The sequence below is a fragment of the Benincasa hispida genome, chromosome 11, assembly GCF_009727055.1.
Source record: "Benincasa hispida cultivar B227 chromosome 11, ASM972705v1, whole genome shotgun sequence".
Lineage (NCBI taxonomy): Eukaryota > Viridiplantae > Streptophyta > Magnoliopsida > Cucurbitales > Cucurbitaceae > Benincasa > Benincasa hispida.
The window spans coordinates 40,580,867-40,652,955 of NC_052359.1; the positions used below are offsets into that span (position 1 = coordinate 40,580,867).

Genomic DNA, 72,089 nt, shown 5'->3' on the forward strand with positions numbered 1-72,089 from the left:
TATATATATATGGCAAGTCCAAAAAAACAAATCACACCATTAAATTTTACAACTAACAAAAATAATTTAATTTTGAGTTATCAAGAAAACCCATTTCCTAGGGAAGGAGTATCATTTTGCCCTTTTAAACAAGAAAAATTGAAGAGAGAACCCCACCTAATTTACATCAATTGAAAATATTATTATGAATTTATTAAATTGGGTTTGATTTAAAAAGATTGATATTGTGGAGCTCAAAATTTATAATGTAGAAATGAAAGTCCATTTTTGGGTAGTGTGGAATTTTTAATTTATGGTTTATCTTGAGTGTAATTCAATTAATGGACCAAATTCAATAAAATACTTGAATGTGGCCATATTTTTCCTATTTTATCTTATTTATTTTAGCTTGGTTACATTGATTGAATTGCTTTTTTGTCCCCCTTTTCCCCCTCTTTTAATTGTCTTAAAAAGCCTCTGCCCAATGGCCAATGCTATATTTATGAACTAGAGTGGGTTGGCCTGCAAATACTTTTCCAAAAAGTCATCAAAAGAATTGTGGGGGATTTTTTTTTTCTTTTTCAAATTTCAAATAATATAGATCCAAATTTTTAATTCAAACTTTGGTACTCATTTTGTTTTGATATCAAGATTTTTGGATATTCTGTTTTTGAATTTCATTTTAGTTTTAATTATATATATGTAGAAAAAATAAGAAAATGTTTTAAATGACAGAACGGTTGAAAGTATTAATAAATAATAGTAAAATATCATAATCTATCCGTATAGACAGAGATAGTAGTCTATCATCGTCTATTGCAAATAGACAATGAAATTTTGTTATATTTATAAATATTTTGGTTCATTTTTCCTATATTTAAAAATAGTCCTAGAAAAATACTCCTTATTTTGTATTTAGTTTTAAAAAAATACTTAAACTTCAAAAGTTTTAAAGATACTTTTAAACTTAAAAAAAAAAAAAAAATATCCTGAAATTAGTTTTGGAGGTAAAATGTTAGTATTTTTTTAAAAAAAAAAATACTCCTTAAACTTTTACAAGTTTTTTAATATCATTAAGCTAAAAAAATAGTTAAAAAAAAAAAAAAACTTTTACCTGTAAACTCTGTACTAATATATGTTCTTTTTTCTTTTTAAAACAGCAGGTTTAAAGGGTATGAGAAATATTCTTGAAATAAAGTATTGATATGGTTTCCATTCAAAAACGAACAAAAAAAAAAAAAGATATTATTGAAATTTTTGAAAGTGAAAGTGTATTTTTGTAATAAATTACAAAGTTTAGAAGTATTTTCTATAATTTAGAATTTTGATAACTTAAAATTTAGTCCCTATAATTAGTAAGATTTCATAACTAGTCCCTCGAGGATTTTATCAAAATATATATATATTAAATTCTAATTATAAACTATATAGACTGAATTCTAAAATTTTTTCAACCTATACACGAATTATTTGTATACACGGATTGGATTAATGGAAGATGAGGACTAACAATTTCAATTAATTAATTTTTAAAAAATGAAATTGATGGTAAAAATATGATATTTTATTGCAAACCATATACTACAAAATAATATTTACAATTTCAAAGGATGAAAATAAAATAAGCACAAAAATTTAGAGACGAGAGTAAGATAATTTTATTTTTATTTTTTTTTATGAGTTTGACAAACATAAAAGAACTTTTAACTTTTTATATTTAGAATATATACTTAAATTAATAAAACTATGCTCAAGTTTAAAAAACTCGATTATATTATACTATATATCTTAAATCATATATGTCTCATTACATACAAAAATAGATAATAGATTTGTATATACAATTTGGAGATAAAAATATACGATTTGAAAATACATTAGTTAAAATAAACTAAAATAAGTGTGTTAGTTTATGTTCGTGAGTGTCAAAATGTTAGTTTTTTCTTTTATGTTAAATTACAAGTTTAGTCGATAAATTTTTATCTTTTATCTATTTGGTCTGTGAATTTGTATAGGTGTCGAATAAGTTTCTAATAGATTCTTAAACTTCCAATTTTATGTCCATTAAGTTTTTAAACTTTAAAAAGTATAAATTAGATTTTTAAACTTTCAATTTTAGTTTGTATCAAAGAAATCATAAAATTTTTCAATATCGTATCTAATAGGTCACTTGACCTATTTGACACATTTTTTAAAAAATTCACGAAAATATTAAACATAAAATTGAAATTTAAGTTTCATTAGACATAAAATTCAATTTTATATCTAATAAAAAATCAATTAATTTCTTCCATACAAAATTGAAAGTTTTAAAGATTTATTAGACACAAATTTTAAAATTTAGAAATTTATTAGACACAACATTAAAAATTCAGAGACATATTTGACAACTTTTAAAAATAAAATATACTCAAATTTCAAAGTTTTAACTTTTAATATGACTGAACTTATATTTTAACCTTGTTTTATTGGGTTATGCATGTATCTACACATAAGTTGTTAGTTGGTTTGTTCTATTGTGATGTGAAATTGATTTTGTCCCATATAATTATAATGACCTAAAATATTGTTAAATTTATATCATTGAAGATAATATTTTTAAATTTTACAATGTCATGCTTGTGATTGGATAACATTTATTGAATTTATGTGAAAATGAGGTTACAAGATGGAACACTTTTTTTCTCCTCCAACCTAATTTCTTATACATACAAGTACATATAAACATCAACATTTGATTATTTAAATTAACTTATATTACCTATATTTAAATTAAAAAACTTTAAAATTTCACACTCATGGTATTTTATATATGTCTATTAGATTTAACTAAAGTAGATATTTAGATCATCTTATCTCTACTTGTCGTTAAAACTAAAAATAATTCTATATATTTTTTAACTTAAAATTTCTATGAAAATGATATATTATTTAATAATAGTTTCTTTTAACTTCTCTGATTTTTTTTACACCCCTAATAAAAATAAAAATAATGGAATTGAGCACAAAGTTATCATATAACACAATATGTATGAATAAATAAATAAATAACTTAATCTAATTTTAAAAGTTCAAAAAATCCAAGCAAGTGGTTTATATAAAAGTATTTTTTTTCTTTCATACCTTGAACCATACCTTTGTGATTTGTCCTTATTCCATAATTAATATGCTCTACTAAAAAAAGGCATCCATGGGGTATTTTTATTATGATGGAAAAAAAAGGAGAAATAAATAAATAAAGAAGGGAATAAATTAAAGCTTTTTTTTTTATTATTGGAAATCTGACTCCACAAGGCATCATCAAGACAAAAATAATTCTTTATTTTTATTTTAGGTTTTTTTACAAAGGACAACAAAAATACTATACTATAATGGAAAAGACACCAATTCAAACACAACCATCCATATCTTATGCTTTAATTCTAATGGGAAAATATGCATTAAGAGGTATTTTACATGCTTAACCAATTTGGGATAGAAACCATATTAAAAGGAAAAAAAATTTAAAATATATCTTATAAAAGATTTCTTTAAAAGATTTGATAGATCGGTTTTGGAAATGATTCCATTATGTCATATATCGACAATAAAAAAATTTATTTAGATAAGAAGTGAATATGTCAATTGGATGATGTTCTATCCATATTATATATCTGAATAGTTAAAAGAATGTGTTCTATAAACTTTAGTTTTCATACAAAGTTACGACAGTTTGAATTAAATTATAGGGTAATTGCAATAGATATTATTTTTAATGATAATAATTAAGTGTACAACAACATTCTAAAAGAATTGTAAATATAGCAAATTTTATCAATTATTTGGTTTATTGTCATAGACTATCTAAATTTTCTATATCTACATTTTTTTTTACATTCTGTTATATATGCTAATACTTTAGGCTTGATTGCTATATCTGTCGCTGACCCTAAATTATAATAGGTATATAATTTAATTTTTATATCTTAGGAGAAATATGTATGGAGCTTGAGAGGTGTATAGCAATGACATAAGCATAATACACTATTTTTTTTTTTGTTAGTTTAGGTTAAGGTTTTTAGACAATATGGTTTTGAAATATGAACCTCTAAGAATATGTTTTTTTTTCCCCTTTTATATTTCTTTTTTAAAATAATAATAATAATAATTTTTTTAAAAAAAAAACCTAGAAGAGTTATTATTATACAATTGTTGAACCATGTTGAAGTGTGATGAGTTTATATATAATTAACAAATCCATAACTAAGAATAAAATGAGCACAAAAACTCAATTTCACATACACCTTTTTGGAATTTGTATTACATTTAAGATTATAATTAATAAGATATCTAATGAACTATGTTCATATTATTAATTTCTACATTATACATTAAGTATTATTATAGTCAACATATTATTATCTTTGAAGAATTCAAAAACAATACGGTTGATCAAGATAGACAATTGTTTTTCGATTTTTCTTAAAAAAAATATTATTGGTAAGCTTTATTAATGACCTAATAGGGTTTAATGGTTCTTTAGAAAACATCATGTTATCATCAAAGACTTGATCAATATTACTAATAATAAAATATATAAACAACATCCTAATGCATTTCCATTAACTCTCCTTCCATAATAGATAAAATCAAAGTTTAATAAGTGATCTAAAAACATAAATTTGAAATAAAAAATAAAGTTGGCTTCTTTTGTTTTTGTTTTTAGTATTTTTGGCATGTGTTTGACAATAGATTTAGGAACTACGTGCCAATTTAAAAAATGGGTGACCAACGTTTAGAGTGATCCATCCTTAAACTTCAGTTATGCTAGTATTTTGGGATGCATTACAAATTATTCTTTTAATGTTTGATTTAGTTATTTGGTAGATTTTGAAGCATTTGAAGCAAAATTAAAGTTTTGGGTGCAATCGATGAGCTGATTGAGCTTAAATGGTCAAGAAGTGGAGAGTTCATGACAAGAGAATAGTTGAAGAGAGAAGAAAAGTCGAAGCAAAATGGAAAGTTGCAACGTTTTAAATCATTTTGTTTAGGGATAGTATCAAAAACGTTGCAGGTAGTGTCTTAACACTACAATTGCAGATGAAAAAACTACAATTTTAAGATGCATGAGCATAACTCAACTCATATAAGATATACATTCTTGACCAAAAGATCTGGATTCCAATCACCTTATTTCAAATTATTGTACTAAAAAAAACTTTATTATTAAGGGATTGATGTACCTTTTTTCGGACTTTATGTTTATTTAATTGAAATACCTTTTATATTGCAAAAATTCATTCATGTATATGTTCACATCCTTAATGCTTTTAGTTTTCTGATCAAAGAATAATTGTTTACTTGATTTAAACTTTAACCCGAGGGATGAAATCTAGATTAGGCATGTTCTTTTCTTACTAAATTTTTGCATGAGAGTGAAGATTGAATAATAATAATAATTATTATTATTATTTTGAAAACGATTCATTTAGAAGTTATTAAAAGAATGATCGTTAATGTCTTGCTTGTTCTTAAAAACTATATAGACGTGTTGGATTTTATTACTAAGCAAGGGAGTTAGTTGAATAACAAAATTACCTTTTTACCTTATGATTGTTTGAATGATATTTATTTGGTAAATCAATTAAGCAAAAGTCTAATTCATGAAGTAAATTCTCCAAGGTGTTTTTGTCTATGTGAAATTTTTGGTATTTTATTCTGTATGTATTGCAAAATATAAAACTGGTAAAATATATACAAAGTAAAGATATGGAAGATTCTAAACTACCTTAAATTAAGGAGTATAATTTGCTAATTTACAAAATAAGATATGTATATATGGTAACACCCTCCCTCAAACTGAAGGTGGTAGAGTAGAGACCAACTTGAGTTTGTGAAGCAACTGAGTGAAATGTTCATATGACAATACTTTGGTGAAGATATCAACAAGCTGCTGTAGTGGAGACGGATCGAGGAGGAGAGTGTTGCTCAAAAGATGATGACAAACGAAGTGACAGTTATTTTCAATGTGTTTGGTGCATTCATGGAATACATCATTATGAGCAATATGGATAGCAATATGATTGTCACAATGAATCAGTGTAGTAAACTATTGAGGAACACCTATATCAGCAAGAAGCCAATGAAGCCATAGTAACTCAGAAGTAACATCGGCAAGAGCACGATATTTAGATTATGTGCTGGAACGAGAAACTACAATTTGTTTCTTATTTCGAATGAGAGAATATCCTAAGTAAAAGCGATAACCAAAGGTGGAACGTTGATCAGTGGGATCACCAGCCCAATCAACATTAGAGTATTAAGATAATACTAAAGATGATTATGAAAAAAATTGAAGTCTATGGCTAAGAGTACTTTTGACATATCGGAGAATACGAATAACAACAGTAGAATATATAGACTTGGGAATGACCATGAATTGACTAATAATGTGAACAACATATGCAATATCTGAAGGGGTCACAGTAAGATAAAATGAGAGTGCCAACTAGTTGCCGATAAAGAATGGCATCTTGGAAAGGAACACCATCAAGTGGAGTCAAATAGACATTTGGATCCAGTGGTGTTGATGATGTGGTCGAGTCAGTAATGCCAGATTAAGCAAGGAGATCAAAAGCATATTCTTAGCTTAAGACAAATAGTAACCGTCAGAGAGGAATGAGACCTTAAGGCAAAGGAAGTAACTCAGTGGTCTCAAATCTTTCATCTCAAAATGTTTCCCAAGATAGAATTGCAAGTCAGATATAGCCAGAGGATCATCACCTGTAATGATCATATCGTCAACATAGAGAATGAGAAGAATAACACCGTGAGGGGTCTTCGTGTAAAAAAAGTTGTATCATGGTGACTGGAAGTAAACCCAAGTTAAGTGATGGTGGAACTGAAGGTGGTAAACCAAGCCCGTGAGGCTTGTTTCGGACCATATAAGGACAGAGAAGACATAATTTCGGAGGTGGATGAGTCGTGTCAGACAAAAGTTTCATATACACCTTTTCAGATATAATGCCATTGAGAAACACATTTTTAACATCCATCTGTAGAAGAGGTCACTGTTTCGAGGCTGCAACAACTAAAAGATTGCGAACAAATGTCATTCAAGCTACTAAAGCAAATGTCTTTTCATAGTTAATGTTGTATTCCTAATAATAGCCTTTTGTAACAAGGCAAGCTTTATAGCGTTCAATGGAGCCATGGAATGTGTTTTGATTTTATAATTCCACTTACAGCCAATAGGTCTTTTGCTCAGGGGAAGATCAACATAATTTCAAGTATAAGTCTTTTCTAACGCCTGGAGATCCTCATTCATTGCTACCAGATATGGTAAGTGTGAAGGAATCAAATTTCCACGAAAGCGTGTGAACACCTTGTATTTAGACATTCGATTTTTATGGAAATAAAAACAGTAAAATAAACACATGCATTTGTAGGATAAACATTCAAACAAAACTATAAGCATGTTAGAAAAGATGAAGAAAAGAAGAAATCAAAACTCACATTTGTTGATTCTTCTAGCTTTCCTCTTCCATTGTTATCAATGATCTCGAACTGCTCCAATGAATAAGGACACCACCAACAAAGTTGCCTTGCTATTATCTAGGATCCTGTAGAATTTAGGAGAGTGGTCTCCAAGAACTTTTGAGGAGGAAAAGTAGAGAATTTTTAGAGATAAGTTAGAGAGAAGGTGGAGACTTAGAGGCTAGGTTTTATGTAATAAAAACTCTTTTCCAAATTGGGCTATAAGGATATATTTATATGGAGAAGGGTTAACCACTTCTCCAAATATTTCGTTACAAATGTATCCTGTCACAAATTTTGAAACATTCGTTAATATATGCGATGACCGTGCATCCTTGTCACAAGTTTTCTTGCGCTCACGCCAAGTATAATGCGAACGCAAATTTCTCGGATGATCCGAGGTCGAACTCAGGGACTTGTAGCTAGATGTATGCAGTAATGTGCATGCGGCGGTTGAATAAAAGAATGATTGAGGGGTTGTTAAGCTAACACTACTCCTACTCCTAACTAATAGACAACGCAATGAGAATATGAATGAGAGGTAGAGACACGAAAACTATTGATGTGAAGTAAATGGATGGAAAAATAGATAAAATGTGGAGATGTCTTCATTGCAACCCTTAAGAGTGACCGTAAGGGCAACCTTAATCAACGCAAAGTATACAATCATGACACACACACTTGAGCCTAATTCTAGGACGTATGCGATGTATATGTGATAGTGTCGAGAAGCCTATGCTTGCCTAAACCTCCATAACCCGCTCACGTGCTCTCGCTGTATGAGTATGATGGCCGCATACCACCGTATCCTACTTCTGGACGCATGTAATATCCTATCCATAGGGTGCATACGCTGTGTGATGGCAAACGGAGCTTATTTTTAAGTTCCCCATTCTTGCTTATGCAAACTTAATCTAGCTTTCTCGAGCATTGATTCTAACCTAGCTCTCTCGAGTCTTAGGTTCTTTCTTTAGACTCTCTCTCGAGTAGCTCTAAAGGTGTGATGGACGCATACATAAGACAAGGTAACCGCATAAACTCGGCTGACATAAAATTATTCCTATCTCTAGTGAACAATAGCTTACATTGCTTAATGCGACCAACCACTTACCCTCCCGGGCAGTTAGTTGTTGCTGACTTTACTCATAGACAAGCACAACATTAGCTTCACACTAATCAAATAAGGTTTTCTCACACACTCACGAAACGCATACCTCGCGGTGGTTTGCTACATGCTTCATATCTCTAATCCAAATGACTAAGTATGCGATACTCTAGCAATCTCACTAAGTGATGCAATGAAAGTTAGGGATGCTAAGGAAAGAAGATAGAGATGGAATTAGAGGAAACACAGAAATGCATTGAATACATAATGTATTAATTCCTTAGTCACAAAATGCAATACAATACAATATAAGAAAAGAAGAGAAAATGAAATGACCGGCTGGAAGCAATGACTTGCTTCCAGCAGATGTGCGTCAAGGCTGCCGGTGGTGCCATGGATGAGCGGTGAAGCTGACTCTCTCGAGATCTAACTATGGTCGAAGGCTCTGATCGTCACTCCGAATGGATGAGGGAAATGAAGAACTCTTAAGCTTTCTTCTCACGCATTAGTCTGGATCGCAGGGAAGACCCTGAATCAGTTGAAATTCTGCTCATTGGCTTCTTTATATAGAGCTTAGATCGTCGACAGCATTAATGGACTACTCTGATTCTGACATTCGCGGTGCGTTAGTCCTTTTCTGAATCTCTACTGCTAATGGCGTGGTAGGTGAAATGTCAACATCATCTTTTGATTTTTTTCGAGAGAGATGCATTGATGCGTTCATTCCACCAACCTTGTATTGATCCCTCTATTATGCGTTATCGTGTAGCCGCAATCGTGGAGTGACTGCATTCGCTTAATACCACAACTTCTACATGATAACCCGCAATCGCTCGACGATCGCAAATCCTATGCAATGGACGCATGCGGCTGATTACCGCAACACCCATGTATTGATCGAATGCTTTCGCCTTTGCGATGGATATTTTCTCCATATGCGGTAGCCGGTTTTCGCGTTTGCGTCCACTTCCTGCGTTAACTACAAAAATAGAAAATTGAACGCATAATAATGCATAATAATGAATTAGCCGAAATTCTCAATGTTGAACGCTGCAAGCTCATTTTCTCATGAATTCCTAACATAATTGTTGCATATTCTGCTTAACAGCCCTCATAATTCTAAATAAAATGTCTAAGATGACATGCATTTCTGCATGTCATCAGTCATCAATGAATATAATGAAGTATCGATAGCAATTGATAGTGGGAGTGGGAGCAAGACCCCAAATATCATAATGAATTAAGACAAAAGGTATATCACAAGAAAAATGATAAATGGGAAAAAGATAAAGTAGGCTATTTCGCAAGTTTACAATTTAAACAGTCAAAATGGAGCAAATTTTGAAACATTATTTAAATTGCCAATAGAAACTAACTTGCGAAGTTTTTCCAAGGACACATGACCAATACGGAGGTGCCATTGATATATAGCAGAGTCAATGACTAGCACGGAGATAGACTATAAAACAAGAAGTTGAAGGGTAGTTAGTTCAAACAATCGTCCTACCTTGTGCTTTATACCAACTATTTGTCTCATTTGCGGATCTTGAACCTGACAACCATTGGAAGAAAAATAAATAGTTAAACCAATATCACGTAATTGACCAATAGAGGCAAGATTGAAATTCATATTATGAACATAATAGGTATTTAGAAGATTTAAGATTGGGCTGACAACAGTACCAATATGGGAAATAGACATGGAATTTCCATTAGCAGCATAAATGGAGGGTAGAGATGGAGTAGGAGTGGGGGAAGACATAAGTGAACAAGCAGAACCAAGAAGCCAAGAATTACCTGGTTTGGTCGTAAGAGGCAGAAGAATTTGAGAAAATTACATTTTTAATTGATCTAGGATATTATTAATTGGAAACTTAAGAAGAGAAGGATCATTAAAGAAGGAGGCAACATCAGCCACAAATGATGAACTGGCGTTAGATAAGTTACTTAGTTTGGTGGATCAATTTGGTCGAGTAGGACAATTGTCCAAAATATGATCGCGTTTGTGACAATATATGCACTCAATTGTAGAACAATTAATAAATTTATGACCATATAATGAATAGTTGGTGCAAGGAAGCGCCTCAATATTTCACCATTATAAAAAATGAAGAAATAATTGAATCAACCAAAGTGGGTGAACCAATGCAGTCAAACCAAACCAGGTGAACCAAACTAAGTAAGACCAAATCGAATTGAGTGAACAGGACCGGGCTGCCTAGTTGAACCGGATTTCTGAAGTGAGCCCAATAAAGAACCGATTTAAATATGCAACTAGTCAAATCTGAACCAGATTTCTGAAATCGCTTGAAAAGAGAAACGTGAAGCTTGAACTGGATATGCTCATTCTCTTCAACGGGCTAGGCATAAATTGTTAGATCTTTGCGCAAAGCAAGTAAAAGTCGTCGGATATAACAGTGCTGGATCTAAGCAGAGTTTGTCGGATCTGAGTAGAAGTCGTTGGATTGGTTGAACATGTGTGCAGGGTTTTGCACGATATCAGTAGTGCGCGATCTGAGGTCACCGGGTTTGAACACGGTTGTGCGCGATGGGGAGGATCCGACGAAGATCTCGTCGAAGAAGTCTGCATGACCGCGAGCAGATGGTGTGACGGTTCTGAGCGAAGTGTCTAAACAGATGGTCCAGCGACGATAAAACCTAAATATGGGGCTCTTGTACCATATGAAATTTATGGTATTTTATTTAGTATGTATACAAAGTATGAAATGGGTAAATATATACAAAGTAAATATATGGAAGATTTTAAATTAGCCTAAATTAAGGAGTATAATCTGCTCATTTGCAAAATAAGATATGTATATATATAACAGTCTAAATGACTCCACCTAAAAGTTTAGTTTTAGTTTAATTTCAATTTTCCATTTGTAACTTCTAGATAAAATTAAGCGCATTAGTATTTATATTACTCAATTGAACTAGAAAACTCAATCTTAATCCAACATAAGTATAGCTTAACTGACATAGAGAATGAACTATCGACCAAAAGGTTAGAGGTTTGAATCCGACCTCATCCCAAGTTGAGAGAGAGACCTCTACGAGAATAGAGGTCACTAATCAATATTTGACACATTGTTAAAAAACGTAGTTCTACATAGTTGAAAAGATTAAAAAAAAAAAAAAAAAAACCTTTAGTACGGTATCACTTAACTAGTTGGTTGAATTTCTAGTATGATTGATTTGTGAATATGTTCCAACTCTAAATCGTGACGAGAGTTTTCAAACCGTGATTAGGATTTGAATCTTTTATATTATTTGAGATATTTCCATGTTCCATTTTTCAAGACCCACTTTGATTGGAGAGAAATTATCGGATAAAATAATTGGTTTAGAGTTTGATTAAGGAGTTTACCTTTTTGGTTTTCTTGTTTAACATTTTTTTTAGTACAATAGGGGTAGAGCCTAGGATAGGACATCAGAACTACAAACCTCTTAGTCACTATCACATCAGTGTGCTAGTTGAGCTATGATTACTTTGACAAAATTTGATTGTAACAATCGTAACCATCACTACCCTCCTTTTCTTTGATTAATATAAGTTTCTTCTTTTCTTTTCTTTTTTTTTTCTTTTTTTTCTTTTTTTAATTATTCATTTAATTATTATTTTACCATATTATATAATTTTTAACATAATTTTGTTACACGAAGTTAAAAACGAAATGAGTTTACGATGTGAAATAGCATATCAATCAAAGTATTATGTTTTTTTCTTTAAAAAAAAAATGTAATCCTGCATTTTTTATGTTGGAATTTCAATTTTGGACACACACATATAAAAGAATTGGTTAAGAACGTTGACTGTTTAATAAAAAAATATAGTCCATTTCAATGAATTGAAAACAAAAGAAACGTCAAATAAACTATTTTTTTTTTCGGGCAAATGGTAAAATCCACCTTTGAGGTAGGTATTAATTGTAATTATATTATGAAACTTCATATTTTAAAAAATTGAGCACTCACACTTATACCAGTCTTAAAAATGAATCATCAAACTTACATATTTGTAAAAATTGTAACAATTGTAAAATTTTGAAGGTTTAATTTTTATCATTTGAGGATTAATTTCTACGACTATTATAAGTTTAAGGGTTCAGTTTTAACCTTTGTATAAAATTTTAATAATGGAAAGTTTGAAGAATTATTGTCATATTTTAGTGGGTCGTGCGTTATTTTTAATTAATTTTTCTATCACCACAAAATTACTTATGGTTTGTGGTTTTCGTTTAATTTTGATGGATTTGTTTTGTTTGAATATATAATTTAGATTATATTTGGGCTGAAATAAATATGGTTTTGGATTGGGTGAATCACCTAATTGCATTTATTGTGCTAATTAATTTATTGTATTATTTAGAGAGAGATGCTCATGTTCTTCCATTTTTCATCATTATTTTTTAGTCCCTATTTTGTATTTATATAGAAAAAAAAACGAAATTCCGTTTACCATATAAAAGGTGAATTTTTTAAACCACATATTTTAGCAATATTTTAATAATATATGGTGTTTGCTAAAATACAATTGAATGTACAAAATTGAACTTTTTTTCCTTTTGTATATGTGTTCATATCCCAATAGCAATTATTTTAATTTCAAAATAGCCTATATAGTTCAATTGGCTCAAATTTTGTACAATTGACGATAATTATGAGTGACTTTGACTAGAGGTATAATTAACATCAAATAAAAATAGAAACAATATGGTCAAGAAGATAGCAAGATTCGGGCTAGAAGTGACAACTTAGGATTAAAATAGACCTAAAAAAGTCATAAAATACCTAATAGGGCATGTCTCGTATATGTCCGTCCCAAGAAATCATCTTAGGCCTATAATATGACAAAGAGAAGATGAGATCGAAGCTAACAAAATATCAAATGGGGAGAGTCGAAAGCAAGTTAAGGTCCGAGAAAGGAAAGTGGCATAGGCCTAAGCCCATGCCACGATGCTTGGCCTCGACCCATGCTGAGGCCAACCCATAAAATCCGCCCAAAAAGGGGATGCTACGTATAAAATCTAGCCCAAGATAGATGGATAAGATAAAATTATAATTAAAAATCCTAACAGAAGAGGATTATGGTAACAAACATTATAAATACATGGTAAAACTTCAAGGAAAGTAAGTCCATTATCCACTCACAAACACTTAACTCATTGCACTTATTTGCTCTTTGATTTGTACATTAGAACTTTTGTGGCAAAAATCATATCGGTGTGCAGGGATTTCTATTTTGCAAGTTACTCTCTTCCCCAATAAAAAAAATTTACCGTTGCTGTCATGTGAAAGCCACGTGCATTTACTCTGTTCCAATTTTGGCATCAATAATCAGTTTTAAGAAATTATCCATACCAGTTCTAGAAAATAGTAGTCATAAAGAGGTGAAATATGAGATTTTGAGCATAATTTACTGGTTAAGAAATCTGTCTCTTTGAATTTGAGGAAGGTCATATTAAGGAATCAAATTTCATTATTTTAGGGGGTTTTATACAAATAATCTAAATACATAGGTCTAATTACATATTTGTCTACCTTCTTTCCTATTTTTTAGGCTAATGGACTATTATTTTACATATATACTATAGTACATTTATATTTTAGACATTAAAAAAATAAAGAGAGAAAAATCATAAAAGGCAAAAAGTTTAAAACTACACTCCTAAAATAATAATAATGGACTATTTGTTGTAAATTCCCCATTAGTGGTATAATGCCACAACTAAGAGTCTTACCTCTTCGTTTTGGAAATAAGTATGAAACAAATACAATTAACGTCCTTCTCTAAAGAAAAGACTCCTCAGCATAGGAACATTCCAAAAACCAGCTTCATCAATGAGGTTGCATACTTGCATTCCTTCCTTACCTAGCACAGGAGATGTAACAAGCCTCAAAAAGATGAATCTTAGGAATCCAAGGTGAACCATACATGATAGCTTGTAGAAATACAAGTTATTTTATTTAAAACAATTAGAAAAAAGCTTTGAAAATGTGATAGCTTAATAAGAAATTCATAAAAATAATGATATCATGCAATCACACACACACAAAGTTTATCTATCTACGAAAGATATAAAAATCGTGTTTTTTGGGTGCAGAAAATCTACTTATGCGATTGCAAGGAATTCCCAATGCCAACATTAGAATCACATAGTTGAACAAGTTGTGCGATAGATGATGATATGAAATATGGGTGGTGGAAGTCAAATCAGAGACCAAGTTGGTAGCTGACAAGAAAGCTTCATGGCAAAGCCAATGAATTTCTGACGCGGGGTAGGTGGCGCATCAGGGTATGGAAATTAATGCATCTTATCAACATAATCATTAGTGAGAGAAAAAAAAAAAGTTACTCCTTGACACCTTTGAATATCGAACGAGATTTCCATGTAAAAGAATATAAAGAAGAAAAAGAAGATATGATAGCTGATAGCCAAGAGTCAATTCATTGGAGAAAAACTCTACCCAAATTCTTACTTCAAAAACATTTCCTCTTCGAGTCCTCGTGTAATCTTAAACGAAAGTTTAAGATTTCTCTCTGAAGCAATAAGGGAACCTCACCTTCAACACACTCTTTGTGAAGCAGTCGTCTACAAAGCCGGATGGAGCAAGAAATTACATACCACGACTTGGTTCTCTATCTCTCTCTTTCTTCCATGATTGTTATTTGTATTGTGTAAAATATTGAAAGACTCTTGTTTCTCAATATGAATGCATTTACGGTTTATCTTTTATCCATCTCCTCAACTTTTAACATGAAGAACTAATTTCTTTATGGGTTGAGAAACATTACAACTAACATTCAATACTACAAAAACAGTTCACTTTTCTTGACGTTTTAAAAAAGGTAAAGAAAGCTAGTGTCAAGAATGTCGATTTTCTTAATGTTTTAAAAAGGTCAAGAAAAGTGACACTTGACATTTAAAACAGGTCAAGAAACACTGACACTTGACATGTTTGAAATATTAAGAATATCGTTCTTGACAAGGAAAAATGTCAAGAATATCTATAATCTTAACAAGGGAAAAGGTCAAGAAATTTGCTTGTGATTTTTTTTAAAAAAATCTGTAATGTTGATGTTTTACCTATAATTGCTCCTGTGTTTTGATCCAACAACCACATTTGGTATATATATGACATACATTTACCAATCAAATAAACAATACATGCATTTTCAATCTTATATATCAACCAAATTTCCACCAATATCTCTTTGTAAAAACTTCACTTCTTTCACATTGTCAATATTACAACCTCATAAAGTATTTCTAAGTTAAAAAAATATGGAAAACCCCATATGAACAATTCCAACATTATAACCAACCCCACATGAACAATTTCAAAAGTATAACAACTATTAACCCTCATATGAACACATTTCCTATTGTACAACCAACAACCCCATCCCCTATAAGAACAATTAAAAAAATTACACCTATCAATCCCGTATGAAGTAATCCTAGCCAAATCTCGCTCACTATGCTTCTGCCTCCACAAGAATAATGTTGCCTACCTTGAACTCATCGCTTTGAGTACCTACACAATGGAATAATTATATAAAAAAACTATAACATATAGATTGAAACTTTACAACTCCATGAAGGATTTTGTAAGCTAATTAGAAGAATATGGACAGACCTATATGGGCACTTCCAAAACAATATAAGGAACATAATTCTTACAGTCAACCAAATATGAACAGTTTCAAAACATACATTTCCAAACCTTCTATCAAAACTATCCATCTACCCACATAACAACTATCACATGTACCAATCCAAAACTACCTTTGACATTGTATTATGGTACCTAATTTAGATCATACCTCTTGAAGGAAAAACAACTAGACATAATAAAATAAAGCCCAACAGCTCAAACATCCACAAATTACTTTTTACGAAGCTAGAACTTTTCTCATAGCAGCACCTTGACGTCAATAAAGAACCATTTCATATAAAATATCCTACAAATGATACAAACACAAAGTTTCAAACAAATATCCCTAACTTTACTCAACACATCAAGATTAATGTAAAATATCCTACAAAAGGGGAAGTGCAAATGACTTCAAATAAAGCAAGAAAGATGCATTGAAACCAAGAAGGTAAATCAACTTTTGAAATGGTAATCAAGTCATATTTAAATGTGTGACTTTCTAGACAAAATGTATGCAACATACCAATAGCAATGTCAATAACTTTGAAAGTTATAATATCACATGTAGATCAAGAATAGACATGAGAGATTAAGCCCTAACTTTGAAAGCTCAAGCCTCAAACCAAGAAAATCAAGACTTGGCATTGAAAGTTCATGCTTCAAACCAAGAAAAATAAGAATTAAACCTAATCTAAACTAAATCTACTTACCTCAGTGAAGAATCTCTTCAAGATTGATGGAATAAAATCAAGCCCTAACTTTGAAAGTTCATGCCTCAAACCAAGAACATTATGAAAGAAGAACTTATTATGAGATTCAAGAATATACATGAGAGATTAAACCCCAACTTTGAAAGTTCAAGCCTCAAACAAAAAAAAAATCAAGCCCCAACTTTGAAAGTTCATGCCTCAAACCAAGAAAATCAAGAATTAAACCTAATCTAAACTAAATCTACCTACCTCAATGAAGAATCTCTTCAAGATTGATGGAATAAAATCAAGCTCGAACTTTGAAAGTTCATGCCTCAAACCAAGAACAATATTAAAGAAGAATTTATTATGAGATTCAAGAGTATACATATAACGACCCGAGTTTAGGAGGGGTAAATGAATGAACCGATATCACATTTGAATGAGAGGGATCTGAGGACATGAAAGTATGTTTAAGAAAGGCTTAAAAGAATTGAAAGTTAGTACCTATACCAACAAGGTGCACCTTTCTTTTCGGTGGCTCAATCATAAGAACTCCAAAGTTAAGCGTGCTTAGCTTGGAGCAATCCTATATTGAGGACAAAGCATGCTGAAAGGACCCATGTTGGTAAAAAGAAAGTGAAAAACCAAGAAGAATTGCAGAAATTTTGCGAGGAGAAGAAAGAAAAACGAGCAGTTTGACTGGAAAAATTCTTTTAAATCTGTCTTATAGCGTTGCAACGCTGTTTGCAAGGTGCGCTATTTTTCTGTCAAAACCCGTAGTGTCGCAACGCTATTGAGATCGTTGCAATGTTGTTTGCATGAGGCGCACACGTTTTTCATTTTCAGTCAAAATTCGTAGCGTTGCAATGCCGCCTTCTATATTATAATATTCTTGACGTTTTAAAAACGTCAAGAAACCATTAATTGAACTTGTCATTTTTAAAATGTCAAGTAAAATATTTTCCGGAAGCCTGCGGTTTTCAATTCTTGACGTTTTTTTCTTTAAATCACGTATTTCTTGACATTTTTTTTTTTTATAAAAACGTCAAGTATTTAAAATTGCAAATGTCAAGAAAGGTGGTTTTTCTTATAGCGATGAACTAAGTAAGGGTTAATCATGCTCCAACTTGTTTTATGTATGCTTTATAAACTATTTAAATAAGTCAGAATATTATTCCAAGTAGATTAAATCTAGGCTTAAAAAGACCAAAGATTTAGACCTCATAAAACAAGAAAAGAATATCTTTAGAAATAAAGAAACATCTTTTACATCAAATACTCATCGTATGCATCCTAGAGATGAGGATTTGGTTTCTAAATACACTAAGAAGTGTAGGTTGTATATTTGAGTAGTTTGCTTGAACACATGATTTATGCATTTACTTAGAATGATAGTGAATATCTTAACCCTATCTTTATTCATTCGAATCTTGTACTTCTCGCATAGACTGTTTCACTTATGATTGTGATTTCCATCACATTCATCACTCTTTATTTTAGCAATATAATAGGATCAAAATTATCGCATATATAGTAAACAAATCATGTCAAGATCGAAACAATATTTGCCAATGCATATATAGAACGCAATCCCTGAGTTCAATCCTGGACTCACCAAGACTCTAGTTGGATTTATACTTGGGTCTAACTAGGTAAAACAATGCGTTGATAAGACATCATATAACATTCACTCCATCGCATACAGAAAACGCATCAATACACCATAGTTTCCTCTCCATTACCAATTCCTTTTCGAATGCCTTTAGACAGTAACTCCCCTCCTCATATAAGACTTCGCCACACATAAAACAGTTGCTTTCCACCATTGCCTTAAAAATGGAACAATTGGGATAATACTTTCCTTTAAACATCTTTACTATTAGCGAATTGGATTCGTCAGAAGCCTCCAAACCTGTTTTGCCACCAACGCTTTATTAAAGCTTTTCATACTTCTGAAACCCAAACCACCATTTTCCTTTGGTAGATATAACTTATCCCATGATAGCCCATGTATCTTAGACTTATACTGAGATGATCCCCACCAAAATTTAGCCATAAACCTCAAGATATCATCACATAACTGCTTAGGAATACGAACATATGACATAACATATGTTGGAATTGCTTGAGCAACAAACTTGATAAGAACTTATTTACCACCTAAAAAAACATACTCTGTATCCACCCTGCTATAACTTTATTAACCCTTTCAATAATGAAATTGAGATTCCTTTTTTATTTCTAAAAAAAAATGAGACGAAAACCTAAGATATTTCCCAAAATTAGACACAATAGGCATTTCGAGACAATTATTCATGGATAATCTCACCATCCCAACTGAAGGAACTCTTATCAAAGAGAACCTATGAGCGGAAGCAAAATCATTCCAAATTCATTGTGACAGAATTACAAGCATTCACAAACATACAAGCCAGTTATGCATATTTTAACAAATTATGACATGCTTCCATAAAAAAATACAAAGGAATAAGAGACTTACCTTTGAAGAACTCTTCTTCTGTTTTTCTTTCGCTTTCGTGAAGAACTAGGACCAGCAACCTCTCGTTATTGTTGTAATCATCTACCCAAATCTCTCGTTGTTGCTTCACACACGAACAAGCAGCCTCTCAGACACCACCACTTAGTGACCTTGGTATTCTCGGAGTGAGAATCCAGGAGGTGTGGGCTCTGTTGGATTTGGTAGAGGGAAGGAGGAAACAACAATCACACTCAATGACCAAGCAAGTAGGAGAGTATTGTGTCTATCATATAGACTTGTGCTTGATCGTTTAGTAAAGGTACACGATTGTTTAGAAAATACGGTGAGATCGTTTACATGATCGTTTAGTGAAGCTCGCTTAGGCGCGTGATCATTTAATAAAACCTTACACGATCGTTTAGTCAACAACACGTGTACAAGATCGTTTAGACAAACACTTGAAGCTGTCGTGTAGTCTCTCGTGAGCTAAACGATAGGTAGTGTACTTGAATGAAGCGATGCAACGATTCATTTCCAAAATGAAAACAATTTTCATTTTATCCTTCAGTTATGAAAACTGAATAAAACCTCCCACTTTCACGCACGGTTAAGGAGAAACCACCAACAATTATCTCATAATTGTTTTAATTATAAATGAATATAATAACTAACTTATCATATTATATTTATAACTTATAGTTTTAATATCACATCATATGCAACATTTAAACTATAGTCTTTTTCTTCTTTACTTGATATAAATCATATTTATATCATTTTCCTCCAATTAATATATCTCATACATCATGTCGACTATATCATATATAATTGAAATAGTATAATCATGTCATATATAATCAAACTCCCTCTTATCAATTTAAACATTTTAAACTGACCCAAAAACTGATTCTCAACCTAAATCCATTGAGCTACCAAGGAGACCCTATAGACCTGTAGCTTGAAGCTTCAATGGTATGTGAATAGCTGACTAAACTCTTTAGCCACGAGATCCACCATCTGTTAACTGTCAGGCATTACAATAAAGACCGATAGCTACAATCTTCTCACCACAGATATATTTTTGTGTCCATCAGATATAACCAATCAACAGTACGATAACCCTTCACAAATGCTTGTAAGTACAGCTGGGCCAATTTACTGTTTTGCCCATATAGTTATATATAACTTCTTAAGTACCACTGATTCCTCTAATGAACAATATCTCATAGTCCTACTATGAGTGGACACCTCTCGGGCCATGAGAAAGTGTGTGGCGCCATATCGTTCAAGCCCCGAAATCAACCCTTAAGGAAGCAATCTATCTACTTACCTCTACTTCGAGGAATGAATGAATTCCATCTTGTATAACTGAGTTCCTAGCTCCCCAATCAGACGAATCCCCAAAATGGTAGGTTTGAGTCGGCGAGCTGACTACTTGCACCCATGCAAATTAAAAGACCGCCCTCAAAGGTAGGAGTTCCCAACTCACTCAGGATTGAGGTCATGTTACCTATAGTCATCCTAGTGAAGTGAAGTCTTTGTCATGAACGACTTTATATAACAAGACTAAACACTTCGTGGTTCAGTCTTATACAAACTTCTTTGTATAGGACACCCTCGCTCACATGTCTCCACATGAATGATCAAGATTAGACCATCTGTAGTATGTCACAACACTTGTAACTATCTACAAAGCGGGCCGCATCTGTAGTGTCACCAGGATAAGGTTTTCCTCCTATATCTTTATACTACAGACCATTTTGGTTATTACTTAAGGCATGATCCACTTGTATGTCTCCACATACATGCTTAAGTTACAACGACAACCAAGGATCTTAGTTTATTGATTTGTGGTAAAGCAAATAAAACATCTTATGTTTCATAGACAATAGTGACGATAATATCTCATATTATTATATCACAAGCGTTTGTTCAATACAAGTGTTTACAAACTACAGGACCCAATGAAAGTTTAGGGCATCAGCCTCAACACCAATAACATTAAAACTAAAAATAATTGATGATTTAAAATGATTAATACACTGACCTGACGCCACTTCATACTTATTAATAATGAGTTTGATTTTAGTCCTCTCTTGTACATTAGCTTTAAAAAAAACAAAAGGCTGACATTAACAAATAAAAGATGAGAAATATATAGGCCCTTCCTTGCAACTTTACACCCATAAACCTTTCCATCAATCATAGCCTTCGATATAAGACTTGACAGCCCTTCAGTACATAAAGAAAGAGGTAAGCGGACAAAGGATGTTCCTGCCTCAACCTTCGCTTTGGATATAACATTCCCCTCGAGATACCATTGATTAAGATTGACATAGATACTGTCGATGCACAATCCTAAATAAGATCTACCCACTTCTCACCAAACCCCAACTATCTCATTATTCCCATCAAGAAAACCCACTCTACTCTCTCATACGCTTTACTCATATCCAACTTCAATGTAGCCATACCCTTTTTCCCCTGCCTCTGAGCCAAAATGTAATGAATACACTCATAGCCAACCAAAATATTATCATATATTAGCTTACCTAGAACAAAGGCACTATGATTAAGAGAAATAATCTATGGGAGAAATCATTTTAATCTGTTGGCAATAGATTTTTTGATAATTTTGTATGTTACATTGCATAGACTAACAGGTCTGAAATCAACTACTAGTGTTGGGTGATTGTGCTTTAGGATGAGGACAATATTAGAGTGGTTAGACTCCCATACTAATACCCCCTTGATTAAGTATTTGCAAACGCCTCTAAAAGTTTTACCTTTCAAATTATCCCAATATTATTGGTAAAACAATGTCAGAAATCCATAAGGTCCTGGAGCCTTCATTGGACTCATTTGGAACAATGCCTTATTCACCTCAATTTTAATGAATGGTTCATTCAGAGCATCATTCATTTCCATTGAAATATGTCGGGGCACACACTGAATCATTGCATCAATATGCTCCGGAGAAGAGTTGGTTGAATTAAAGATAGTTGTAACGTAAGAAAGAAACCTTACTTTCACCTTCTTTTTGTTTTTCGTCCAACTCACATTTTCATCTCAAACTCTTTCAATAATTTCCCCCCCTAATTGAAGCTCGTTTGTGGAACCACTTAGTATTACCATCCCCCCATTTAAGCCACCATTCTTAGGATCGTTGTTTCCAATACATTTTCTCCAACATCAAAGCTTTATCCAGTTTCAATACTCTGAATGTGGTCACAATATACATCATCTCCGTATCATAGGCCTGTTGTAACTCTCTTCTTAAAGTAGAAATCTCCCTCTGAAATTCTTGTTTTTTCCCAGCCTAGTCCTTCAAATTATTAGCATACCTTATCAACTGATTATTGAATAACTGGGGAGAGACCATATTGGCATCATTACCATCAACACTTTCAAACCATCCTTGATCGATAATATTCATACAATCTGATTCATGCATTAGGTATTATTCAAAGCGAAATTGAAGGGGCTTAAAAATACGGCTCCTAATGTGGCAACTTCCAAATAAATCAATAAAAATAGGCCTATGAACAAGGTCATACCAATCAAAATGTGATACTTTTGTTCGATGAAAAAGATCATAAAAAGCTATATTACTTAAAAAGCAATCAAGACATTTAAAAATAATTGGCTCGTGTTGACATCTATTAGACCATGTGTAGATATTGTCAACATAGCCTAAATCATACAGATTCAACTCATGTAACACCTCTCTCAATAATTTCATATATTTCAATATGCGCTTAAAACCACCATTCTTTTCTTTAGACCACAAACATTCATTCATATCTCCTCCCAAGAGCCAAGGGGAATCATCATTGTTTCTTAGTCTACAAAAAAATTCAAACGCTACTTTTTCGTTTTGAGTCTTCGAACATCCATAAATACCAGAAAAATACCATTTCCTTCCATCAGCCATTACTCCACAGTCAATGTGATTTTGAGAAAAGGATCGAATTGTGACCTCCACATCTTCTTTCCACATTAGATAAATACCTCCACCTTTGTTTCTGTTTTCAACGACAAAACAACTATCAAATTGTATGCCCTTTTTTATAACTTTCATCCTTGCTTGCCCACACTTTGTTTATATATATATATATAAAAACTAGCGACAAATCACATCTTTGAGGTCTCCGAACGTCCTTGGGTTCCTCGCACTCCGGACGTTCAAGCTTAACAGTTTCATTGAGACCAGCAGGGTTGTCGTACAACCTTTGCTAATATAAATTCAATGAAATCTCCTTTGCCATTTCTCTGTATTTTTCTTGGTGCATTATTCCACTCTTCCTCTCCCGCTTTTCGTTTTCCTATATTTGCTTTCTCTACTTTGTATCTTGGAATTGGATCCCTTTACCTTGTTGTTATCCGTTTGTAATTTTTGAATTTCCTCTATTTCTACCGCAAAGAACCACAAATTCGGGCTACATGTCAAATTGTGCATGTACTCATATAATTGTTTTTCGTAACTTTTCCATTTTTCTCAAAAACACACATTGAAATATTATATCAAAATTTCAATAACTACATCCTCGTTTGGTAATCGTTTTGTTTTAGAAAATTAAGCCCATGGACACTATTTCTACCTCCAAATTCATTTTTTTGTTATCTACTTTTTCACCAATGATTTAAAAAACCTAGTCAAATTTTGATAACTAAAAAAAGTTAGCTTTCAACAAGTTATTTTTGTTTTGGGAATTTGACTAAAAATTCAGCCATTGAACTTAAGACAGATACAAATAGTTGTAAGAAATATGGATGAAATAAGTTTAGTTTTAAAAAACAAAAACAAAAAACCGAATGATTACAAATGGGCCTACTTTTTGTTGTTTAGTTTTCAAAATGTAGGGAATAACTTTATTTTTAAATAAATAAATAAAATAAAATGAGTATCGAATGAGCCATATATTATTTAATTTACTTTTTATTTACAATATTTTATTAATTAACAATATAGACATATATAGTATTTTTTATTCAATATACATACATTAATACAAATATTTTTGGAATATCATTGAGTTAGTAAATATGTACTTTCTGAGTCTAATAATTGTGTTGATAAATACTTATTATCGATTTTAAATTAAAGGTCTTATTCATTCAACTATACTGAGAATTATATTGAAAAAGAATTATTTTAATCGTGAAAAATTTGAATATCTAATTTAATAATATAAAACATAAACTTTAATTAATTAAGTTATGTTGGCAAAAGAAAAATATATTTTTTAAATAAAAGTTAAATAACTAAAATAACAAGTGATTTTTTTTTTTATAATAATAGTGAAATTTACAATAAAAGAGTTAATTGAGGAGGCAATTTAAGAAAATTAAAAGAACATTTATCAAAAATGAAAAAGGAGAAAAAAAATCTAATTAGGGTAAATATTAGGGTAGAATATTGAATAGGGAAGACACAAGGACTTCATTGCAATGGATCCGTAGTGAGGTTTATTTATTTATTATTATTTTAAATGTTGTCCGAAAGAGACTTTTCCCTTTTTCTTTTCTTTTATTACAAAACTGAAAATTCGGAGCCTGTGTTCTCTGCGACTTTTCACCTCCTCGATTTGACCCCCCATTTAACTAAAATTGACCAAATGACCACACTCCATTGGCGGACTCCAAACCCTCAATTCCATTCCACTTAATTACCCTCCTTCAACTCCGCTCCACTGTCCACCTTCTCAGCCAGTCAACAGCTTGTCCTTCACTACCACTAAGCCCCACCCTACTTCCACTGGCCCAACCGGTCATCCCGCTCTCAAAAAGTTTCTACTTCATTTGCGTTTCATTTCGTGTGAATTTCAATGTCATTTCACTTCATTTCCTTACAACTCTCAACATTAAATTTAAATTCCCCCAAATTTTCTCCAATTCGCATTTCATTTCAATTTCAGACGTTACTTTCTTCTTCTTCTTCTTCTTCGTCTGCACCATTTCTCTCTCTGAAAAATCTCTTCTTCTTCTTCTTCTCTGTTTCCTCCACCGGCGCTGGAGATGAACGCCGTTACCTTCCTCTCTCCGATCTTCTTCTTTTCCTTAAGTGAAGTGGTTCTTTCTTCCTCCGGTTTCTCCTCCGATCGATGAGTGTAACTGTCGAACCACGCTTTCTTCTCTCTCTCAGATCTCTCGCTGCTATTCTTCTGCTGCTATAGATAACTGTGAGTTTTTGTTTTAGTAGTTCGGATTCAGCATGAAGCTGAATATTTTTTCTATTAATTTGCTTTTATCTTTTCAATATGTATATATTTTTTAAATATTTGGTTTGTATGGGGGTGAGGGGGTTTCAATCGGAGTTTAGTATGTGTTAAGTTTTTGAGATGTTTTATTATTGTTGTGGTGTATAACTATTGTTTGCATATGATCTTGATATGAGGGTGATCTGCTTTTATCAGTTTCGTTGTACTTTTTGAGCGATGTGCCTTGTTAATTTTGGGTTTTCTTCTGGCTTTTGATTCTAATGTTCCTTTTCTGTGTATCTTTTGTTTGGATGAGTTTTTTTTAATAAATGTGTACTGTTAGTTTAGTTGTTGTAGTGGTTGATCCTCTAGTAGTAGATGGGAAGTTGGGAGATGTTTTTATGGCGATTTTTCGCATATAAAATGTATTAATATCGTAGAGGAAAAAGATTGATGCTATTAGGTTGAAACTCTGAACTTCAGATCGAAAGCTTCGTTTTAAAAATATCGTCTTTTTTCATTCCGGTGATAGTGGCTTGGCATATAGTACTAAAATATAGAATCTTATGTCAAATACAGCTTGCTCTGAGTGTGGTCCCTTGTGGTTTACCTATTTTATGGGTCTGAATATGAACTTCGGTGACTTTTCTTATTCTTTAAAAGCTACTGTGGGTTACCAGAATTCAACTTTTGGTCGATTCTTATCTTGTGTTCTGTTAATCCTTGCACAACTGAAGAGTACTTTGGGTGGTGTGAGGTTCTGTTATGATTTATTGCTTTTGATGTAAGAGTTGCAATTCTTATCACTGCTTATCCCATGTTAATTTATTGTAAAAGCTTGTTATATGTTTATTCTGGTAAGATTTTGAACATATCTTGATCATATTTGTATTTGTTGACATTATGATTTCATTGATGTTATATAAGGCATAAATGCACAGTTATTTTTCTTGGATTTCAGATTTTTGAGTATGTGTGGTGGTCCAGAACAATCCAATTCTGCATCGACTACATCGCCCAACTCATCTAACCCCAAAGACATGAATCATTTGACTGTTGATTGTGAGGATTCTTTTTATAGTTTACTGGAGCTTGCTTCTGACAACGATGTGGAAGGCTTCAAACGTATGATGGAGTCTGATTTGTTTTCTCTTAACAAGTCTGGTCTCTGGTATGTTCGTCAAAAAGGCTCAAAACAAGTTGTTCATGAGCACAGGACACCCCTGATGGTTGCTGCCACATATGGTTGTGTTGATGTTCTGAAGCTGATACTATCATATCCTGAGGTTGATGTTAATCTCTCTGCTGGCACAGACAAGAGCACTGCTCTCCACTGTGCTACTTCGAGTGGATCTGTGAATGCTGTTGATATTGTTGATTTGCTTTTATCTGCTGGTGCTGACCCAAGCTGCAAGGATGTTAATGGTGACCGCCCTGTGGATGTCATTTTTGTTCATCCAAAGTTGCAGAAGCAGAGTACAAGGTTCAAGCTCGAGGAAGTTCTTAATAATCATTCAAATGGATCCATGGATGTGTCCTGTTTACATTTGTCAATCAAAACTCCCAATTCAGATTCTCCACCGCTATCTTCATCACTGGAGGATGAATTCCCATCTCCACCCAAGTCTATATCTTCTCCCAAATTTGCTGATGGGTTTGGAAACTCTACAAAGGAGAAGAAAGAATATCCAATTGATCCGTCACTTCCTGACATCAAGAACAGCATATATGCAACTGATGAGTTTCGCATGTTCTCTTTCAAGGTTAGACCTTGTTCTCGGGCATATTCTCATGATTGGACCGAGTGTCCTTTTGTCCACCCAGGGGAGAATGCTCGCAGAAGAGACCCAAGGAAGTTTCACTACAGCTGTGTTCCTTGCCCAGACTTCAGAAAGGGGGCTTGTAGGCGTGGGGATATGTGTGAATATGCACATGGAGTGTTTGAGTGTTGGCTACATCCAGCACAGTATCGAACACGTCTTTGCAAGGATGGCACCAGTTGCAATAGGCGGGTCTGCTTCTTTGCTCACACCAATGAAGAACTAAGGCCATTGTATGTGTCCACTGGATCTGCTGTCCCTTCCCCACGATCAATTGGGTCTGCACCAACTGTAATGGATATGGCTACTGCATTGGGTCTTCTGCCTGGTTCCCCCTCATCAGTGGCTGCTTTATCTCCATCACCATTTACTCAATCCATGTCTCCCTCTTCTAATGGGGTTTCTCACTCTTCTGTGAACTGGCAGCAGCCAAATGTGCCGACTCTTCATCTACCAGGAAGTAACCTTCAATCCAGCCGGTTGCGATCATCTCTGAATGCCAGGGATATGCCTCTGGAGGATTTGAATGGCTTGCCAGACTATGACAACCAGCCACGGATTTTGAACGATTTGAACTGTTTCTCTCAGCCTCGTCCGAGTGCTGTGTCTGTTAGCCGATCGGGCTGGACCCAAACACTAACTCCTAACAACCTTGAAGAGCTTTTTTCTTCTGAGATTTCTTCGTCTCCCAGATTTTCTGATCCAGCTGCCAATGTCTTTTCCCCTACTCGGAAATCAAATATGCTAAACCAATTCCAGCAGCAGCAGCAGAACATGTTGTCACCTATCAATACAAACATTATGTCCCCTAAGAATGTTGATCATCATTTGTTGCAGGCCTCTTTTGGAGTTTCATCCCCGGGAAGGATGTCGCCGAGAAGCACTGAGCCACTGTCCCCAATGGGATCTAGGTTCTCTGCCTTTGTACAGCGTGAGAAGCAACATCTTCGCACTCTCAGTTCAAGGGAGCTCGGATCTAATGTCCCAAACTCATTAATCGGATCTCCTGTCAGTTCTTTGCCTAAATGGGGGTCCCCCAATGGAAAGGTAGATTGGTCGGTTGGTAAGAATGAACTGGGTCAACTGAGAAGGTCATCTTCTTTTGAAATGGGAAATAATGGGGAGGAGCCTGACTTATCATGGGTTCAATCCTTGGTGAAGGAATCCCCACCTGAGATGCTAAAAGAGAAGCTGGCAGTGCCCGGGATGGGTGCTGCGGCATCCGGTGAGGGTCTAACTACTACTAAATCACAATTAGAATCCACTGATCATTCTGTGATAGGAGCTTGGCTTGAGCAGATGCAGCTTGATCAGCTTGTAGTGTAGTACAACAATAACAACAAAAAAAGAAGGCATTTTCATTTTACTCGTCTGAGATAGGTATTTTACCCTAAAATTCTTTCTGGGTAAAGGTGAAGGCAGGGTATGAACAGAGGTGAATATGATGATGTGGAGGAAGAATAGGAAGGAGGTTGGTTGGAAGAAGGGTCAGATTGATTACTCTACTCCTTAAGATCAATTCAATTACTTACCATTCATTATTTTACATCAGTCAAGTCCGTCATTCTCTGGGCCAAAGGAAACTTGTCCAGGTTCCATTATATTTCTCTCCCCCTTTTTTCTGCAATTTCATTTCCAACAAAGGCTTCTTGATTTAAAGCTGTAGAAACCAAGAGCTTTTCTTTTCTTTTTTTCTTTTTTTCCTTTCTATTTTTAATTTTTCCATCCATATATAAAACAAAAAGAAGAGGTTAATTATCTTTCAGGAGGAGGATGATGATGTGTACTGCCTAAAGATTGTCCAATTTGTTGAGTTTCCTCTACGTTGATGTAAAACTTTTATTCTGAAGTTTTTTTTTTTTTTTTTTATTATTATTATTATAATTATAACTATTGTATTATTTATTAATTATATTATTATATTAAAAAAATCTGTGTATTGGAAATGTTGATGGTGTGGTGTGTGTTGATGTGAGATTTTGTTTCTTAGGAGAAAGGAAAAGGATGGAGGATCTGTTAAAGTGGCATTCTCCCAAATAGGATGTTGATTGCTTTGATTGAAACTTCAAATTTGGAGTTTCATATTTAAATAATGTGAAGATGGATAGTGATTGAATATATTTATTATTATTATTATTATTATTATTATTATTATTATTATTGTGGAATGGATATAGATAGAGATGTTGAATTGTTCATAAGGGTGTGGGTGTAATTGTCCAACTACTTGTGTGTCCCATGGTTGAAGTGGGTAGGCAAGACTTTTTAAGTGGGTTGCTTTGCTTTGCTTGGCTGCCTTTTTACTTTTGGGATGACATTTTGATTGACTTTTGTAGGACCCACAAAAAAATTTCTATTAAATGATTTATTGATATATTCATTTATTTGGTGGACTTTATATAATTCCTTTTATGTATCGAACATAATTTTTAAATTAAGATTATGCTGTTCATTTTGACATTTATTTCTTGGCCTGATTTTCAACTTTTGGATTTTTATTTTACCTTTTATAATGCTTATATTAGTTTTTTTTAAAGATTATTATGTTGGTCTACTATGTTTGATTTTCCAATTTTTATTTCATTTTATGATTTCTCGCTTGAATGTATTCTTTCCCGTATGTTATTTACTGTGATTCCCTTTTTTAATTCATTAGGTCATGGTTATATCAATCGTTTAGTTCTATTTTATAACAATTTTGTATTTTTAAATGAACACTTTTGGAGCTTGGCCTTGTATTTGGTAGAAAATGGAAAATAAAATAAAGAAATTCGTGAGTGGAAATAGTGATTATGAGTTTCATTTGCAAAAATTAAAAACCAACACCTAAAGGCCATTGATAATGAATTAACTTCACTTAATTTACTTGGCAAGGGTTTCACACTTTTCTTTGAGACATTTAAAAACTACTTACCATTTTTAGTTTTCGAAACATGGTGGCTTAGTCTGGTGATGCTTGCTAAGCAATTCGGTTAGTTCGATATACCCACACCCTCGTCAATAAGGATCCTTGGGTTTTCAAGGATAGAGAATGGTAAACATTATTTTGTCTAGCCATCTCTTATTAATAAAAACGTTTTAGTTTCCTTTCTAGGAGCAGAGACGGATAAATGATTGAAGAGTGCATACAATTTTCTTAGGGATGAGGCATATTTCATTCTTGCCATTAGGGGTGTACATAGTTCAGGTTGGGCCGGGTTGGAAGATTTTTGTGGACCAACCCAAAAATTCGAGTTAGTTAATAATGAACCCTATTAGTTCTTTTTTGAAGGGTCAATCCAACCCAATCCAACTCAAAATTTCCGGGTTGGGTCATCGGTTTTTTTTTTTTTTTTTAATTTTTAATTTGACTTTTTTTAACTTATATATATATATTCGGGTCGAGTCGGGTTGACCCGACCCTGAAATGGGTAATCGAGACCCAACCGGAATTTAATATTTTTTAACATTTTTAATCCAACCCGAATTTGGGTTGGGTAATCCGGGTTGGTTGGGTTACCGGGTTTTTTGAACACCCCTACTTGCCATTCCTAGCAACAGACAAACTGGTGGATGAAGAAACTTATTGGGCTCTAAGAAATGCTTGCTAGTACACCAATGGAAATGTTGATCACTTCTTATATGACGAGAGAGTGGTGGTGTTCGATAACCCTCTACGAGGGGATACCGCATCCTTCTAATTACTAAAAAAATATTCTAGCTGGTTGCAAGTATTTGGAGGGTCGGTCTTCTGGAAAATTGTATAAAATGACCTAAAAAGTAAAAACTGATTTCTTTCTAAAATGTTATTGACCCTTTCGACATGTGAAATACCATTTTTCCTCCAATATTAAATGTTCTCTTCACTTATATTACTTACATCTTTTTTGTTCTTTCCATCTAACAACGGTAAAACGAAAATTCAAAATCATTCAAAACTAAAGATGTTTTAATAGTTATAAACATGGTAGGAAAGAATGCAAAAAATCGTATAAAAACGAGTGATCATTTAGTTAAAACGAAGCCGTATCGACAAAGATATGATAAGATACAACTCTATTTTTGCTAAATGACCATTCATTTTCATACGTTTTTTTGTTGTGTTCTTTCCAACCATGCATGTAAACTGAATAGAAGCTTAAATGATCTTTGATTTTATTATTTCAAAAGTAAACTTTATTTAAGTTTAAATGTTATAGTGTCATTTATATTTATTATTATTTAGCATTTTGCTCAATTTACAAGCATAATCAGAAAGAACACGGAAAAACGTATAAAAACGAGTGGTCATTTAACTAAAACAAAGTTGTATTGATAAAAATATGACAAAAACAAAATTATTGTGCATACAAAAGAGGTGGACAATCGCTGATGTCATGGTGGGTGATCACTTACATCATGGAGTGCAATTGCTTTACAATTTTATTCTTTTTATATTTTCTTCAATACAACTCCGTTTTAGTTAAATGACCACTCATTTTCATACATTGTTTTGTGTGTTTTTTTATTATGCTTATAAATTGAGCAAAATGTTAAAAAATAATGAATATAAATGACATTATAACATTTAAACTTAGATAAGATTTACTTTTGGAGTAATAAAGTCAAATATCATTAAGTTTTTATTCAATTTACATGCATGGTTGAAAATAACACGAAAAAACATATGAAATCAAGTGGTCATTTAGCAAAAATGGAGTTATATCTACGAAGATATAATAAAAAACATAATTGCAAAAAGAAAATTGAGCAATCGCGTACACTGATGTCAGTGATTGTATATGTTGATGTGAGCGATCGCGTGATATCAACAATCACACACTTTTTCTGCGCCAACAATAATTTTGTCTTTGTGATATTTTTGTCGATACAACTCCGTTTAAAGACTACTCGTTTTCATACAATTTTTCCCATTCTTTCCAACCATGCTTATAAAATAAGAAAAATGTTAAAGCATTTGTAGTTTTAAATGACTTTAAATTTTTGCTTGTGTTGTTACGGGAAGAGCAAAGAGACGTAGGTAATACAAGTGAAGAGATCATTTAATATTGAAGATAAAAATTGTATTTTACATGCCAAAAAGGTCAATAACAAACAAGATTTTAAAAAGAGGTTAGCCATAGAAAAGATTTTGCTTTTTGGATCATTTTGTACAAGGTCTTCTATTCCCATTTTTGAGCTCATGGCTATTGGAAGTCGTTGAAGTCATGTTCGCCATATCATCATGTGACCCATTATAGTTGAGTTGGATTGCTTGGAGGCTGTTCGCCTATTAAATTATGAAGGTGAGACTCTTTCCGAGGTTTAAACTATGTTGTTGGAGATTCATTCTTTTGCTTTTGGGGTGGGCGTTCTCTCTCTCGAATATTAGTCGGATGCAAAATGGTGTTGTGGATGGATTAGACAATGTCTTTCACCTAGAAGCATAATTTCTCTAGGTAGCTTTTGAGGCTTGTTTTTATAGGCATGACAAATCATAATTGATTGAATTTGTATTCTTGTTCTCTCCTATAAAAATTATTATTGTTCATTTGGGGAGGACCGATAATATCAAAATCTACAAGTTATTTCTCACTTTTGATATATATATATATGGAGATTAACGTTAATTTATCAAAATGTTATAGAACCATTGAATAATTAATATATACAGAAATATAATTCGCCAGGTTAGAAGTTTCAATTCTCATTTCATTGTTATTCAACCTGAAAAAATAATTTTATTTAGAATATTCATACACTAATTTTGATTCTTTTATTTTATTCTTTTGAAACAAGGTAACATTTGATTTGAAATGCAGAATTAATATGTATGCATATTCACATATACTATATTTATTTTTATAATTGATGGTTTGAATAAAGTGAAAAAGAATAATATGTTGTACAAAGAAAAAGTGAAATAATAATAATATGTTGTACAAAGAAAAAGTGAAAAAATAATAATATGTTGAATTTATTCATACAATGATGAAAAAAATTTGTTTTTAAAAGATTCTCAATATATAATAATGATTAAAATAAAGCTTTTATAAATTTAGTAGGTTCACAATACAATAGCTCTGTGCCTATGTGGCAGGCTTTTATTGGATGGGCTTCAAATCAGGCCACCAATTATTTTCAGTTAATAATTCAAAAGTTCGATAAAAGTTTATTTATTAATTTAATTAACTTTTTAAATAATTGATTTTATCAATAGTTAGTCACATGGAGATGTCCTTTAAAATTTTAAATATTCAATAATAAATACCAATTACCATTTTTCTCTTAATTATTTTGTGAAAAATTATTGATGATTATGTAGTCTTTTTTGGTAAGTAAACATAAAAATGTGGTATCATGTAAAATTTGTTAGATTTATAAACAAAAACTTTCATTGATGTATTTATCGATTACGAAATAACTTAATACAATGTTACATAGACAATGAAATTTATTTCTACAACATAGGTAAGAATAAAAAGCTTTTCCACAACTTTGAACTAGTATAGGGAGGAATACAATAATAATAATAATAATAACAATAATAACAATAATGACATTAAAGAAATGAAAAACCATAAGATTAATATTGTTCTTATAAGACTTTACTAATTGAACTTTCTCTTGTGATGCAACAATATAATTAGGGCAACAATGGTTCTCTTAGGTAACGCCAAGGTCCTGTTCCACTTCCCATCCTATGGATTATAAAATTAAAAATATTTAGAATTTTATTTCAATTTTAAAAATAGAAATAACTCGTTTAATATTTTTTTTTTGAAATTTGACTAGAGATGTATAAAGATGGTTGCTAACAAGTCAATACGAGCATAGCTCAACTGACAAACTTAATCTATTGACCTCAAGGTCAAATGTTCGATTTTCCACCCTACATATATATAACTTGATCATGATTTAAATTTTACATTATTGTAAACATTAAAATCACTCCTCACACACTCATAATTCTAAAAAACCCAACTTTAACTCCATTCACCCATTAAAAAATAATAATAATAATAACATCATTTTAGAATATCTAAATATTTAGGAAACAATCATTTTAATTTTTTACTTAGAATTTACTTTTCCTGATGTTTGTCTCGAACTTATTTGATTTGGAATTGTGCTTATATTAATATGCTAATCTACATACTGAAGTTATGTCTTAATTTGTTAAAATTAAAATAAAAGTAAGAACCATTAAACTTTTTTTTTTTGAAAGTTTAGTACATAAATAGGCATTTTAAAAGATCAAAACCAAAACAAATTAAACTTAAAAGTTTAGGACTAAAAAACTAATAATTTTAAAAATAAAACATAAAGGAGTCGATTATCATTAAGCAAGTTCATAATTTTGTAGTAAAACAAAAATAGTAATAAAATATATTCTTGTTTCAAGTCGTTAAAAAGCAAGATCACATATTTGGTCAATTTTTTCTTCTAAAAAATCGAAAATTGTTGAAGAAAATCCTAATTTTGAATTGAATGAGAACATGAAGGGAAAAGATGAAAATAATAATAATAAGAAGTACCTCAAGAAACCCACAAGAGTGCGAAGGGCCATGTAGATGGCCAAAGCTGTCCAAATTCCAAGGAAGCCATAGCTTTTGGATAGAAGGAATAGAGAGATGATGGTAGCAATGGAGACCAAAGTCTACAAAAATTCACACAAAAATTAATTATTTAGTGAGAGAGAAATTAAGATTGTATGATTGTTGAAAACCGTACTTTTGAAAAAATCACCGATAATATGAAGAATTTAATAAATTTTTTTAGTAAAAATAATTCCAAATGAACGATTTAGAAGAAACCGTAAAAGAAGAGATGAGCTACCAAAGAATAGGCAGAATAAGCAAAATCAGAGGCTCCAAAGTTGACTCCATCAAAAACAAATGCTAAAGAGTTCATTGGTTGTGTGGCTGCCACAAACTAAAATATTGAAAGGAAAAAAGGGTTAGATATTTGAGAGACAAACTTGATAAAAGGGATAAAAAAATTCAAATAAATTTAAAATAAATTATCTTCTATTTATTTATAATGTACTTTTATCTTTATAAATATATATTTTTTAATATAAACAAACCACATATCATTTTTAAAAAGATATTGACGTGACAAATAATAATGTGAAGAGGTATGTATTTGTCTTCTGTTTTCCTTATTATTATTTTTATTTTGATACATGTGATTCATCTTAATATTACATTGATAACTTATATCTAAAAAGTTTGTTCTAACTTAATAATACAAAATTGTTTGTGTATAAACCATATATATACTTTTTTTTTTCTTTTGGGAAAACGCATGTATGCATATTTTGCTCACTTAACAAAGAAACTTCTTCCTAGTTATAATTTGGTTAAATTTTTGGTTGGTAAGTTTTGAGTCTAGTTTTTCATTTTGGTTCTTAGTTTTAAAAAGTTATACTTTTAAATCTTAAATTTTGAGTTTGATTTCAATTTAGTCCATATGTTTCAAAATTTTATAATTTTACCATTGAAGTTTAAATCTTGTTTCAATTTAATCGGTAATATTTATATTTTATCTTTGATTTTCACTAAATATTCACGTTCAATCTTTAGTGTTCGTGTCTATTAAATAATTTAAAATAAGGATTGTTTTCAAATATAGGAAAATTAGCCAACTTGTTTATAAATATAGCAAAATGTCGCTGTTTATCATCATCTATCACCGATAGACAATGATATTTTGCTATATTTGAAAATATTTCCATCAGTTTTACCATTTAAAACAATTACCCTTGGGTTGTTTTCAGATATACGAAAATGAATAAAAATATTTATAAATGTAGCAAATACCAATTTTCAGAATCTTTTGAACTTTCCACTGTTTATCTACGATAGACTGCAATAGATTACGATAGACTATTATCTGATAGAAGATGTGGATAGTAGTCTATCACAGACTATTGCAGATAAATGGTGATGTTTTGCTATTATTGTAAATATTTTCAATAGTTTTATTATTTAAAATAATTTTCCTTAAAATAATCCTAAAGTGATTTTTTTAAAAAGTTAATTTTAATAGTGATGAAAAAAATTAGTGAACTTAATTAATTAATAAATAAAATTTTTTAAAACTAATTTCGTGACAATAACATCGAACACTGTAAGTGAGTATTTAATGAAAAATAAAAGTTAAAAGTATAAGCTATAAAATCTAGAAACTAAATTGAAACAAAATTGAAATGGTATAAAATTGTAAAATTTTAAAATTTGAAGACTAAATTAAAATCAAACAACAAAAAGTGTAATATAAAAAAAATTATATCACCACCAAACAATCGAAATTGGATCTAATTGATAATAAATCCAGTTTCAAAGCGTAGGTATAAATACCGGCACTCCGAGGTGGATGAGGGTCTGCACATTTAAATCTCCGGAGAAGATTCCAGCTCCGAAGAACATAATCGCTGCAACAATCACGGCAAGTCCAACGCCCAGAACGAAACTCATCTGCATTAGCAACGCCCAAGTAATGCCTTAACTCACAATTAATGTTTGATATTCTTCTTTTCTTCCCATTTAGATTTTATCTTCTTTGGGGAATTTCGTCGAACATGTTATGTGCAACGCATAAGACACTAGGAATTCCATTACCTGTAGCACCCTTGTGGCTGTAGCCGTTGTCTTCTCGTAATCTTTCTCCGCAAATGCACAGGCTAGGATCGCCTGAAGGAAAAATTCGGCACCCATAAAGTAGAAGTTTTGAGGGCGAGTCATTAAAACTACCTTGGAATCCAAAAACTTAAGCGTTTACATAGAAGTAACCATTCTTAAATCACTGATTAACCGAAAGCTTAAGTCGATGCGAAGACAAATTTAATATTATATCATCTAATAACTATTAGTTTTTATTGGAAAGAAATGATGTTACAAGAGATTGATTATAGGAAGTTTCATCTCAGAATCAATTGACTAGAGAGGAGTTACTTATGTATCTTTTAAAGATTGTGAGGTCTACATGTCTTTCCAATGTGGAATCCTCAACATATTCTCTTAAGATGGTGTTTCTTTGAGTTCACCCTTCTTGGGTCATGTTGAGGAGCATGTTGTGGATCCCACATTGGAAAAACTTGATACATGACCTATTCCTTCAATTGCTTGTAACCCCACGTTTATCTAATAATACTATGCTAAATTATTATTGTACTAAAAAAACTTAAGTTGATAGGTTAGATGACTATAGGGTTTCATTTAACTACCTGTCCGGCAACAGCGAGGCCATCAGCGAGGAGGGATGATGTCATCCAGACTTGCAAGCAAGTTTGGAAGGCAGCCATTGGTGTCGGACCTAGACGAGCAGCCATGGATGCAGCAAGTGTCACACAAAAGGTCACAGCTATAACTCTTGCCAGCAGCAGACTACCTGCATTGGGAAAAGCTCTACCATGTTGAAACCAATTTGAATCTGAAAATTTCTGATGGAAATCATCAAGTAACTCTTGAATTTGTATGCTATTGTTTTCAGGTGCAAATCTCTGTAGTTGGAGAAGAGGAACATATAGAGAAATGAGTATTACCATTTTTTAGAAACCGACCAAACTGCAAATCTCTAAGGCTAGGGGGTAAGAGATTAACTTTTTGCATCAATCTCCAAGCAAGGACCAACACAATTAGGTACCTGAGGTAATAAAAATAGCAAGTTATGAATGAAAGTATTGGATTATACGGGATTATAATAGCTCAAATATGTGAGCAATGTTGTTACTTACTGAGAGAGAACATGTGCAATGGCTGCACCCTTCACTCCCAAATGGCATACAAATATCAATATTGGATCCAAGATGATATTTGTTGTGTACCCCAAAACTATTTAAAGACCAAAGAAGAAGAATTAGAGAAAGAGGCAAATTGCTAGCAGTTTTTCAGTAAGAAGTCTGATAAAAATTAAAAAAATTAAAGCTACCAATGACATAGAGAGGAGTTCTTGTGTCCTTAAACCCTCTGAAGATTCCCTGCATGGCCAGAGAGAGGAGAACAGCAGGAGCACCAAGTGATCTTAACACCAAGTATTTCATTGCAGGAGCTAGCATTGGAGAGCCCTATTGATTCATTTGATCGACATCAGAAAAAATTTGCATAAGAACCATAAACTTTTTTTTTACAGTGTTCTTAATAATTTTCTGATGCTGAAGCAGAAGGGATATTATATTTGCAGTTTTTGTTGATGATGAAACTTACTTGCTTCACTCCCATTACATTTAATAGGTATTTAGCTCCAAATGCAAGAAATACAGCTTGCAAGAGGCCCAAAACTGTCCCAAAAATCAGTGCTGTGGATGCTGAAGCAATGTGCTTCTTCTCATTCTTATTAGGCTTGACTGTAGGGGTGCAGGCAGCAGGAGGCTGACCCTTATTTGTGCTCAAATCTGCCATTGAAAATCCTCAGAGTTTAGTTTGAATATGGAAATTAGATTAATCACGTGGTTTATTTTTCATACAAGTAGAGAGTTTTTTTTATTTTTATTTTTTTATTTTTACTGCCAACTTGAGCGTTTAGATATTAGCAATCTCTTTTGGAAGGTCAAAGGTTCAAGTCTCTACGCTTAGCCTGGTTTGAACTACAACAAGAAAATTCGCTATACCTTTTTCAACATTTCAAGTGTTGCATTTTCTGGTATAGACCATCTCTACCCTTACCCTGGTTTGAACTACAGCAAGAAAATTTTTTATACCTTTTTCAACATTCTCAAGTGTTGCATTTTCTGGTATTGATTCTTTCATTCCATCTTGTTTTGGGGATTTCTTTTCTAGCTCCTCACACTTTGCTTCCGATGCATTATTTTCCAAGTCTTGAATGGTGCCATTTTGGGGTGCCGAGTTTCTTGGTTCGTTACTTGTTAGTGAAGCAGAACTACTATTTTCCAACATGTTTTCCTTCTTGATTGATGTAAGCTCTCTCTTTTGGCCATTCTCTGTCAAATGCTTCTCTATATCACATTTGACTGGTTTTATGGCTGTTTTTCCAATAGCGTCTTCCTCAGCAACAAATGATGTTGTTATGCTCACCAGTGGGAATATCGTAATCCTTGAAGCTTGATTGAATATTGCAACAGACACTCCAACAGCCGCCAGTTCAACCGCTCCTGCAGAAACCAATTTTAAAGTGATCTTTGTCCATGATATTACAAACGACTAAATTGGTTTGACATTGCAATGAAAAGATAGCAGTAAATGCAGAGTATGTACCAATATGGCCGACGAAAATGGTGTCGATAAGAGAAGCAATGGGATCAGCGGCAACAGCTAGAGCAGCTGGAAATGCAATTCCAAGGATCTCTTTTCCAAGTTCATCCCACTTGAAAACAAGTCTGGAAGAACATTTCTTTGGATTAATAACAAATAAAAGACTACAAAGAATATCCAAGAAGCGAAAGATCATGGCGAAAGTACAAACTCGCCATATCAACATAGGGAAAAGCAAGAGAAAAAATGGAGCAGAAAGTTATATACCTTGAATCTTTGAAGAAAACATTCATAGGCATCTTCCACTTGTTCTTTTTTGTCACTAAACCAACCTCATTTGCCATAATTCAGGTTTTTAACCTTTTCCTAAGTTCTTGGTCTTTTGATATAGCAATCAGCCTCTGTCTCTTTAAGTGTCACAGAGAAGCAAGTTTGGAATCTGCAGACTGAGTGATTATGAAGCAAAAATTCAGTTACAATTACAGAAAAACATGGAAAGTAAGTAAAGTAGTGCATAACAGGAACAGGAAAAAGAAATGAAGCCCTCTTCACCAAAAACATGCAAAACAGAAACAAAACTGCAGAAGAATTTATGAAATGCATGGAAGCTCTCCTGCTCACATGGTGATGATGAATACAACAACACAATGCTGCAGTTTTTTTTTTTCTCATCAACTTTGAGGAATCTGCATGCCATGGCGCCGAAGGACAAGCGCGTTCATTAAGGAGAATACTATGCAAATGAATGTAGATATTGAGACGAAAAGTTAATCTGTGTCATGCTCATGGCAAGTTATGTGCTTTTATATACTGATTTTCCTGTGTACTAGCATTGGGAAAAAAATGGTTGTCTTATTATTAGTTTCAAATTTACAATCAAAAGCTTTGGAATCTTGGGATAAAATCTGTCCTCCCCCGGTTCTCTGAGGCTCTGGTGACAACTTAAATTGTGCTTAACCAAAGGAATATTTATATACTTATTTTAGGACAACTGGGTTGAACAGTGAGAAAATTCCTCTGTTTTACTCATGTTGGGAAGATTGCTTTCATCTTCTCCACCCCAGATTTACTTCTTAGAATGCTGGATTATAATAAAACACATGGTTAATTGGATAATCTTTTGGTTTGGTTTGGTTTCTTTTTTTTTTTCTTTGTTTTTTTTTTTAATTCAGAAAAATTCTTAATGTTTTTAAATGAAAGGGATGCTTCACCTCTCAAGAGAGGTTGTTTGTGATGCAAGTAAAGAAAGTGAAATCTTGTTTGCAGATATTTGATTAAAGGAGCAATTGAAATAAATGGTTCAAATTTGGATGTACTTTAGAACAAACCAATTCTCTGGTTGTGAAATTTGATGCCAAGAAAGTGGTGGCATGAAAGAACATGGTAGGAAATAATTTTTGATGCAATCCTAGCTTTGTTTGGGAATGCTTTTATGATAGTCAAAAACACACTTTACTATCGAGAAATACATTTTATTATTGAAGTGAGCATGACTCAATTGATGTAGAGTGTGCGGTTTAAATCCCCAAATCCTATGTTGAACTATAAAAAAAGTAAACAAAAATCACTTTCTATTAAAGATCTAAAATGATTTGAAAGCACTATAAATTTTGGTGATAAAGCATTTTTAGAGTATTACTATTGGCTTTTTCTTTCTTTCTTTCTGGATAGGTTTAAATGCTTATTAGGAAAATATTTAAAAACACTTTTAATAGTATATAACAAAATTTTGGTCGATTATATACATATATATAACCAAATATTAAAGTAATTTGTCATAATTTGGCACACCCTTAATTTCCTTCGATGAAGCAAATTTTTTTTAATAGAAAATACGAAAGTACTTAAAGAAAAACAAATAATTTATAAATTCAAAGTCATATAAAAGAGTGGATCTAGAAATGCTATTAAAAAAAAAAATCCCCATTGATAAATTGATAAATTGAGTGTTTGTTTGGAATGGTTTTGAAGAGTTTAAAATGACTGTGAAAATGAAAGAAAAACTAAGTATTATTTTTGAGTGAATGTTTTTTTTCTTAAAAAAATTTTATATTATAGAGGAAAATGTTACAAGTATTATTATTATTATTATCTATGCACTGAATATTGAAAATGAAATGTGAAGTTGATGAATTATTAATAGAATATAAGACTTCAGAAAGTAGTTCATTTGAATAATTAGTTCATCAGATCAAATCAAATGAACAGATTGTCTTCCTTCATTTGATTGGAATTTCTTTACACATATCTAAATAAAGTGAGGGAAGTTTTTAGGCCGCAAAAATTTAGAAAATAATTGAAAAAATAATACTTCCAATATTTTTGTGAAACTATTTGATTTTGGGTTTTAAAAATTAAGCTTATAAACACTATTTATATTTGTAAATTTCTTTCTTTTGTTATTCATTTTCTACCAATATTTAAAATACCATCTCAAGTTTAGTTTGTTTACTATTTAGTTTTTTTGGTTTTTTTTTTAATTTTTATTTTTAAATTAAGCTTATAAACATTATTTCCTATAAGTTTCTTTGTTTTGTTTTCTACTTTCTACTGGTGTGTTTTTTTATAATGTACTTTTTAAAAATTTCTTTTGTTTTTTTTTTCAACACTTTTATTAAGAATTCAAATATTTTAAATTTAAGAAATGGCAAAAAAGGAGACTGAAAGAATACAAACCTAAAATTTACCAATAGATAATTAAAAATGAAATTGTTATCAATTGAGGTATAAGAATTTTAGGAATTTGACTAAGAATTTAAATATTTCTTTAATAACTCAACATTTTGTAGTATAATAGGAATAGAAGGATTCGTAGACTTCGTGGTCAATAATACTCTCGTATACCTGTTGAGCTATGCTCCCTCTTGTTATTATTATTAAACTTATACTAGACAATAGCTGAAAAACTTTAAATAGTTTTTATATTCTAAACAAGGGAATAAAATAGATTTACTAATTAAATGCAAGCACCCTATGGGCTTCAAATTGGCCCATAACCTAGCCCATGAAGGCCCAACATTCCTTGCCGATTCCCAAGTAAATTAATACAAAAAAAATCTAATTATTAGCGCAAGGATTTTATATATATAGGTTTGAAATACCGAGATTGATAAAAATATCAAGATCTTAAGGAAATATCGATGGATATTTTTGAGAAAATTATAAAACAAAAAGTTAAATAAATATTCAAGTTAATAAATTAATATTTTATGAGTAATAGACATGTTAATATGTTTATTATTCATTATTTTATTTATGAGTGACATTTTATTATTTATTTTGGTTAAAAATCATTTATAGTCTTTAAACTTTCATAGAAATAACAATTTACTTCATAAATTTTAGTTTGTAATGATTTAGTCCTTGTACTTTCAATTTTGTAACAATTTAGTCTATAAACTTTAATATATAACAACTTAATCTTTATAATTTTAAATTTGTAACAATTTCATCCCATCGTAAATTAGCATGAAGATTTAATGAGATTTCTGACATAAATAAATCGATAAACTAATTAGAGACTCAATATTTTTATTAAATACAAAGTCTACATCATAAAATAATAAAAATTGACATCCAATTTCAAAGAATTTTTTTACCTTAGGGACTAAATTGTTACAAATTTAAAAGTACAAGGACCATGTTATAAAATTGAAAGTACATGGGCTAAATTGTTACAAACCAAAGTTCAAGGACTAAATCGTAACTTTTATGAAAGTTTAGAGACCAAAAGTGATTTAACTGTTTATTTTTTATGTTTCGTAGATCTTTCTACAATATATTAAAACATTTATTCACCCTCATGTTGATGTTAAATTCAAATAAATGTTGAAATATTGAGATATGGATGAAAATTTAATATCATATGTATATATAAAAGAGGAGAACCATTGAATTAACAATTTAAGTTGGGTGCCAAAGCAAGTACATATGTGTTGGTGATCAAGAATTATGTACTTCAAATTTGCTTACTAAAAAAAATATAATTTAACCTTATCTCGATGGAATTTGATTTCATTTTTAATTATACAAGAATAAGTAATTATATTTTAATACTCCACATATTTTTTTAAAGAAAACATTTGTTCAAAGATTTTTTTTTTGGTTTAAAGTTTTAGAATCACACCAATTTAGACTCAGTTGGATTACCATTTATTTTTTTGAAAATTGGGTTGGTAAACATTACTTTTTCCTCTTATTTTCTTTATTTTTTAAAATTATTTTTAAAAACTAAATCAAAATTTGGAAACTAAGGTCTCGTTTTGATTACCACTTCATTTTTCGTTTTAAGTTTTAAAAATTAAGCATATTTCCTCCTCATTTCTTATAACGCATTATTAGATTTACATCTTTTTAGTTCTTAGCCAAATTTCAAAATTAAAAACAATTTTAAAAGCTATTTTTTTTTTAGTTTTCAAATTTTGACTTGATTTTTTAAACTATTAGTAAAAAGTAGATAACAAAAGAAGAAATTTGAAGATTAAAGTAGTGTTTATTAATTTAAAAAAAATATGGAGGTAGAAATAATGTTTATAGGTTGAAATAATATTTACAGACTTAATTTTAAAAAATAAAAATAAAAAATTAAAGGGTTATCAAATGAAGCTTAAGAGATTGTTTGATAGCAATTTGTTTTTTTTATCTTAAATTTTCAAAAAACCGGTCTGTTTGATATCCCATTGAATTTTCTATTTTTTCAATTTTAAAAACATTTTTAAAACTGTTAAGAAATTTAAAAAACGAAAAAAAAAAAATCGTTTTGAAAGACACGTTTTTGTTTTTGAAAGAGCTAATTTTTAAATTTGTTGCCCTGCACGCTCGCGTTCGAATCCTGCAAGTTACATTCTTTTATTTTTAGAGAATTCTTATTTCTTTTCTTTTGTTTTTAAAGAATATATTTTTTTTTTTAAAAAAGAATATTTCTTTTCAATTTTTAGAATTTTTTTTTTCCTTTTTATAAAAAGGATTTTCACCTTTGATATGAAATTGAATGGTAAATAATGTTGAATTTTTTTATTTTAAAAAATATATCTTTTTATACTTGAGTTCCACATCAATTCTATCTTTTTCCTTGAAAGTGAATGGTAAAATTTAAAGTTTTTCCAACTTTAGTTCACATCAATTTTTTTCTTTAAAATTTTATTTTAACAAGAATATTTTAAAAAAAATTTTCGTCGGATGCAAATTAATTGTTTTAATTTTTTTTATTCATATATAACTTGTTCTTACAAAAATGAAGTTATTTTCTTTTATTTTGTCGGTATTATTTTTTTTTATTATTTTTCTATGATTAATCAATACTTTTGAAATATTGATATTTTTTTTAAAAAAATTAAACATAAATATATTACTTTATAATTATTATATTAGATGGGAAAATATTGTAGATGTAATTTGATTTTATCTTTCTAATAAAAACTATATAACTAAAAAATCATCAAAACTTATTTTGATTTTTAAACACAAAGCAAAAACACTAACATATTTGGTAAATTATAACAATTTAATCCACATGAAAAATATCTCATTAAATAACATTTATTATGTGATGACTTAGTCCTTTATAGATTATAAAAACATAAAGCTCTTTATCCTAATCAAATTATTAATCTATATTTTAACAATATTTCTGACGTTAGAAGTAAATTGTTACAAAATTTCAAGTACTAAAATCATGCATATTAAAATTTAGGATCAAAATTGTTACAAAATTGAAATAGATGAATTAAATTGACTGATATTCAATGACTAATTAAATTGTGACTTGTATGAAAAAAAATTGCATGTATCACTCATAATAGTTAATATTTTTTTTTATTATTATTTTAATTTTTAAGATACCATATAAACATATTGTGAATAAATTAACTTAGAACCAAGATGAGTATTTAAGAAAGTTTGAAACCTACAAAATAAAATACTTGAGAGTGCACACACTAATATATATTAGAGTATTAAATCACATGAGATGATATGTAGAAGGAATTGAACTTATGATGTTTCGAGGAAAGCAAATAGACTCAACAAAATAATGTAAATGAAAAAAAATTTGATGACACTAGACCCAACAAATGTAATTTCAAAAATTAAAAAATAGACTATTAATGTTTCGTTTAGTAATAATTTGGTTTTTGATTTTTAGTTTTTTAAAAATTAAACCTATAAACACCTCTTCATCTCTAAATTTCTTATTTTATTATCTAATTTCTACCAATATTTTTAAAAACTAAGCCAAAAATTGAAAACTAAAATACAAAGTAGTTTTAAAAATTTGTTTTGTTTTTGGAATTTGATTAAAAAAAATCAACTCTCTTGCTTAATTAAGATGTAATATGTGATTGGAAAAAAGTTTAAAGATAAAAAACCAAACAGCTATCAAACACGGAGCTCTAAAAGTCGTAGGAAGTATATGAAATATGGTAAAAAGAAATCATAGGATATGATTTTGGGGAATGAATGAGATATAGAAAACATACCTTTGTATGTGTATTTGTTGTATCCTCAAAAAGAGAGAAAAAATGGGAAGTTCTTTAATTTTGTACCAAACTTGAGTTCACACCAATTTATTGTCACACTCCTCCCTTTTTATACCCATTCTCATTCCCTCTTTCCCACACAATACCCACCATGAGGGAGAGAGAGTGAGAGATGATTGATGTCAAAGAGGACCATCATATTTTGATATTTTATCAATAAAAGAATGGTAATTATATTTGGATTTTTTTTTTAAATATTAGAAATATTAAATATATGTTTTAGCTAGGCCGTAAGCCCGTCTAGCAACCATTTGATTTTTGGATTTTAATTTTTGAAACTTGTTTATGTAGGATCAGTATGACAACCTTAGAAAAGGTCAAAAGAATTTATTTAAATTAATGAAAACTTTTTCCTAATGTGGGTCCAAACACTTTTAGCTAATATGTAATTTAAACAAGAATTTCATACAAATAAATTCAACTAAAAATAAAAAAGAAATTAAAACCAACACTTCTAAGCATCCTATTTAATTCTAATAATAAGGTGAGTGTAAATGATAGGGAGATTTAATAACTACCAATCAAAATAAACTAATATCAATTAGTTTAAAGAATAAAAAATTTAAATTTAATTTAGTGTAATAAAAAATAATTACAAAAATAAATTAGGAGAGATAGAGAAATTGATATCGTGATTTTATAGTGGTTCGACATAATCCGACCTACATCCACTTCCCAAGTTTCTCTTGGGTATGCCGTTCAATCTTGACTCTTTCCACAACTTAGAGTTGAACCGCTACAATGTTCCTTTTCTGGACGTAAAAACAAATCTGATCTTTTCTATGGCTGAGGATCGTTACAACAACTTTTTTCGGGGTCAAGAGCAACTCTTACAATCGGTTGGAAAAATTGAAAAACATACTTATAACTCTCTTAATAGAGTGGATTTACAAATTTACACTCAATAAATCAATCCTCACAAATACAATAAATCTAAGAATTGGATGAAAAGAAGAAAACTGTAGCTTGGAGAGAGCAACAAGTAAGCTCAGTGAATATAGAGAATTCAAAATAACAAAAAAAATTGTTGTTAAAAATTTGGAAAAAAAGATGAATTTAAATAAAGAGAGAAGTAGGTGAAAACCAAATATAATAATAATAATAATAACGATAATAATAACGATAATAATAAGCTTCAATTGGTACTATGCATATTAAATGCATTCTTTTAAATAAACCAACCGCCAGACACAAACATAAAATAATATAGTAATATATATATATTCAAAATTATTTTCTTTTAAAACACAACAAAAAGTAAAAACCCTCATGTGTCACTCCTCCAAATGTCACCATACAATTAGGTCCACTTTAATGAATAAGCCGCCACAAAATCACCTTAACTATTTTTCGTTAGATTTGTTTTGATTATATCTTTTTCATTTAGCTTCGATTTGAGTGATTTAAATTGCATTGGAATCGTCATTACGAGATCTATGCAATAGATACTTCAAAACACTAAATTTTTTAGTGAATTAATTCAGATTAGTTATCATCAAAATATTAATTAATTTAAAATTAAGGACATAAAAGCCAACCACTTGTTTTCTCATAATTTATCTTACTCATGATTTTCATATTTTTTAAGCAAACATTTGAATTAACTAATTTCTAAAATAAAAAACATGTTTTTAAAAGTTATTTTTTAGCTTTGGCTTTGATTTTGAAAAATAGCATTCATAAAATGTAGACAACAAAACGTAGAACCAATTGATGAAAGTAGTATTTATAGATATTTTTTTTAAAAAATTAAACGGTTATCAAACAAGATCTTAGTTTTTGGTTTTTGAAATTTTAATTTATAAACATTACTTCTACTTATAAGTTACTTGGGATTTCTACATAAAAGATTTTAAAAATAGGCCCATATTACGTTAATATCTTGAACATTTCATTTTTTACAAAAAAGACACCTCCCTATTTTCACTAATACAATTAGCCCTCACCTACGTTATATATATATATATATATTATTCTTTCTCCCCATTTTCTCTCGTCCCATGCATTTCTCTCTTCCCCATGCACACATTCTCTCAACCCCATGCACATTTTTTCCCCTCCATGCATATATTCTCTCCCCCATACTAAGGCCATTTCTTCATCCTCCCTCTCTTTTGTCCTTCCCCCTCCTTCTCTTTTCTCCTTTTGACATGTGAGTTGCAGGCAGTATGAGTTGCATCTGGCGATAGGGCGAGCACGAGACAACAATAACGATGATGATGGGCTCGAAACGGACGACCGACAATGGCGGACTCGAAGCAAATGAACGACAATGAAGGATTCGGAGCAAATGAATGGTGACGAAGGACTCAGAACAGACAAACAACAGACTTGATTCAACTTTTAGTTTTATTTTTTTCCTATTTTTTATATATTCTGTGATATATATGTACTTTTTAAAAAATTTTTGTAGGAAATTTGATATATACTATGGTATATATATTCGTTTATTTGATATAAACAAGAGTGTTCTTTTTTATTATTATTTAGACTTCATATATTATGATATATACAAATTTTGACTATTGTGATTTCTGACTACCTAAAAGGTATTTATGATATATATTCTATGGTGTAAATGAAATTTATGAAGATTTATATACTGTGATATATTTCATTTATTGATTTATACTGTGATTTATATCAAGCATTGAGTCAATCTCTAATTTATAAACTGTAGTATATTTCATATATTAGTTAGAATATTTTCAAATACCTAACAAAATGTTTTAGGGTATATTTAAAATAACCATACATATGTTATAAGGTATATTTAAAATAAATATTAATCCGTATAAAAAAACCAATAAGTTGATACGTGAAAACCAACTTACAATAAATGCATTTTTTCTAAATTGAAATATGGAAAAAATTACAATAAATGCATTTTCTCTTTCTAATTGATAAATGACAAAAATTATATTAAATGTATTATCTCTTTTTATAATAAATGTATTTTCTCTTTTCATCATTAAAGTGGCTTCGAAAATAGAGAAATATATACAAAATCGGATATAAATAAATGAAAAAAGTTATAATTATCCAAAATTAACGAAAAGTCATCTTTGAAAAAAATTCAAATTTTAAGACATTTATAATATATAAGGCTTTCTTTAAGCCTTCTATCTAGAAACTATGTAGAAATCCCAAGTTTCTTTGTTTTGTTATCCATTTTTCACCGATTTCAAAAATCAGGCTAAATTTGAAAAACTAAATTTTTTTTTTTAAAAAACTTGCTTTTATTTATTGAATTTAACTAAGAATGGAAATATTTCTTTAAAGAAATATATAATCATAATATGACTTATTTTTAAAATTAAACACTTAAAAAGTTAATCTCATCGTACTCATTACCTTAATTTCCATCCCTTCGTTAAATGTCTCCGAGAGTGGAAGTTTATAATGACCAACCACATTTTGATATTTACTGATAATAAGAGACTAATCTTTAAAATTTTCAAACATAGAGAAGAAATTGATGTAAAATACTAAAGAAATATATATATTCAACCTATTAAAAATTCATTTGCAAACTGTGTAAATATATTATACGAGGTTCAAACGAATAATAGCTCACCCATTCTAAAATTTAACGTATATGATTGTTGGATATTTACCGTGAAAGAAAGTAAAATTTTGGTGAATATTTAAAATATAAAATTGGATTTAATTGTATATATTAAATTCGGTGTTTAGAAACTTTCAATTGGATCAAAACTTTAAATTAAGATGATGTCTTATATACAAATTTAACATGTATGAAAGTTAAATTTATAGTTTCTTCAATTTGAATGAGTTATGTTTGATTTTTGTCGAGGACCAATTCAATTGTGTTAAATTTCACAAATGTTTCAATTTTATTTTGTATTTTGGAGAGTTGCTAAGTTGCTAACCTATAAATAACAACTTGTTTATTCATTTGTAGCATCTCATTTCAGATTGAAGAGTTATTATTATTTATTTTTTCATTTCTTTCTTTCGATCTTGTCATGAGTTGAGAGCAAACATCCAAGAGTTCTGCAAGATTTGAATTGTTCAAAGTTGCAGTTCTACCGAGATTAGTCGTTGTATCCTGCTTAGATGATCGCTACAGTTTGCTTTTAGCTTGTGCAGAGCGAATAATTGTCTTCAGAACAATGTTTATTAGAAACGTACTTTGACTACGTTTTGAATCTTCAAAGATTTTAAGGTTCTTTCAATTCTTTGAATCTAAGCCTTATTATATCATCTAGTTTACGTTTGAGTTCAAATTTTATTAATTGAGTATACTATATTTAGTTGAGGTATGATAAATTTGTTAGTATATTCGATAATTAGATAGTCATCTAAAGTTGGAATCTCACTATACATACCATAGTGTCATCTACCATCTCAAAAAGAAAAGCAAATTATAAAAATATTCACACCCATAAGCAACAAAGACAATAGCATGGTTGCAAAAAAAATCCTAACTTTGAGGGTATGTAAGATATTTATAAATTTATAATTTTAAAGTTATGAAGTGGTAAAAAGTTGGTCGATAACCCAATCTTAATTTCCTAAGTCGAAATTGGGTGCTACGTAGGATTCCAAACTATACTATATTTCCAATCTAAACTTTATACTTATTTTATTAAAATTTTTATTTGTTTATAATCTTTGAAGTTTCAATTGCCATTATATATAATAATTTTTTTTTATCTTCATTTGTTATATTTTCAAAATATATTTAGTGGAAATAATATGCCACATCATGCAAATTTTTTAACAAATATCTAACACTTTATAATCTTATCAACACATTATGAACACAATTAAGACAAATTAATTGGTTTAATGATATCTATCAATAATATGGTTACAAAGTAGTATATTGTATCTACTCTTAATATCTTTTAAAAATGCCAAGACCATGAGTGCACTTAATACACAAAGATGATGTATAATGATTATATCGTAGAGATAAAAATTTGTTCACACAACAAAAAATTACATTAAACTTCTAACTTTATCTCTATATAAGAATTTCTATAAGTTTTTTAGTTGGAACTAGGTGTCAAAATTAGAAGAAAGGAAATTAAAATATTAAAATATTTAAAATTCATAGGTAACGTTTTAAATATTAGACCATTAAGAAAATGAGTGGGAATTTTGACTCTTAAATTTATATGGAGAAGTAACTAATGTCTATAGTATTAAATTTTCGTCAATATGTTAATATTTTCATCAATATTTTTATTTTTTTTTAGGTTCCACATCGACATGAGAGGTAAATTGATATTTCTATTATATCGTAGAAAAATTCATTAAACAGATAAAAATAAACATAAAAATGCTACTAATATAAATATAATATAAATAATTGACATGTAAACTTGTTTGAAAATCATAAAATGTTTATTTAATAATTTTAATTTATTATTATTTTTTTGGATATTTTGTTCACATAACATTTCTATAAATATCCATCAAAATTGACATTTTATTGAAATTTCTATAAAATTAAGACATCGACATCTTTGTTGAATGAAATTTCTGTAAAATTAAGACATCGATATTTTTGTCGCCATCGATATTTTAAACCTTGATCTTAACTATTGAATCATTTTTAAAGTGCTAGTAGTATTATATATTTTTTTTAATGAAGTGCATAAACATGTTTTCCGTTTAATAAATGTGGAGTGAAAATTTGAATTTTATGTGGAAGTGGAAGATTAAGGAGATTTATAATGTTTTTTTTTAGAATTTAACCACATGCAAGAATAAATGCTTAAAATCTCTAATTTTTTTGGTCGAAAGTAACATACCTTAACTAATAGTTGTAGCTATTATGGATTGATTTGGATGGAAGAAGAATCAGACTCGAATGAAATAAAAAGTAAAATTGAAGATCGAAATACCCGACCCAAGGCTCAAATGGGCCTTGAGCTAGGCAAGCTACGAGCTAAGGCACATGAATTACCTTCAATCTTTGTCCAAGATGAGGTCGAGGTTAGTCCGTTTTGTTTGACAGTGGACAATTTACACACCCATATATAGTCCAGATCCTAAGAGGAGAGGAAAACCCTAAGCCAACTAGTTTCTATATACATTATCATTACTTCGAAAAAAGGGAGTTCATTCTTAATTTTGAAACTCTTGCTATAATCTAAAACCTTCTATTGACTTAAGCATTGAAGACATTGTGGCAAATACTGCACTGGTGCCTAGATTCTCTCATTTATAATTTTATTGTTTTCGAATTTTCTTAATTACAAATTTATTGTTGCTATCAAGTGAATGTCAAATATATTCTTCTCCATTCAAATTTTAGCATCGATAATAGCACATTTAATCATATGCACAAGTTGGCAACTTAATTATGGAGAAAAAAAAAGCCACATGGAGATATTCCATTAATTTTAAGAGAAAGTTTTAAAATGCATCAAGGATTTTTTTTACTTTTTATTTTATTTTATAATTTTGTGCTATAAAGTGATATAAAATAGTGGGAAATGTACGAAAAGATTAAATATAAAATTCAAAATAAAAAGTGTGTATGAAACGACTTTACGCAATAATTAAATTAGTATAATTAATTATTCCACTTTGAAAATGCCATTATTAATCAAAGTAAGAGTTTCGGTCTATCTCTCATCTTTTATCCAATCATAATGGACTTATTCAAACCGTACACGAAGCAAAAAACAGAAGTACTTTGACATTCTAGAAGAGTACCAAAAAAAAAAAAATATATATTTATTTTAACAATTCATAGTGGAAATTGCATTAGAACTCACCGTAATAAATTTATAAAAATACATCTTGAATAATATCTATCTTTGTATCTTATTAAATTGTCTAATCATATACTTCGTTATATGATAATTTTTTTAAAAATATATTTTAATTTATTTTTATTATGTGTATGATAATAATGGGATGCATATAAGTATTACTCATAAATTTATATATATTAAAAATTTAGAAGCGTTTGGGATAAAAAGTTGGTTATTATAGTCCTAAACTAATATAGTTTGGTTACAATAGTTTGTATTTCGGGTGTAGATTATTTTAGTTTGAGTTATAATAATGTGTTTGAGGTATAAACTATTTTAGTTTGAGAATGAAATAATAAATATTGTAGTAAAAAAAATAAAAAATGATTGATATAAAATAGTAAAAATTGTAATAAATAGTAAATATGGTAGTAAATGGAGGTTTTGAAATAGGGTTGACTGGAACTAATTAAGAAGTACAAAATAGTATTTACTATAATAAAATATGGCTATTATAGTCTTAAGATAATTTTTACCCCAAATGCTTCTTGTTTTGTTTTGTTTTTTTTTTTTTGGTTTTTACATAGAATAATTCATCTACGACCTTATAGAAAATTTTCATTTTTAATTTTATATGCTTGAAAGTTCTGAAAAATAGCATAAATATTAGAGATGAATCAACATATTTAATTGGAATAAATAAAAAAAATGAAAACAATTTCTGATTGAAAAATGAATAACAAAAAGATGAAATATTATTTTCTACTCAAACCAACTAAATTTAAATTCATCAATGACGATAAAAGATAACAAAGGGATTAAAATAAAATTTGTGGGGCTCAATTTATTCTAATGAATGGTATTTACCAAAATCAGAAATAAGAATAAAATATGAGATCCACTTTAAATTCATCAATTTCATTCTAATTTTGGATTCTCTCTAAAATGGTTATCAATCTCATTTTCATTTCTCTATTAAGTAGGATCCACATTTTTTAAAGGATTAGACGCTTAGTTGATAAAGAATTTACTGTTATTGATACTCATACTTACTTGTATCATTGGATTAAACTCCTCGCTATTTATCTCATTAATTTACAAAAGTATGAGAGCAATAATAATACATATACCTTTTAATTCCATTTTAAAAAAACATGTTTAAGCTTTATTTGTTTCAATAACATATTCTATTAATTCTCCATAATGGTGCACCCAAGATCGAGATCGAAACTTGAGAAGATGCGTTGGTATAAATGTCTGTAAACATGATTCTGGCTTGTGTTCTCGTTACATAATTTTATTCCATTATTTTCTTGAATTCCATGTCTAGGTTATTTCAATCAAAATTACACACTCATTTTCAAATTGGTCTACTACATTTTGGTTTAGGATCTTTTTAACTATAAAAAAATATTTAAAATTATTTATACTTTATAGCAAAAAGTTTCAAAAGTGCAAACACTTTTAAAATTTTTTGCCATAAAATATAAATATTTTTGAAATTTTTCTATTTATAAGAATTTTTCTTTTGATTTTTCTGATCTCATGTTTTTTTTCATTCGATCTACTCTAAAATAAATATATAATCTTATTAAATTAAAATTGTAATCAGATTTTGTTTTTCTACAAAAGCGTGACCTCTTTAAAAGAGTTAATATCTTATTTTTTCAAAGCCTTGCCTTCTTTTTTTAAAAAAATGCGGCATTAAAATATCTTTATGTATAAAAGCTTGAAAAAAAAAATTAAAAACTACAAATTGAATTAAGCAAATAAAATTAAAAAAAAATCATTTTAATTTTAGTAACATATTCTTTAGTTACTTGATTAGAAATATGAAAAAAGAAATTATTTTAAATACTAAAATATTGAAAATATTTTCAAATATAATAAAATATTATCGTCTATTAACAATAGATGAAAGTAATTTATTAGTGTCTATCATGGATAAATAAGTGATATTTTGTTATATATTTTTTATTTTTTAAAATTACCGTATAAAAAACACACTTTGGTAATAATCTTTTTTATTCAAATTATAAAGGTAAACAACATTTAAAAAAAATGGCATTACCAATTCGATTGATTGTATTTAGATTATTTTCATTTTGATTTTAGACTTTATTTCTCATTTCTAATTTTTTCCTATGAGGAAAACAAAAAACATGTACGAAAGGAACCAATCATATCAAACGTCAATATCTTCAAATGGCCTACTTCAACTTTCAATTTTTTTCCCTTTGAAAAATAAAAATAATAATGAAAAATGAAAAATGAAAAAAAAAAAAAAAATCTTAATGTCGGCCACGAAAGTTTAGTTCATGAAGTGATGGACGAAGGCGTGGATTAAGCCCACTTCATGGATCCCTGTGTCTCCTTTGTCCTTATTCTATTTCTTTCTATTCAATTGTAATTTTTAAATATCATTTTAAATCTTAAATTAGTTGAATTTTAGTTTCGTATAAATTTAGTCCTTATTTATTATTATTGATTAAAAAAATAATATTTATTAACATTTTCACTTTAAATTTTAAAAAAATATTCAGATATTATATTTTCCTATATAAAATTATTATTATTAAATTAATTTTGATAATAATTGATTTTAAAATATTAAATTTATGATTTTTCTAAAAATACATAGATTAAAAATGGATATCTAAAATACATAGATTAAAACTGAACAAATGAGGAAGTAAATGATATTTTGACCTAATTTTTAGTCTCCATTTAATTTCAAATTAAATATTTAGATTTTAAATATCTAAGATAATGAATATGTAAAATAGTTAATATTTGAAAATTAAATGTTGTGTTTGCAGATTTTGTTGTTGGGATTTAAAATAAAGTGGGAAGGAACTCAAATTTAAAAATTACTGAAGAGTTGTCAGAATCTTGTTTGAATGGATTTAGTTTTATTATAACTAAATAAAATCAAATCTATACTATTATGGTATGTATTGCAGTATTGTACACCAATAAAAGTAATACAACTCAATTCTTTCTCATAATAATATTAAAAATAATACAACTCAATATATATATTAAAAATTTTAATTATAAAATGTATTCCGAAAGCTGTTTTCCTAAGAGAATATTTATTCACTTTGTATCATTCCTTATTTTCCTGTCGAGAATATTTATACCTTATTTATATGGTACTCTTATTCATTTTTAGGATTAACAGCCTTATTTGAAAAGTGTGTAATTTGATAATGTATTTAGGGAGCCTAAGTATGTTGCATTGATGAGATTTCATACAAAACTTGGAGTATTGTTGTGGAAGTGAGGGGAACTCAAATTTAGGGAGAGGCTAAGTTAAAACTGAAGAAGGAGCTATACGTGAGTCTACTTTGGTTGTAATTGTTAAACTCTTTGAAATTTCGTTTCACTTAGCACACAACCCTCAGATGTAGGTGATTTGATTTTGCACCGAATTGGGTTATCAATCTTTGTGTTGTTATTTTTCTCTATTTACTTTCGTGTTCCTTACTTGTCATACATATTGTTTGAGACATCATGTTGTATTCTATGTTAGACCCATCCTCTATTTTTTTAATTATAGTTGAATAACTTTGTCAAAACTCACAATTTCTAATAAACGGTTAGTTCAATGTTATATATATATATATATATATAATATTATAATCTTATCAATTTTTACTATAAGTACTTTTTCTTTTTAACTTCTTTTAACGAACTTTTAAAAGAAAAATATTCTCAAAAGAAAAATATTTGAAGATAAAATTTGTAACACTAATCTAAATTTGAGGTGTGAGTCGATGAAATTGAAAGTTTGGATAAATTTACGAATATGAAACTTAAAATTTGATTTTCCCCCATTTTCTTAATTAACACTTGAGTGTTAATTAACACTTAATTAACATTTCAATGGGATCAAATCTTTCAGGTTTTATCAGAAAAAAGGAAAAAAAAAAGTGAGATGTCCAATGGAAAATTAACGAGAAGAATAATCAACAATTTTTTTTCAGTGATAAGTCTAATATATCACTCAAGTATTAGTATATAATCAAATCTCAAACAATGAAATTATCATAGGCCATTTAAAATGTAAAAGAAAAAAACCATATTCAATATAATAAATTGGACTCAATAATAGAAAATATTGATTCTATTACTTAATACAGATTTTTTTTTTTAATCATAATGGGATGAAATTAAGGCCTTTTATATAGCTATAACTTATCCAATTTTTTCTTTTCATGCAATTGTTCAAGAAATATATTTATAATTGTTGTTGATCAACTTTATGCAATGTTTTTAAAGATAGATAAGTTAGATCAACAAGTGATTTATTGTGGCTAAATTATCATGGTCAACCTGAATATAACACGATTAATTCTAAATTATTTTGACCTATGATTCTAAATTTAGATTAAGAAAAAAAAACTTTTGTATATTAAAAACATGATTGTAAAAAATTGATTTTCTTTATTTTATTTTTTTAAAAATTATATTTGTCCATGAGTAACAAAAACAACTTTTGAATGCAATTAATAAAGATAAATCACGAAGCCACAAATTTTGGATTATGACATCAATTAACAAATCTATCCACACTCTTTGTATAAGAACTTCCAATTCCAAAAAATATCATATATTAAAGAAAAAAAATAAGTTGATTTGAAATATTGGAAGATTGTAGTTTGGCTTTTCATATTCACCATATTTTGGGAATATATTTAAAATTCTAAAGCATTTCGAATAATGCTCCACTATATATAGTATGTGTTAGTGATAAAAAAGTTTATGATTTAAAAATTCCACTTAGATAAAGTGAATTCAATAGTAATTGACATAACTTTTATGCACAGAAGTCGAAGGTTCGATATCACATCCCAAAAATTAAACTAAAAAAAGTCCTACACCCCTATTATACTTTTAAAAACCATTGAAATGATTATATTTTTTTTCAAAATTGTTTTCGAGAATCGTTCTTAGATGATTAATTAATATTGAAGGCCAACAAGAAATTTATTTATTTTAAAAAGGAAAACATGAGATCATAAAATAATATAGAAATCTGATAGAAAACAATTTCTTAAAACTAGATGGATGGAGCATAATACTAAAATCACTCGAACCTACAATAGTACACCCAAATCCCACTTTGTGTAATTATTATGATTTAAAAAGTTAAGTATATCATTTTGGTCATTATATTTTGAATCTCATTTCATTTTTAGTTATTATAATTTTAAATGCCTAAGTATGTTCTGGTATTTCTTATAAATCTTGAAATTTGTCATTATCATTAGTATGAAATTAGCTTATCTTTGTCAAACTTGGTAAACAATAGGATGATAAGTTTTTTTATTCAACAAAGGACAAAATGTAGATATATTTTTTAAAATTTATGAGCAAAAAGTTAATAAATACTAAAATATTTAAATTTTCTCCCAAAAAAAAAAAAAAACTACTAGTCATTAGTTAATAAACAAAATTAAGAATGATCTTTTTCTGAACCAAACATATCATCAAGATTCTCAAAGATTCCAAATAACTCATACAATACCTAACAAAAAGTACTCTATGCCCACTCAATTAACCAATTTCAATTAAATAAAATTCTTAAAGAATATTTTACCTACCAAAAAGTAAGAATAAAAAATCTAATTATATATATTAGTTGTACAAAATGAGTTACTATAAAATATCTTTATTATTTTTAAAAACAATATATTTCCAAGCAAACTTTGAATAATTTATTTAAAAAGTTAAGAAAGCAATTCCACATCCATCCACTCAAACAAAATATCTTAGAAGATAAATTAAGAGAGTTGAAATATACAAAATGACAGTAAGAAAGCCACTCAAATGATGTTTCAGAAGATTAATAATTTAAATGAATTTGGTGGAAAGAACTATATTATAGAGGCAAATTTTTTCCATTGGCCATTTCAAGATAAATTGTGGACACAAGGATTAACCCACTGTAAAATTATTTTACTCTCTTTTTTCTGTTTTAACTTTTTCTTTTTGTTGGACTCTTTCCAACTAAAATATAGCCAACAATTTGGTGGTGATAACCATTAAAAGTGATTTGGATTTATTTGGTTAAAGGTTAAAAAAAACACTTTTGGTCCCTAAATTTTTATGAAAGTACAATTAGACCCTAAATTTTAATTCGTAACAATTTAGTCATTGGGCTTTCAATTTTATAACAATTTAATCCTTGAACTTTAATATATCACAATTTAGTTCTTATACTTTTAAATTCATAACAATTCAATCCCTTACGTAAACAAATTTATTTAAATTAGATATCAATTTTTATTATTTTTATGATGTAACTTTGTATTTTATAAAAAATATCGAGTTTCTAATTAGTTTCTCGTTTTATTTAGCAAGAAATCTCATTAAATGTTAACACTAATTCCTACAATAAGGACTAAATTGTTACAAATCTTAAGATACAAAGACTAAATTGTTGCATAGTAAAGTTCAAGGACTAAATTGTAACAAAACTGAAAGTTTAGGGACTAAATCGTTATGAACCAAAGTTCAGGGACTAAAAATGATGTTTAATCTTTTGAAAATATTGAAAGTACTTTTGGTGTTAAAATCACTTCTTATCTCAAATCTTTTGCGCTACAATTTATAAGAAGAAAAATTTGGGTGTAGCTGGATTTGCACCAATCTTTTGTGCGACTCGACTAGCACCCAAAATGTGCCACATGACACTTCTCTATTTTTTTAAAAAATATATTTATAATATTTTTCTCTGTGTGTAAAAGAGCGGGAGAATATGAGATTAGATACAACCTATTGCTCTAATAAAAATACTTTAAAAAAAGCAAAAAAGACTTACAAATGCTAAGTTATTTGATATGTATCTTATCAATTACAACTTTTATCTAATTAAATTATTTTGAGTGTCTTTGATGGTATGTTTGGGAGTGATTCTAAAATGGTGAAAATCACTTTTGTCATTTTTAGAGTCACTCTAAAAAATGTTTTTAAGCATTTAAAATGATATAAAAATTGTACTTAAAATTGTAAATAATTAAATATAAAATCAATTTTGAATGAGTAAATGTGTATCTCAAGGTGATTTTGATTACGAAAAAAAGTAATTTTTATCAATTTTAAATTATCAATCCTAAACATACATTGACGCTATGTTTACTTCCTTATAAACATAATTCATCAATGATAATTTGAAACGTGGGTCCCATTCAATTACATTTGTTGTGTTGTTTACTAGTGTTTTGCAATCGTAATTAAATGTGAGCCTCACTATAAGATCCATAATCAATAAACCTAATCTTATTGTGGAGGGGAGGGACATCAATCCAATTACATTTAATTATTACATGGGGCCTACACCTTCTTTTTTACTAACTTTTCATCATTCATCCTTTTCATTAAGTTTTCCTATGGAAGTAAACAACACCAATAAATTTTTTTTATTACGATTGCATCAATGTGTTGTAAACACTATAAAAAGAATCTCATTTCCTTTGTAATTAAGACCTATTACAATTGATACATGAATGTAAACTCAATATGATCATGACAAATTTTTATTACGAATTAGTAAACATAGTCTTTGGATCCGCATTTAGGTAAAAAGTGTTACCATATGTTTTTTTTTATCACGAGGCACTTTAAATGCTTAATTTAAAAAAAAATTCAAAAGTGTAGCACCCCAAGATTAGGATTGGAACCAATATTCAAAATTCAGATTCAACACCTGATAGTTCCAACATTTTCTTATATCTTTATGATATTATAATTTCATTTTTACTTGTCTTGAACTACTTCTAAGAGTGAAGACTATCTCCACAGACCAACACCGATCTTTTTAGTATGCTTTGTTCTCACTTATATGTTTCTAGAAAAATTTTCAAGAGGTCACCTAACATGGAATAATTCTAAGCTAAGCATGCTTAACATTGTAGTTCTTAGGTTGAGCCATTGAAAAAGAAGGTGATCGTGTTGGTATATAGGGTGGTAGATATCACTTTTTTTTAAGTCTTTCTTATCCATACTTTTATATCTTTAGGATATTTCTCATTCATATGTGATTCTTATTCATTTATATATCCCTACTCTGCTTGACGATTACAAGAAGTCGTTTTAAGTTGCACCAAAATATGATGGTTTTAAGTAGAAAGTGCGTTTGATCCCAATAAATAATTAAAAATGTTTTTACCACTCATAAACTAATCTTTGGTTTACTTTAAACCAATGATGTCTAGCTTCTATGCCATACCATTTTTTCCACTCATAACTTCAATGTCATACCATTTTTCTTAGCAACTTTTTCCTTCATGTGCACGTTTACCTTCACTCTCATTAAATACATTTTTTTTACTATAGTTAACTCTACACATACTTTCGAACGTGTGGATGATGAAGACTATAAACTTAGTCATGTTGATAAAATCGTTGAATACTAAATGAAAATGAAAAGTCGTGTTTATCTTTTTTTTTTTTTTTTTTTTTTTTTTGAAGTATTGTAATTAAAGTGTGGGGTGGGGGAATGGACCCTCAAACTACGAGGTTGATAGTATGAACATTATGCCAGTTGAGCTACGTTCTTGTTGGCATGCTTATCCTATTTTGTAATTTCGTAGATGTACTTGAAAATTAATTTTATATTTATATTTTGATTGTTATTTTCGTAGTAGGAAAAAATAAAAAAGAACCCTTATTGATGATAGAAAATGGAATGATCATCACTAAGAAACCAAAAGGATATTGAAAGTGAAATGGACATTAGAGTACTAGTTTCCAATCATGAACCCTAAACACACTAAGGAATTTGAAGGGGATGGTTTTGACATGGAAACTTCGACATTCAAAATTAATATATACTATCGTACGTTCTGATTGTATTGTCTCTTTCAACTAAGTCTTAATTGTGGTAAAAAGTGACCATTCCAGAGATATCCCATATAGTTGAATGCACTATTATGATTATACATATATTATATCTTCGTATGATATAATATTTTCTTTTCAATTGATGATAACACACATTAAATCTTAGGTGCGAGAGTAATTGTGATAACATATATAAATAACAATTAAGAAAAATAATCACGACTATGGCAAAAAGTATAGTTCAACAAGTGTCTATTATAGTTATCTTCAATTAACTACTAAATCAATAATCATTTATATAAATCAACTATACCACACTAATCGAAGAACTATGCTTGATTAAGCTAAAATGAGTTATTACTCTAATAACTAGCAAATAAATTGATTGTCGATCCTAATTTACAATTACTTAAATGATCTTTACAACCTCAAACTTTATTAAATCTAGCTACTCTAAAAAATTCCATAATAATTGAGATGTTTTCACGAATCATGTCATAACATTCTAGTTTTTCACGTTTATACTTTATATTTCCCCAAAACCCATAAAAGCTAATCAACAAAAGCTAATCAAATAGTCCTTCTCATTGGGAGTACTAACAATCTCTCATATATGCTACAAAAGAGAGAGTCTCTAGCATACAAATAAATATAATAATACTTCTATTAATGTGAGACTCTTTAGGTGAAACGAAAAAAAAAAGGCTCTACTCTTGACCGGCAATATAACTAAATATATAATAACTACTTTTAAGGTTTGAAAAAGAAAGAAAATTGAAAATCTTTTTTTTTCCTCCTACCATCTTCTACATTTCTCTTTCTTACTCGTTAATAAATTCAATGGCATGTGGTTAGCAGGGGATTACTCTCATTTTGCTTTCAGTATATGCAAGCATCATTCGAAACCAAATATAAAGTCAAATAATTAAGATAAACGTTACGATCGATCATATCATTATATAAATACGAAAACGAAAACGTGTCTATAATGGGATTTGGTTTGAGATTTAAAGAAGAGAGGAGGGGGGGAAGGTTTTTGCTTAGTGGTTTCATTTCATATATATCATGGTGTTTCCAAAGTGGTGAATGGCCACGCCCAACAGCTATGGTGGGGGTGTTAATGCCCTAATTCTAATTTTTGCTTCTACAACACAACAATAATCATTAAAAAACATAAAACATTTTGCTGTTTTCTCGGTTATTTGTCTTTTCAATCGTGTACTATAGAGGCCGCCGGACCCCTGGCTAGTCATTACTACAATTCATATCTATATTTTTTTTCCTAATTTAGAAAATTTTGGACCACAACTTTATTTGTGTTTGATATTTATGTATGGTGGGTGAAAGGGAATCGAATATGGATGTTTGGATGTATGTCATTTTGAAATTGTTTAGGTAGAATCGTATATATCTCCATATAATATGATATTCTTTAGTTTGGACATAAGTTATCGTAATTTTATTTTTGTTTTCAATTAAAAGAGACATTGATATACTAGAGTGGATTAGAAATGCGATTGTCCCTCAATCTTATATATTCTTAATTTTTGTCAATGTTAGACTTTGGTTGCAACTCTCGTAACATAAATTATTCATGAGTGCTTACACATCTTTTGATTGGTTGAATATTGATACTCCCAACTTAAGCTATTAATATTAGCTCGTATGGATGGCTATTTTTCTTCCCTTTTTTTTTCTTTATTTTTCTAAGACATAAAAAAAAGATAAAATGAGTGCATTAATTCTAATTTGAGACTCCCAAACTATACAATCTTCGAGATTTCAAACAAAATGAGAGAGGTGAATGAATTTAAGACTTTTATCCAATATGATGTTTTTTTTCCTTTTGAGTTTAAGTGAGAGTAGAAAAATTTGAATTAAAATAAATTTTGGAGCCAACCCTTCCTTCCCTGAAGCTAGAGCTGAAATGGAAAAATGGTTGAAAGAACAAGGGAAGCTGCTAGCCAAGTTACAAGAAGAGTTGCAGAAAGTAAAGGGTCGGGGCTCGAAGCCACAACTTCCGCCTTAATAGGCGGTGCTCTTGGAAGTGAACAAGGGTACTTGATTGCTACATAGCTTCATCAGCAACAATAGTGATCTAGGACTTGAAGTAAGGAATTCACCTAGAGCTTCTATGCTTGAAGGCAGTAAGCCAATACTGTTTGACTAGCTAAATGAACTTTCCGATTCCACCCCGTCCCTTTTTTATGCACATGCATATACATAGATAGACATAAAGGTGTACAGTCCAGTCAAAATCTAAGGTTCTTGTTGTTCATTTGCTGATTGTTCTCTTACTTGCTCTAGTGGCTGGCAAACGCCAACCGAGAGGAGAGAACTCAAAAGGATAGGCGAGTTTAGTTTGAGTGTTCATCGATTGGGTGGATCTATATGCTCTGAGGGAGTGAGACGAGGTGTAGTGTAGTCTGGTCAGCGCATCTGTTTTGGGTACAGAGAGCCATAGGTTCGAATCCTGTCACCTTGATGTGGTATTCTCAAGGGCCAAAGTGCAAGCCCTGTAGCCTATCCATGGTTAGAAAGGCAAGCAAATAACACACATTAGGGAAAAAAAAAAAGAGAAGATCTTCATTTTTTTTAATAAGCTTGATAGCTTCCATTGGTGTAAAGCAAGTGAAGTGGTGTTTGATGTGCCGACCATTAGCAGCACCTTCCCAGTCAAGTAATGGCCTCGAGAAGCGGTCCTCCATTGTAGGCTAGCCAAATAAATGGCAACCAACTTTGTATTGAACAAGGTAGATATCCTAAAATGCCAGAGATTATGTCTCTCTGGGTTAGGTTGCACCAACCTAACTCTACATAGTTTATTAAATATTGGCCTATGGGCCAATTAAACAAACCACTAAATCATTGTCCTAAGGAAGTCCCATCAGGGGAGAATTGCTATGTCTTTTGGAAAATCATAATCTACGCAATTACCAATACCCAAGTGACTGAAATCCAGGAGAATATGCCCCTTCCTTTAAGCTAAGCCGCCCACCTAAGTCCTAATCCTTCACCATCTAATTCGGTTTCTCCCTTCACTAAGCTTGCTTAGATTGAACTCCTTTCTATCTATAGAAAATCCTCTGTTTATAGTGGTTAATCGCCCCGCCCCATGCTTGTCTTCTTAAGTTAAGTGAGGTTTTCAATTTATTACTCCTATGAGTATGTGAAGGCCATCTTTCGTAGTTCACCTTGGACATTTTTTTATATGACGGTTGAGCTCCACATTGTTCCTCTCCCTCTCGATCGAGTTGTCAAACAAAACTCTCCTTAATAGAAGGGTATCGCCCCAAGCTCCTTTAGAGCAAGGCTTTTAGGCTTTTCCGGCTTCACTGACTTAGCGGAATAATCAGCTGACGCAACTCTTGGTCAAGCTGTTTTCATCTACTTATACTTAGCTTCGGTATCGTACCCAAGAGAATCAGAATTATAAAAAGTACATGGACTTGGATCCAAGATCACAATATTTGGAATAAGTGTTGGAGGTCGATTCGGATACCCCACCCTTATTATAGAGGAGAGTTTGGCACTGAGTTGCCCTTGGTTAGGAGGTTGACCCTCATAACATAAGGCCTTTCACTCGAAAAAAGAGGTTTTACCTATCCCACTGCTCCATTGTACTTATGAAACTACTTATCATCTACTAAATCTCTTTGCACAATGCAATTTTGTTGAAAGATGAATGTGGTATAAATTTGGGGTGGTGTTTATGGCACATGGAGTGACAGTGGCTCGCACAAGTCGAGTGAGAAGGAGAACTTTCTCTCTCTCGCCTCCCTATGACGTCTAGTAGGTAAGGCTTTGGCAACGGAAGTACATCAAATTTTCTTCTTAATTTTCTTCCATTGAAAATGGATATCTCATACATTTGACCTAACAAGAAACATGATATATATAACTTGACTATAGTTAAACTAGTTAAAACTTATGCCATGACTAAAATATTAGAGGTTACATCGACAATCGCAATAGAAAAGCATTTGTGATTCTTATTAGTTTTTAGGATCACATTTTTTGCTATAACTATAGTGATTTTTTGGCACCAATTTTTTTTCTTAAAAAATAACAAGTTAGGTTGCGTTTGATAAATATAATTAGGTTTTGGTTTTTAAAAACTAAGCTTATAGACACTATTTTCACCTATTGATTTATTTGTGTATTGTTGTAGTTGGTAGATAATATTTTCTTTTATTATGTTGGATTCCTTGTCTCTAACTTTAGTAAGATCCTTTCCTTATTGGTAGTGATCTATTGGAAGATTTTTTTCCTTCTTTATTGTTGTTGGTTATGGCCTCTTGACCTTATGAATGAGATGTATTTATTTGGTTTTTTAGGGCATTTTAGGTTAGTTGCCTATACCCTTTGATTAGAGCTTTCTTGTTCAAAAAGGTTTGGTGAAAAAATTGTGGGATTGTACGTGAATTACTTTGTGAAATTAAGCAGACGTTCTCAAAAGCAGGTTTTGAAAAAGCAGTCGTTTGTAGAGTTGTTAAAGACATCAAGTGAGTGATTATTCATTTGAAGGTACAACAATTTTAGGGGGAGCCTAATTCTGCAGACTCATTGAAGAACATATTGATGTTAGGGGGAGCCTAACTTGCTCACTAGTAATTCAGTTATGTCTAAACTAATTTTATGTAATTTTAGATGAAATGTATGTTGTAGAACTAATTAAATACTAGTGAATTTATTTTCACCTAGACGTAGAGCCTCCCAAACATAGGTGTAATTATACCAAACTGGGTTAACAAATTTCTGTGTTTTCTATCTTTCTCTTATCTCTCTCAGCTGTTGTTGTTTTTGTCTGTGACATTTTTCTTGGCTTACGACATCATTGTGATTCATCATTCTTTATTTCAATTGGTATTGGAGTGGGTTGATTTCCTTTATTGAGTTCTCAATGGAGTGATTAAAGAAGGTAGATCTACATCTTGACCACCAGTTCTTGATGGGACAAACTACTCCTATTGGAAGGCTCGTATGATTGCTTTTCTTAAATCCATAGACAACAAATCATGGAAGGTGATTCTCAATGGGTGGATACACCCAACTATGATAGAAAAAGATTGTATTGTTGCTTTAAAACCTGAGAAGGACTGGACTGAAGAAGAAAACCTAGCCTCGCTAGGAAACTCACAAGCACTAAGTGATATTTTCAACAGTGTTGATCAGAATATTTTTAGGTTAATCAACACATGTATTTGATGGAATACACAAGCATGCAATGGAAGCAAACAGAATCAATAAGTGCTCTAATTACATTTAATTTGAGTTCTAAAGTATGCTATTTCAAAAAATTGAAGAGGGTTTCAAGATGAACATACCTTTGATGATTTCTCCTAAATCCAAGTTTCTCTTCATGTGTTTTCAGCTCCAAATTGACAGTGAACCACCAAGAGATCTTCTCTACTATTCTCAACCTTGAAATTGAATGGTAGAACTCGAATTTAAGTGAATTTGGTGAAGGAAATTGAGAGAGTTTGTGAGGAAGAAGATAAAGTAGCAGAAACCCAATTTCTCCAGCTCAAATTCCTCTTCTTCACCTTCAATTCAGCAAATTGTGAAGGTTTTATATATCTTTAGCATGCAAGCACTCCTCATAAGCTCAATAGCAGTAGCTGTTTGAAGATTTAATGGGATTTGTGTGTGATTGGAAAAAGAACACCTTCTACTTAAGGTGTTTGTGAGCAAAACCCATTTAATCCAATTTTTCCATTTTTTCATTTCAAAAATAAATTAATTAAAAAATGATTTAATTAATTCATAATTAATCAAATATCAAAATCCAATTTCTTAAATTGAATTTAAAATTGGAAATTAATTTGAATTTTAATTAATTCAACATAATTAATTAATTAATTAATTTAATATAAAATTAATCACACATCACATTTTAAACATGAATCCTATTCATGCTATAAATATTTAAATCAATATTAAATATTATAAACTCTCCAATTTTGTTTAATTTCATAAATTAAACGTTAAGTAATTATATCAAATATAATTGTACAAACCCTAATTTGAATTTGAACTTATCCAAATTCAAACCCTAATTCAATTTTAACAATTCAAATTCATATCATTCCAAATTCACTCAATTTAATAATTTAAGGTGTTCATGTTTTACAAGCTAGTAGAGGGACCTTATGGACCTACAGATTATGAGCTTCAACGATTAAGATTAATTGGCTAACACTCTTTAGACCAAGTCAATCATTATTCGTTAACTATCAAGTCACACCACTATAGTGAAAGAGTAAAACAACATGCAGCGGAAGTATCAAGGATCCATAAGCTTTCTAATTCACTAAATTTAGCAAAAACTAAAATATGCTCTTCTCAAAAAATGGGTTTTCTGAACATACCTTTAATGAACTCTCCAAGAAAACGCCTGTTCAGCTGTTGTCTTCTTTTGTTATCAACGTGAACCACCTCAAAGCCTTCCCTATTATGCTCTTGGAGCTTTAGGAAGAGTTGTGGGACTCAAGAACAACTTGAAGATGTAAAGAAACCAGATAAACTCACAGCAGCACAGCTAAAGAAGACAGTTTCTTCTTCAGAGAAAATTCTCTCAAAATTCTGTGATTATCATCTACTCCAACAACTCCAATCTACTTTATATATATGATGAACATGCAAAGAGATGGAGTGCATGGCTTGCAGCTCATGCTTGGAGAATCAAAGTCAAGAAAATAATGTATTTTGTGTGAGCATAAAGATGATGGTAATGGAAAATACCCATTTTCCATTTTTGTGCAACATGCAAACGATTTTCCAATTTCTTTTTAAAACAAAAAATGATATTAAATCATTTTAATTCAAAATTTTATTTTCTTAAATTAATTTAAAAAATTAATTAATTTAATATCAAATATTAAATTAATTTTTGCACAATAATCATCTTTATATTTTTAAATCATATTTAAATATTTATTCTCTAGTTCCGTTTATTTTGAACATTTCAAATTAATCTCTCAAGCTACCCTAAAGCTTATCCATTTACAAACTAGTAGGGGGACCTCGCGGACTTACAGATCATGAGCTCCAACGATTTGAGATTAATCGGTTAAACTCATTAGTTCGATCTAACCCCCATTCGTTAACTAATGGGACACTCTACTATAACCCATAGTTGAACTACCCTCACTGTAGATATATTATGTCAACTTAATAACCATAATCAGTAAGTCGATCCTTCACAGGTTGTTTGTAATCACAGCTAGGTCAAAAATACCGTTTTACCTCTGTGACCACATCTTGTTCCTTAAGTTTCTACTGATTCTCTAATGAACAATTCTAATTCATAATCTCTATGAATCAAATCCTTTCTCTATCATGAGAAGGCAGGGCCCCGATTGTTCAAGACCTGGAGTCAGTACTTAAGAGAACAACCTATCTGCTAACCCTAAATAGAGTAGAAGTGAATTCCATCTTGCAAGGCTATGTCCCTAGCTATTCATCTGGTCTTATCCCAAAATGGTAAGCTTATTGAGCAGTGTTGTGGGACTACTCTCACTGTTTGTAGATCAAAGGATAATCCCAAACAAACAGGAGTTCATAGCTAGCTCAGGATTAAGATCGAGTTAACCTAGGTTATATAATAAATGAATAGTCAGTTTTAACAGTAAACAGTCATTATAAAGAAAAGTGACTATTTTCGTGGTCCAGTCTAAGATGCCCACACTCTCATGTCTCAACATGAACGATTTGTGGATCACATTGTTTGTAGCACCTTACAACTTTTTGTAACAACTATAGAGTGGGCTGCATCCAATAGTGTTACCAAGATGAGATGTCCAATTTGATCCATATACTTATTAGACCATTTAGGCTATATATTGTCAACTTGATCCTGTTTATGTCACTACATAAAGTTACAACATTCAGACTATAGCCAAGGATACGTTTATTGGATTTTCATAATAAGATGCAAAATCAACAAGTCATTGTTATTGATTAAATAAAATGTTTAACACAAACTGCGAGTTCTAGGACATTCTCAACATATAGCTCGACAGTTGCACTCTTCTCACTGTAGATATATTTGAGTTCATATGATTTAACCATAACCAGTAAGTCGAACCTCCATAGGTTGTTCGTAATGACGATTGGATCAATAAGTTGTTTTACCCCTGATATTACGTCTTGTTTCTTAAGTTTCTACTGATTCTCTAATGAACAATTGGTTTATGATCTAATCACTAACCAGATCCCTCTTGGGCTAGTGAGAGGATGGGGCCCTTTGTTCAAGACCTAGAATCAGTACTTAAGAGAACAACCTTTCTTCTTTCCCTAAATCTGGTAGGCGTGAATTCCATCTTGCACCCTATGTCCCTAACTATCTACTTGGTCTTACCCCTGAAATGAGAGGCTTATTGAGACGATGCTGTTGAGCCAACCCTCATCCTTGCAAATCTAAGGATAATTCCGAATAGACAGAAGTTCATAGTTAGCTCAGGATTAAGATCGAGTTACCTAGGTCATCAAAGAGAAATAGTAAGTCTTTAGTTATAAAGCAAGAGTGACTTATTTCTTGGTCCGATCTTATGCAAACTCATTGCATAGGACGCTCCCACTTCTCATATCAATACATGAATGAATCTGGATTAGTTTGTTTGTAGTATCTTTACAACAACTTGTAACAGCTACAGGGTAGGCTGCATCCAGTAGTGTTATCAGAATAAGGTACCTAAACTTAATCATATACTGTAGACCGTTTTGGCTATTTACTCGAACTTGATCCATCTCTATATCTCTACATAAATTTCAAGTATTCATATAATAGTCATGGATCTTAGTTTATTAAATTTAGACTTTATGAAAGCAATTAATAGATTCAATGCCTTTGTAAATGGATCAGCAACGTTGTGCTCTGACGCGATCTTCATGACTATCACATCACCGCAATGCACAATCTTCCTGGTTAAATGATACTTCTATTCGATATGCTTGCCTCTTCGGTGACTCCAAGGTTCCTAAGAATTTGCCATAGCCTCGTTGTTATCACTATAGAGTATCATCGGCAAAGACATATTTGGAACAACTTCCAAATCGTTAAGGAACTTTAGAAGCCAAACAACCTCTTTAGCAGCTTCACAAGTGGCTACGTATACGGCTTCTATAGTGGAGTCCGTGATGCATCTCTGCTTGATGCTTCGTCAAACTAAAAGCCCTTCATTCAGAGTGACCACTGACCCTAATGTCGATTTTTGAGAATCTCTATCAGTCTGAAAGTCAGAGTCTGTGTATCCTGTAAGGATCAAATCCTTATCTCCATACATGAGCATATAGTCTCTCATTCTTCGAAGATACTTGAGGATCGTTTTGACTGCCGTCAAGTGATCTAATCTTGGATTGGACTGATATCGACTGACAATCCTTACTACATAGCAAATGTGAGGTCTAGTACATAACATTGCATACATAAGGCAACTAACAGCCGATGCATAGGGAATTCATCTCATTTCCTCAACCTCTTGAGGTGTCTTAGGACATTATTCTTTAGACAAAATAATTCTATGCCTGAAAGGTAATAAACCCCTATTGGACTTTTGCATCGAGTACCTGATCAAGGTCAATCTTTTGTTCTTACCATTCCTTATGATTTGGATCCCTAGAACAAACTGTGCCTCTCCTAAATCTTTCATTTGGAATTAGGTGGCTAGCCACTTCTTAATGTCAGTCAAAAAACTTACATCATTCCCAATGAGTAGGATATCATCAACATACAGAACAAGGAAAGCTACTAAGCTGTTGATAATTTTCTTGTAAACATAAGGCTCATTAACATTCTGATCAAAGCCAAATGATTTGATCGCACTATCAAATCTAATGTTCCAAGATCAGATGCTTGTTTCAGCCCATAAATGGACCTATTAAGCTTGCAATTTAATCTTGATTTGGATCAATGAACCCTTTTAATTGAGCCATGTAGATGGTCTTCTCAAGATTACCATTTAAAAAGACAGTCTTGACGTCCATTTGTCATATCTTATAATCATAACATGTGGCTATGGATAAGAGAATCCTGATAGAATTCAACATGACAACATGTGAGAAAGTTTCCTCATAGTCCGCTCCCTCGACCTGGGTATAACCCTTTGCCACAAGTCTAGCCTTAAAGGTCTGCACCTTTCCTTTTACACCTCTTTTCTTCTTGTAGATCCACTTACAACCTATAGGTTTTACCCCATAGGCTGATCCACAAGTTCCCAGACGGAATTGAAGTATATAGACTTCATTCCTTGATTCATGACTTTAATCTACTCATCTTTGTCAACATCTTCTATTGTTTGCTTATAAGACAATGGATCCTCAACCGCACCATCATATATA

General features: G+C 30.5%; 2 protein-coding genes and 2 long non-coding RNA genes across 7 annotated transcripts; 3 read left to right on the forward strand and 1 right to left on the reverse strand.

Moving 5' to 3' along the window:
• Positions 1–25,320: 25,320 nt before the first annotated feature.
• On the forward strand, positions 25,321–29,383 carry LOC120090041 (zinc finger CCCH domain-containing protein 30-like). Its single transcript, XM_039047529.1, has 2 exons — positions 25,321–25,614; positions 26,594–29,383. Exon 2 carries the CDS (start codon positions 26,604–26,606, stop codon positions 28,776–28,778), a length of 2,175 nt encoding a protein of 724 aa, XP_038903457.1. The 5' UTR covers positions 25,321–25,614; positions 26,594–26,603; the 3' UTR covers positions 28,779–29,383.
• Positions 29,384–33,982: 4,599 nt separating this feature from the next.
• On the reverse strand, positions 33,983–39,969 carry LOC120091890 (protein DETOXIFICATION 43-like). 2 transcript variants are annotated; one of them, XM_039050050.1, is made up of 13 exons: positions 39,893–39,969; positions 39,629–39,750; positions 39,115–39,525; positions 38,621–38,808; positions 38,346–38,481; positions 38,152–38,248; positions 37,960–38,060; positions 37,642–37,805; positions 37,037–37,108; positions 36,776–36,892; positions 35,250–35,345; positions 34,949–35,070; positions 33,983–34,111 (listed from the first exon to the last, which is right to left on the reverse strand). In XM_039050050.1, the coding sequence occupies exons 1-13, from the start codon at positions 39,967–39,969 to the stop codon at positions 34,057–34,059; spliced, it is 1,758 nt and encodes a 585-aa protein (XP_038905978.1). In that variant the 3' UTR covers positions 33,983–34,056. The 2 variants fall into 2 exon arrangements, with proteins under 2 accessions (XP_038905978.1, XP_038905977.1); XM_039050049.1 differs by lacking the exon at positions 39,893–39,969 and having other exon boundaries at positions 33,989–34,111; positions 39,629–39,889.
• On the forward strand, positions 36,751–38,102 carry LOC120091892. 3 transcript variants are annotated; one of them, XR_005485857.1, is made up of 3 exons: positions 36,751–36,911; positions 37,656–37,771; positions 37,908–38,102. It is a non-coding gene; the product is annotated as an uncharacterized LOC120091892 (long non-coding RNA). The 3 variants fall into 3 exon arrangements; XR_005485859.1 differs by having other exon boundaries at positions 37,626–37,771; positions 37,908–38,049; XR_005485858.1 differs by having other exon boundaries at positions 36,790–36,911; positions 37,611–37,771; positions 37,908–38,049.
• On the forward strand, positions 38,815–40,529 carry LOC120091891. Its single transcript, XR_005485856.1, has 3 exons — positions 38,815–39,056; positions 39,194–39,329; positions 39,412–40,529. It is a non-coding gene; the product is annotated as an uncharacterized LOC120091891 (long non-coding RNA).
• The last annotated feature ends 31,560 nt before the right edge of the window (positions 40,530–72,089 follow it).

What these genes read in the sequence shown, in the direction of transcription:
- LOC120090041 (XM_039047529.1), top strand. Translation starts at nt 26,604, where the DNA reads ATGTGTGGTGGTCCAGAACAATCCAATTCTGCATCGACTACATCGCCC.
- LOC120091890 (XM_039050049.1), bottom strand. Translation starts at nt 39,851, where the DNA reads ATGTTGATATGGCGAGTTTGTACTTTCGCCATGATCTTTCGCTTCTTG. An exon ending in TGGTCGGTTTCTAAAAAATG is followed by an intron (nt 37,806 to 37,959) that starts GTAATACTCATT and finishes TTCCCAATGCAG; the next exon opens with GTAGTCTGCTGCTGGCAAGA. An exon ending in CAGCCACAAGGGTGCTACAG is followed by an intron (nt 36,893 to 37,036) that starts GTAATGGAATTC and finishes TTGCTAATGCAG; the next exon opens with ATGAGTTTCGTTCTGGGCGT.